General features: G+C 35.1%; 3 protein-coding genes and 1 long non-coding RNA gene across 5 annotated transcripts; 3 read left to right on the top strand and 1 right to left on the bottom strand.

Annotated features, from left to right (window-relative positions):
- Positions 1–7509: 7509 nt before the first annotated feature.
- LOC142170595 (uncharacterized) lies at positions 7510–10864 on the top strand. Its single transcript, XR_012699860.1, has 2 exons — positions 7510–8250; positions 10578–10864. It is a non-coding gene; the product is annotated as an uncharacterized LOC142170595 (long non-coding RNA).
- A 38272-nt stretch (positions 10865–49136) lies between these two features.
- LOC107766134 (serine/threonine-protein kinase SAPK2) lies at positions 49137–52667 on the top strand. Of its 2 annotated transcripts, none has more exons than XM_016584876.2 (9): positions 49137–49478; positions 49832–49906; positions 50473–50574; positions 50745–50798; positions 50905–50997; positions 51081–51173; positions 51445–51549; positions 51634–51732; positions 52008–52667. In XM_016584876.2, exons 1-9 carry the CDS (start codon positions 49359–49361, stop codon positions 52299–52301), a joined length of 1035 nt encoding a protein of 344 aa, XP_016440362.1. In that variant the 5' UTR covers positions 49137–49358; the 3' UTR covers positions 52302–52667. The 2 variants fall into 2 exon arrangements, with proteins under 2 accessions (XP_016440362.1, XP_016440361.1); XM_016584875.2 differs by having other exon boundaries at positions 49228–49478; positions 49820–49906.
- Positions 52668–59484: 6817 nt separating this feature from the next.
- Positions 59485–64385, bottom strand: LOC107766135 (ras-related protein Rab11D). The gene is given in 2 exon segments (NM_001324905.1): positions 59485–60170; positions 64056–64385. Coding segments are annotated over 2 exon segments (669 nt in total). The 5' UTR covers positions 64283–64385; the 3' UTR covers positions 59485–59728.
- Positions 64386–66573: 2188 nt separating this feature from the next.
- LOC142170494 (uncharacterized) lies at positions 66574–67230 on the top strand. Its single transcript, XM_075232420.1, has 2 exons — positions 66574–67044; positions 67174–67230. The coding sequence occupies exons 1-2, from the start codon at positions 66574–66576 to the stop codon at positions 67228–67230; spliced, it is 528 nt and encodes a 175-aa protein (XP_075088521.1).
- The last annotated feature ends 4859 nt before the right edge of the window (positions 67231–72089 follow it).

Here is a 72089-nt window from a genome sequence, read left to right as displayed (position 1 = left end):
TTTTTACAATTTTATAGAATTTTGTGGGAATTTGTGCTGATTGTTTGCATTTCTGTGCATGTTTACTTTAGTTAAAATCATGAAAATGCTAAAAATACCATGCATTGCATTTAGGTTCCATTTTTACATTTTAAGGTTAATTAGTTGTTTTATTAAAAATTGAAAATCACAAAAAATGGCTTACTTTTGCATTTTTAGCTTTTTTATTTTTAGATTAGTAATTTCCTCTTTTAATCTAGGAGTAATTAATTTTTGTAAATATTATAGTAGATAATTAGCTTAATTTCGCAATTTAATTTAATTTGGAAATTTAATCTAGGTCTTTTATTAATTAAAAAGGAAAAGAAAAACAATTGAAAAAAAAGGAAAAGAGAATTAATAAAGAAAGAGCTGTTTTAATTGAGGCCCAAACCCTTTGACCCAACTTACCCACCGGGTCCAACCCAAAACCATGACCCGTTCCACTGACCCGCCCCATTCCCCTTTAATATATAAACCTTGTTATAATTTTTCCCTAAAAGTAAACTCTAAATCCCAAAGAGACTCAAACGGCGCAAGGGCACTGTTCTTCTTCTCCATCAAGCTAATTCAACTCTAACTCGCCTGAAACATAGGTGAGTTCACTCACACGGGCCCCATCTTCACCACGTCACCAAGATCTAACCGTTTCTGGCAAAATTCCTCTCCCTCACATGACTTTTCTTTGATTTATTTCGGATTATTAACTCTTCGGATGGAAATGAGGAAAAATGGGGAGCGTTAGATTGGATTCGATTTGATCTACTCCCTCCGTTTGTCATTTTTTTCATCAAAAAAGGGTAAAAATTAGATTCGAGGAAGATTTTTGTTTGGATATTTCTTGGAGAGGAGGGAAGAAAGTTCGAGAACACCTGAGGTCCTATATAAGAGAGATGATATTTTCAGAGGAAAGGGGGGATTTTTTTAGAGAGCAATTTCTGGAGAAAAAGTTGAGAGAAAAACAGGGTCTAAAATATTCTTCTCTTTTAGTTGTTGTTCTTCCATTTATTCCCAAAACAGAAAAGTACAAAAATACAAAAAATATTTGTTTCTTTTAGTTCGGTGTTCACATTTCTGGTTTTTTTTCATCTCTTTAATTCATAAATTTCACCTTTATCATGAGTTTGGATTGAGTACGAGATGTGAGGTTTGTTCGAAGGTCACGAGTCGCGATTTCGAGAGTAATTTGTCGTGTTGTACGTATCGATTGTAGGTTTAATTCTCTCCTTCGCTACGGTTTCTGATGTGCAAAATATGGTGAAAGTTTAGAAATAAATGCTGAATTCAATGTTTAATATGAACATTTATTTGTGTGTCTTGAATGGTGTCGATTCTGGATTTTGATCGAGCCCTGCTTCACCTTTGTATTTAAAGCAGTTTCTAAGTTTGGATTTGCTCTTTGTGAATATGCTCAATTGAATCCCAACATGATTTTTGATTCCATATTTCTCTTAGAGTGTTCTTAGTGTCCTTTTTAGGTTTAAATTTGTTCGAATATGCTTACTTTAAGTTGAAGGTCATTGTATAAGGGTTCAGTGATTGCTCGTTCTATTTTCTCATTGGACATCTCTGTTTTTTTTGGTTAAATTAGAGTTTTAAAAAATAAAATCAAAAATCATCTTCTGAATTCCTTGCTTACTCCTATATAAACTAGCATCGAGCTTTGTCTTCAAGTACAAAATAGTGTCGAAGTTGTTCCTTACTTCATATGTTCAGGAACAAGCTTTGGTGAGTCTTTGCTGCTGAAGTTTGAATTTTAAATGAGTGCTAAAATCATCTTTGAAGTGCTGAGAATTTGAAATCATCTTGTGGTTCGAATTTGAAATGCTGGAAATCCTTTTCTTGCTTTTTTTTTTAGTTTTGATTTTCTGTTAAGATATCCTATTAATTTAGCTAAAGATCAGTTTGAATTCATGGCAGTTTTGCGCTAAGCATGATCGTTTCTTAGTGGTTCGAGTCTGAAACTATCCTAATCCATTTTGTTGATAAGGATTCATGTGTGCCTCCTTGATATGGTTTGAGTTTGCTTGCTAAAAATGCATGGTTTGAGCTATGCCATTGGCCTCTATTGTTGAAACACTTACACTAACCTGCTGATCTACCAATTCTTTCCGCGGGCTAGCTGCAACAAGTTATGCTCCTCTAGATTCTGTGTTGTTCTTGTGATTAGTTCTACCCAAATATTTTCTTTGTTAGGGACCGTTGGCACTACTGTTAAGTCATGTAGAACTGTCGATTAACCTTATTCTTCTCTACGTTGGGTTGCTTTCTCTCTAGTCCTAATTAGTTGTTTTATAGCATTCACTTGTTTGTTTGTTCTGAAGCATTTGGTAATCTACTCGTCGAATATCAGCCCTCATATCAGTCCTATAGAATTCAGAAATTAGGAATGAAATTAGATAGGTTTATTTGATTTCATTTGCAAATTTGATCCAAGTCCCTTCCGGCCTAATGCGTAGAGGGAGGTTCTGATCATCTGCTACCATGCTTGCTAGAAATAGATAACTGTTATTATTATTGGGACATTTTATAGCTATGGCCATAAAATAAATACAGGGCTATATATGGCAGAATTGATTGTGTTGTAAATAGTGGATGCCAAAACAACATTTTGGCCTAGATCTGGAGCTTATGCAAAAGGCCTTTGACGTTCTTTTCTTTCAAGAATGTCACTGCTCAGATCCATTTAGCTGAGCTTCAGTTTTTGGCCCATGATCAATGGCCTTATAGGCTCCCAGACCCACCTATCTAAACTTCAGTTTTGGGCCCGTGATCGGTAACTTTATAGGTGAGCCTATGGCTTACAAATTGCTGATTTAGTCGAGCCTTTCTAGCTTGGAAAGTTTGACTAAATTCGTCAATCTCAAATTCTAGAAATTAAGCAATTCAAGAATATCGTAGCAATGCTTTAGGCGCGCTTTTAATATACTATTGTGATTGTGTACATGTTCGCGTGACATAATTACGATTCTAAAAATCAATTCGGAGTATGCGTTCGCGCAACTTCGGTCAAACTTTCTTAATAATAAAATTATTTTTAATAGGCCGCTAAATTAAATTTAGTTCATATAGTCCAAGGTGTGCCATCCACAATTTAATAATTCATGGCCCTCGTATTAATCTTATGACTTAGGCCCGTTTAATATACTATCGTGGTTGTGGACACGTTCGCGTGATATGATTAAGATTTCTAAAAACAAAACCGGAGTATGCGCTCGTGCAACATCAGCCAAACTTTCCTAACAACAATAAAGCGTTATTAATTGTGGACACATTCGTGTGAGATGATTTTTGATGCGCCAAACAAATGGGTACACGTACGCGTGACCCATTTCAAGATAATTCCTTAAGTATGAATAAATCAAGATTAAAAGCGGCTAATGCACATAGGTTCTAAAATTGAGTAAGTAAACAATTTAATAAGCCAAGTATTATCAAAGATACCGTGCTAGAACCACGAAACTCGGGAATGCCTAATACCTTCTTCCGAATTAACAGAATTCCTTACCCGAATTTCTATGTTTTGCAAACATTAATATAGAGTCAAATCTCCTCGATTCGGGATTCTGAACCAGTAACTTGGGACACAATAAACTTTTCCAAGTGGCACTCTGATCTTAAATAATAATCTCATTTCGATTGTCACTTAAATTGAAAAAACTCCCTTATACCCCTTTTGGGGTAGTTAAAAGGAGGTGTGACAGCTCTGGCGACTCTGCTGGGGAAGAACCCAGAACTTCTGATTCAGGGTTCAGAATTCGAGCTTGTTAATATGATACTTGGCTTTATTTATTGTTAATATTACTGTATTTTGTGAACCTTTGTGCTTATTGCTGTCTATTTACCGTTTTGATATTATTTGAATTGTATATAATTGTCTTCTTATGCCACCCCTCTGAGTCTTTTGAAAATGGTGCACACGTTCGCGTGGCGCGCTTTTTCTGTAGAAGTCATACCAAATAGAACGAGGTTGGGCCAACAACAAGACCGGTAGACTTTAGTGCTCCCGGTACGTTGCCCCTTCTTCGGCTCGAGTTGTCTGCCCGGGTAAGCCAGGTCAAGAACACAACCCTAGGTTTAAACTTAGAATAACATAACCTCATGCCGGATCCCTAGTAGGAACGTTTGTTTGTATCACGTGCATTTGACTTTGGGGACTCAACACAGGAGTTGGGTCCGTCTAGAACAGGTGTACCCAAAATAACAGACCATTTTGATGTATCCTATGTGCTACATGTTGCATTTCTTTAAGGGTAAAAGGGTCATTTGGTGGACCAATGATAGTTGAGGGCAAATAAAAAAAAGAAAAAAAAAAGGTGAAGTGTGAAAATAAAGCAAGTAGGGCCTAATTATATTTCTGTCACATTTTTGTTAAGAAAAAAAACATGAAAAATCCATAAAGATTTTTTTGCACTTTCTCATCATTTTCCAAAAATAAAAAAGGGGGAAAAGAAAATCCAAAAAAGAGTTTACATATTTCATCATTTTTCAAAAAAGGATAAAAAAATATTTTTTCTCTAAATTTGTTGTTTTTCCAATTCTTGCCCGTATCCAATCTGCCTGAACTACGCGAACCTGATTCTCGTCTCTCGGGGCGGGATACGTAGGCAATCCACATAGGGTCCGGTCTTCCTAGTGAATCTTAGTTTCTTGGATTTGCGGAGTCTTAGCCAAATTTTACACTTCTAGCCACCTTTTGGCCACATAATGTCATTTGCAAAAATAGTCTCAATCCTGTCTTGCATGTGTCCAACAAGAAGGGTTATTGTCTCACATAGCGTTCAAGGTCTTTAACTTTATTTGGTCTTAATTTTCTCATACAGGTGTGGATTTACTTACCGAAATTTGAGCATGACAGGCACCCCGGGACCATCCAGTCAGGATTGCTCATTCAGAAGTTGCTTTAGAAGATTTTTTATTTTTATTTTTTATGTTTTGGGTCTGTTTTTCTTTTTATGTCATCTTTTACCTTCTAGTTTTGTACATTAATGTCAAGTCTTTTGTTATTGTACTCTCTATTTTGTATTGAAAAAGTGTGTTATAACTCAAAAATCCAAAAAAAAAAGAGATTTTGCATTTTATATTTCCGTTAGAAGTTTTCTTTAGAAAGCTAATTCAAAAAATGAAAAAAAAAAAGAATTTATTTGAGGTGATTTTCCTTAGGAAATTAATATCTAGAACTCAAAATAAAAAAAAACTGCTTTTATATTTCCTTTAGTATATTAAGACTAAATATTCAGAAAAAAAAAGAATTTTCTTTTAGTACCTCTTTTAAAGTTTTCTTTAAGATATTAATTCCAAAATCCAAAAAGATTTTCTTTTGATGTTCTTCTTTTGGAAATTAATAAAAAATAAACAAAAAGAACAAAAATAAATATTCTTTTTACTTTCATTAGAACTTTAGGACATTATACTTAGAAGAAAAAAAACATACCTTATCTTTTGTTTATCTTTAGAATCTCTCCTTTGGGTAATTAAAAATTGAAATCCAAAAATATTTTTTTATCTTTTTCATTTCTTCTTTCGAAATCTTTCTTCAAGATATCAAGTGAAAATTCAAAATACTCTTCTTTGGGTCATTCTTTAGATTTCCTTCCTAAAAAAAAGAATCAAAAAATATTTCTCTTTTAGGGGTTTTTCCTTAATAATTTCTAATAGAGCATCTGTTTCAAAAAGAAAGAAGAAAAGAGAAAAAATATATGCTCGAGTTTAGAATAGGTTATAGAACATTAAGTCTAGAAAATTCAAAAAAAAAAAGATTTGCTTCTTTTATTTCCCTTTCTCGTCAGAGTAGTCATTAAGGTTAAAAAGAAAAGAGAACGTCAGTTTGTTTAGTCTATTCTCGATATTCCCAAACTACGCAAAGATCTGATTTGCATCATGATACGTAGGCAACCTACATAGGGTTCGATCGAATTATTTTTTTATTATTAAAAGAAAAAGGAAAAAAGAAAAAAATCAGAAAAAAAGAGGTGAAATTAGGGGACGTGAGAAATGAGAGGAAAGAAAAGCGTGATAATTAGAAGAAAAAAAAGAGGAAAGAAAAAGAGCGGGCCAAGAAGTGCTAGAATGAAAGAAAAGAGAAGTTTGAAATGAACAAAATTGGGATGATGCCAAATGACCTTGTGACCCTCGAAGTCATTCTAGAACCATTAATTGTTGCTAGGTGCATTGCACGCAATGTGATATTTTTAGCTGTTAAATTCCCTAGTGCTAACAAGATGTCCCTATTTTGTTCCTTTTGTTATCTTCACTGAGCAGAAGGGTGGTTGGTTTGTGGTTTTTAAGTAGCTCATCCATACAACACAAGTTCAAAGAGCAAGGTAGCCATGGCTAGCAAAGACTTGGACACAAGGGTTATTATCCGTCTAAGGGAATTGTTGAATCAGAATCTGAGTTGAAAGAAGAGGTCTTAAGGTTGAAATGACATATGGCCGAAATATACCAAGCCTGGATTAGTGGGCATCCTCCACCATCAGTTTCCACTAACTACACTGAAAGTCTTGTCACCATTACGCCACCGCCACAAGTCGAGGATATCTCCCTACAACCTTTTCACACTCCACCCCCTAGAACCACCTCATATGCTGCTCCTTTGACCACTCATGTTTTTGTAGCTCATCCATCTGCTACCTTTCCTCGATCCTCTAGCGAGACTGTGTTCAAAATCCCCGATGCCCAACACTATGCTCCAAAACTAATTTTCAAGGTCTCCGGTCCATACTCTTATGCTCCTCATTTTGAGCCTCCCAGTGAGACTGCAAAGCCTGCTAAGATAATGGAGCAAGATGAGATATCCAGAAAGCATAAAGGGTTTAAGATGCCAAAGTTTAATTCGTATGATGGGCGTGGAGATCCAGTAGCCCATCTGAGGGGTTATTGCAGTGAAATGACAAGTGTTGGCGGGAAAGATGCGTTGCTGATGGCGTATTTCAGTGAGAGCCTGACTGGGGCAGCTTTGGAATGACATACTCGTCATGATGTCGGTAAGTGGCATACATGTGATAACAGGGCTCAAGATTTTGTGCGACACTTTCAGTACAATGTAGACATTGTCCCTGTAGACATGTGATTATTTATCCTCCCAAATTTTTTTATATTTTAGCATGTAAATATTTAATTTAGGCCTAATATCGCTATTTCAACTAATTTTGACTCTTTTACTTTATTTTATTACTAGAAAATAAAAATTACAAAAAAAATAGTTTTATTAATATTTTGTAGTCATTTTTAATCTTGAAAAATACCAAAAAAATAGGTTTGTTTTAAATGGTTAGTGTTATTTTAATAGTTATCTTCTTAAGTAAGATTTAGTGGTATTTTTAATAGTTTATCTTGTTTGCTATATTATTTTTAAATACAAAAGGAGGAGGTAATAGAATTAATTTTTTTGAACTAATTTAGTCTTGCTTGTAGCCCAATTAAACCAATCTCTTAGCCCATTAACTCAAAAGCCCAAAACCCCCATTACCCAAATCCTAGACTAACGCCTAAAATCTAATAAAAAGAGTCGAAAATACAACAAAAGAAGGGGCCAAAATCTGAAAAGAGCCTAAGACCCTAAGGAGCAAAAACTGACCTTAGACTCTAGACCCTAGATCCCTACCCTGTTGAGATCCACCGCAATAGATCTAGGACTCCCCCCCACGACATTTCATCTTCTTCTTCACAAAACAAACCTAGACAACTTAACACCAAAAGCTAGCAGCCTCAGAACAAAAGCAGGAGGAAGATATTTGTCACCTTCACCGTCTCTCACCCTTGTACCATGTAGCAATGCCCAACCCCACCGCTGCACAACCACAACGACCACCTCTAGCCTTCAGACGACCCCTCCATCTCCTCAGCCAAACTGCCACTGCTGCTCTTTTATCTCAACCTAAAAGAACACCCCTAAACTTCCGCGACATTAACAAGTTGACCTACCAGCTCCCCCTCTTCTTCACGCAACTGTCACGATTCCACCAGCCACTGGCAACAACCAGCCGACGACTCGTCATTCTCTAATACCGGCGACGATCTGCAGTTCGAAAACAGGAGAAACAGAGGCCGAAAACAGTAAAGAAAACAAAAACAAAGTTGAAAACAATAAAAAGTCCAAAAGTTTGTTTGGCATCCTTGTCCGGTGAGTCTCGAGTTTTTCGACTGAGTTTCGATGACTGTTTTCATTGGTTCTTTGTCGAGGTCCATTCGATGGTTCCGTTCTTAGTTCAAAGTTGATGTTCATTAGAGGTCACACTTTAAACTTCATCCTTCTTCCTATTTTCAGAATTTGAGTCATGAATATTTGAGTTATTTGTTGATTTCTCTTATATGTTTATTTTTAATAGTCATGCCATGTATTTTGATGCGCTATTAATATGCTTATGTTGAGGTCACATTAAATGCAGAATCTTAGGCCCTTTTTGGACTGATAATAAGTTGGTCGGAAACATCGTCGATATAGACAGATAAATTGTTCTTTACATGCAGAAACACACTAATTTGACTGATGTTTTTGATAAGAAAGCTTTTGTTTAGATGTTTGATAAAGCAAGATATAAATTGATTGGATGCTTTTGCTGTTAGTACGTGTTTTAGACATTGGACCGTGGGGGTTTGGGTTTAAAAGTTGAATAAATTATGAATATTCGTAGTTTGTTTTAGGTGCGATTGAATAAATTATCGTGACTACGGGTACAGTTTCCGTGATGTAGTTGTGATACACAATTTCCAAATCCGGGGGTACATTTCATGTGACCCGGTTCTAATTTCCAACAAGGATGAATAGAACGTGTCGTGAACCGTGGGTGCATTTCATGTAGTGTGGCTTACAATGTATTTTAAATAACCTTAAATTTTACCGAAATAATTAAAAGCGGCTAAAAGGTTAAAAAAATGCACAATAGGATTAAAACGTGTAAAAAAATAAGATAATTAGTCCAATAATAACAGTTGAGCGACCGTGCTAAAACCACAGAATCCAGGAATGCCTAACACCTTCTCCCGGGTTAATAGAATTCCTTACCCGGATTCCTATATTCGCGGACTGTAAAATAGAGTCAATCTTTCCTCAATTCGGGATTTAAGCCGGTGACTTAAGACACCATAAATTATCCCAAGTGGCGACTCTGATTTTAATATAAATAAATCCCGTTTCTATTGTTACTTAAACTGGAAAAAACTCCCTTATATCCCTCGGGGTAGAAAAAGGATATGTGACAGCTCTGGCGACTCTACTGGGGATAGAACCCAGAATCTCTGGTTCATTCGAGCTTAGAATAATTGTTATATTTGGATTTATTTATTATCTGGTTTTAATTACATGTTTGGGCCTAACGTGCTAAATGTTGCTTTTTACCGCTTTGATACTACTTGAACTGTATATAAAATGCTACGAAACCCTTCTCTTCTCATCTTGTGCACGCTGGCGTGACTCCTCTTCTGTTAGTGTCATACCTTAAATTAGGAAGAGGCTCGGACAAGTTACAAAGCCGGATGGCCTTTTGGTTCCCGGTTATGTATCCCCTCCCGGCTCGAGTCATCTGCTCGGGTACACAAGTCTAGAACAACATACACAGGTTTTGAACTTAGAATAACTTAGCCTCATGTCGGATCCCTAGTAGGAATGCTTGTTTGCGTCATATACATTTGATTTTATGGACTCAACACAGGGGTTGGGTCCGTCTAGGACAGATGTACCTAAAAAATAAAAGACCATCCTAACGCATCCTATGTGCTACATGTTGCGATTTTCCAGGGCAAAAGGGTCATTTGGCTGACCAATGATAGTTGAGGGAAAATGAAAAAAAAAAAGAGGATAAAGTGTGAAAAATAAAGCAAGTAGGGGTTTCTGTCACATTTTTATTAAGAACAAGAAAAAAATGAAAAATTCAAAAAAAAAAAAAGATTTTGCACCTTTTTTATCATTTTTTGAAAATCAAAAATAAAAAAAATGAAAAGAAAATCCAAAAAAAAGAGTTTACATGTTTCATCATTTTTCAAAAAAAAAAAGAGACAAAAAAACATATTTTTCTTTGAATTAGTTTGTTGTTTTTTTTAATTCTCGCCTGTATCCAATCTGCCCGAACTACGCATACTTGATTCTCGTTTTTCGGAGCGTGATACGCAGGCAACCCACATAGGGTTCAGTTTGTTAGTGAGTCTTAGGTCCTTGGCTTCACAGGGTCTTAGCCAAAATTTGCATGCCTGTCGCTTTTGGCCACATAGGCCGTTTTGCAAAATAGGGCTATTTTCGTAAAAGTGGTTCAATTAAACCATGTCTTAGAGTCCTAGGTCCACAACAAGGTGTCCTCTATGTTTAAGGCTCATTGTATTGAATTTGCATGCTTAGCCATTTTTTGGCCACATTGGCCATTTCTACAAAATCGGTCATTTCTACAAAAGTAATTTTTCCATGTCTTAGAGGTCACCTTTTTTGAGTTTGCACTTTTAGCCACTTTTTGGCCACGTAGGCTATTTTGCACAATCATGTCTTGCATGTGTCAAACAAGGAGTGTTATTGTCTCACATAGTGTTCTAAATCCTTAACTTTATTTGGCTTTCATTTTCTTATACAGGTGTGAATCTACTTACCGGAGTTTGAGCATGACAAACACCCCAGGACCGTTGCATTCAGGAGTTGCTTAAGGAGAAATTTTTTATATTTTGAGTCTGTTTCTTTTTTATGTTGTCTTGTACTTTATAATTATGTCCAGTAGCAATGATTCTTTTAGTTGGTATCGGAGTTTGTTGTAGTATAGTTGAGTTGAGTCTCTCATTATTTCTTGTTTTTGTTTAGAAAATCAAAAAAAATGTTGTAAATGAATAATCCAAAAAGACTTTTATTTTTTTAAGTTTAATTATCCATTACTTTTCAAGAACTACGCTTGGTCTGATTCATGAGGGACATGATACGTGGACAACCTACATAGGGTTCGATCCATTCATTTTTTTATTTTATTTAAGAGAAAAAGGAAAAAAAGAAAACGAAAAAAAAGAGGTGAAATCATGGGATGTGAGAAATGAGAGGAAAGAAAAAAGTGATAATTAGAAGAAAAAATGAGCAGGAAATGAGCAAGCCAAGAAGTGCTAGGAAACAAAAGAAAAGAGAAGATTGAAATGAATAAAATTAGGATGATTCCAAGTGACCTTGTGACCCTCGAAGTCATTCTAGAACCGTTAATTATTGCTAGGTGCATTGCACGCAATGTGATATTTTTAGCTGTTAAATGCCCTAATGCTAACAGGATGACCCCATTTTGTTCCTTTTGTTATCTTCATTGAGCATAAGGGTGGCTAGATTGTGGTTTTAAGTAACTCATCCATACAACACAAGGTCAAAGAGCAAGGTAGTCATGGCTAGCAAAGACTTGGACACAGGGGTTATTGATCCATCTAAGGGAATTTTTGAATCAGAATCTGAGTTGAAAGAAGAGGTCTTAAGATTGAAATGACAGATGGCCGAAATATACCAAGCATGGATTAGTGGGCGTCCTCCATTATCAGTTCCCACTAACTACACTGAAAGCCTTGTCGCCGTTCTACCACTATCACAAATCCAGATTCCTACTGCTGCTGATATCTCATCACAACCTTTTCACACTCCACCCGCCAAAACACCTCATATCCCTCTCCTTTGACCACTCACGTTTTTGTAGCTCCTCATCCAACTACTTTTCCTCGATCCTCTAACGAGATTGTGTTTAAATCCCCTGATGCCCAACACTATACTTCAGAACCAACTTTCAAAGTCTCCGGTCCATACTTTCACGCTCCTTATTTTAAGCCTCCCGGTGAAACTACAAAGCTTACTAAGATAGTGGAGCAAGATGAGATATCCAGAAAGCTGAAAGGGTTTAAGATGCCAAAGTTTAATTTGTATGATGGGCGGGGAGATCCAGTAGCCCACCTAAGGGTTTATTTCAGTGAAATGAGAAGTGTTGGCGGGAAAGATGAGCTGCTGATGGCATATTTCAGTGAGAGCCTCACTGGGGCCGATTTGGAATGGCATACTCGTCAAGATGTCGGTAAGTGGTATACCTGGGATGATATGGCTCAAGATTTTGTGTGACACTTTCAGTATAACATAAACATTGTCCCAGACAGCTCCTCCCTATCTCAGATGGAAACGAAACTCAAGGAAAGATTTAGGGAATTTTAGTTCACATGGAATGAACAGGTTGCTTGGGACAGTCCTCCCATTAATAGAAAAGATGTTGCTGAGCCCCGCCAATGACAGGATCCAGTGGGCATTCCTGCTAAATGCTTTCAGCCTCAATACCGACCCCATGAACCTCCCCGAGCTCCATATAATCCACCTTAGTATTATCCTCCGAACAAAGTCCGACCATCTGTCCAACCACTAGGTCATTCCTCATGGCGAGCGCTAGCACCGCATAATGCACGTTTGCCTTTACAACATTTTTGAGCATCCAACAACCCTAGAAAACTAGGGCATGGAGGGAAACAAAGGCAAAAGGATAATTTCACGCCCATTTGAGAATCCTACACAAACTTGTTTGAAAAGTTAAAACATTCTAGCCTGATTGAGACGCTCCTCGGCTATACGCTGGACCCATATGCAAAAGGATTTGATCCTACTGTACGGTGCATGTACCATTCTAATGTCCAAGGGCATATCATTAAAGATTGTCGTGCTTTGAAAAGGGAAATAAAAAGAATGATTCAAGAAGGAATAATTATGGTCCAAGGCAGTAATACCCCAAGTGTCACACATAATCCTCTACAGGTACATGACATTGCACAGATTGTTGGGATAGTTTGCAATGACGAAGAGTTGGTCAAAGGAGTCAATGAGCCACTTGGTGAAGTTAATGATATTGAAATTGGTAATGGTTTTGGTAATATTGATGTGGAACTCAGTGGCTAAGATGCCGATCTTGGTAATTGGAAAGACGTTCCTTTCTTGGCTAGCTTGGGAGGAGTCTTGGTGGTTCATTTTGTTGTCATTTCTATTGTCTGAGTAATTTCAGGGCTGTAATCCGGATATTGTCTTGTGACTCAAACCCTTCTATACTTTTATTTTGCCTAGTTACTTTAGTCGCAGTAACTCATTTAGTCTTATCTATGTTTGTTCCAGGGTTGTACCCCAGTTTATTTTGCTTGTTTTGTTGTTCAAACCCTTTCACCGTCTGTCTAATGCAATTTTCTGTTTTCTGTTATTTCTAGTTATTTTTGTTTAGTTCTCTTCTCCTTTTATAGTTCTTTTCATGCTGGTTCTAGTGACATGACATGCACGCATAATTCTAAGCCTGGTCTTAAAAGTTAGTCTAATTATGAAGCAATGAAATATTTGAAGATAATAGGGACATTTGAGGAAAGTAAGTAAAGGGATTTTGAAATCACTTAAAGTCCGAATTGTGTGAAACTGGGGCAGATCATATGGAAAGTTAATAGGGTAACAAGAATTCGTTAAGGGATAGTACATTCCAGACGATTTGAAGCAAGCAACTTTGAGTTCAAGTGCATCTCAAGTTACAAGATAAAGTCAAGGAAGTTTTTTTCCGAATTGACGGAGGATATCCATTGTGAAAAGGGAATCACCCAATGAGAGTTCTGCACTTGATAAGGCACTAAAAAAAATGGAAAGCATATCAGTGATATCAATGCCGAAGCTGTAAAAGAAATGTTGTGTGTGCTCTTTCTTTTCAATTTCAAGTTGCATGTATTGTACTCGGCATTTTAAGGATTGAGAGGCCCTCTTTCATCTACCTAAACACTTATACCATTCGATACCCTTTTGAGCATGTACTGATTTCTTTGACCTCTCCTCCTTTGGAATCAAGTTAAAGTCATATGAAAAAAAAAAGTTCATATCCCTATAGGTTTATTTTAGAAAGTTCATTCCAAAAGGAAAATTCAAAAAAAGACGAGAAAAATAGAGATAAAAAGGGAAAGGAAGAAAGAAGAAAAATAAGGAAAAAGGAAAAAGAGATAAAGAAAAAAAAGAAGGAAGAAAAAAAAGGAAAATAGTAACAAAAAGTAGTCTTGTGAACTACGTTTGACCTGATTCTTGTCACCACAAGATACGTAGGCAGCCTTACGGTTCGGTCATACCAAATAAAATATTTCATAATCCCACGAAGTCGAGAGTGAGACATTCCATAAACAAAAGAGGGAAAAATAGATTCAAATTCCCACGTTTTAGAAATTGGGGCAAAGTTTTTAGAATGGATTCCAAAAGTTGCAGATAAATTAACCCCGTTGTCTTAGTTATTTTGAGCCTTTATGATATCCTTTCTTTTTAATACTGTCCAAAAGCCACATTACAATCCAAAAAAAGACCTCCCAGATAATCTTTGAGAGTGCTGAGTTTAGACATGCCAAGAGTATATAATGGTTTTACCATGGTTAATGCCTTGTCATCTGCAGAACCAGAGGAAATAAGAAGAAAAGAGCAAAATGAGAGAGTCTTATTGGTGAAAACCTTCACAGGCACCATAAGGCGATGGTGAGTTGAGAGAAAGAACAAAATGAGAGAGGCTTGATGGTGAAAACCCTTCGGCCACTACAAGTCGAATAAGGATTGTGGATCAAATTGGATAATCGAAGCATTGAAGCCCAGTTTCACGGGTTATAGGTATAACAAGAGTTGAACATCAGACTTGCTTGAAAGATTAGGCCACTTAATCCAAAGATGCATGTCATGGTCATTAGAGTTGGTATCCACATCTGATAAATTTTTACTTTGTAATTTTCTTGTTAGGTATCATCTTTTTCCATTGTCCTTTACTCTGTTCTTTTTGTTTTGTTTACTCCCTCTTCTTGAGTCTGTTTGGTAAGAACAAGTGAGAAATGACTTCAAAATCTGCGACCAGCTTTCCAATTACACTAAACGGGATCTAGCTAGCACATCAAAGTGGCATAAGCCAGGAAAAAATAGCATGCGCACTGAGTTGGTAACAAATCAACGTGCTTTGGGATTCATGTGAAACACAAAGGTTCAGTATATGTCAGTGCATGAGCATAATGCAACAGATGAATGGTATTAGATTTGAAAGGATCAGAGGTATTTTCCGTGATAAGGGTGACAGAGAAAGTGGTCAATCAATAAATAGGCAAGGTCTTTCGAGTTGAAATTGCAGTTATCATGGGAAGTGAAGGAGCAATCGCCCTCAAAGTCAAGGTCGCAAACCAACCACCATGTTTAAACTCACAAGTTTTCTTTGATTGAAACAGGGGCAGGAAATTTTATTTGTTTCGGAAAAACCCTCCGTAAGGAAAGTAGGTGCCAGACAGGCTCGGTAGTAAGTTTTAGGACCCTCCTGGATAATGGGATTTAATTTAAAGTTCTCAGGACCCTCCTGGATATTGGGCTTTAGTTAAATTTTAAGACCTCCATAGTTAACAAGATTTAGCGTAAGTTCTACCTTTAGGAAACATAATTTAGCTTTAAAGTTTTCACTATTAAGATGAGATTTAATTTGAAATTTTCAGGACCCTCCTGGATAATGGGAGTTAGCTTTTAAATTCTTAGAGATTTTGGGTAACATGATTCAGTTAACACTCACAGATGTTCCCAATATCAAACCGGGACCGGAAAATTTCTTTTGTTTTGTCCGTTTTGTTGAAATCAAGTTCCACCTAGAGAACAAAGGGAGAGCAGCAGTTTCATAGGAGTCAGTTCGAGTTGGAAATCAGGCATCCACCTGGAGAACAAAGGGAGAGTAGCAGTTTCAGAGGAGTCAGTTCGAGTTGGAAATCAGGCACCCACCTGGAGAACAAAGGGAAAGCAGATCAAGTGTTGGAAATCAGGAGCCCACCTGGAGAACAAAGCGAAAGCAGTTCAAGTTTCGAGGAAAAACAGTGCAAGTATTGGCAATCAGGAGCCCACCTAGAGAACAAAGGGAAAGCAGCAATGTTCAAAGGAAGACGGTTCAAGTTCAGCAGTCATGCGCCCACCTGGAAAACAAAGGAAAAATAGGTCATGTTTCGAGGGAAAGTCATTCAAGTTTCAAAGGAGGACAGTTCAAGTTTCGGCAATCAGGCACCCACCTGAAGAACACAGGAATACAGTTTAAGTGTTGGCAATTAGGCACCCGCCTGAAGAATAAAGGAATTCACTTTAGAATGCAGTTCAAGTCAGCAACAAAAGAATCTCGCGGCAAGAATGCGAGTCAATAGTCCGAGATGATCAACAAAAGTTAGTCACAATCCAGAATAAAAAAAAAAGAATAAGAAAGAAAGAAAAAAAGAAAAAGAAATACAAGAAGTGAATCCAAATGCAAAAGTTGATGAAAGATGTGAGTTGCTCAAGACATGGTTGAAGTCACAAGCATGGTATGTCCGGTTTTGATCCGAAAGCTGAAGAAGAATGAACTAGCACCTGCAACTAGCAAGCGTCAAGGTTCAAATCCAAAATCTACATGAAGAACCATTCAAGACTCAAGATCAAGCTTCAGAAGACATATATATAGGAATCTTGTAACTCATAGTTGACAGGCTTAGTTAGTCTTTTTCATTTTTTTTGATTTTGATGTAATAACAGGATCGCGGACCGGAACCTCGACGGAACGGCACCTCGATCGGCTCTCCACCTCGATATACTCCATCATCCCACTCACTTCTGAACTACACGTGGTCTGATTCCATTATATCCAAAGATATGTAGGCAACTCGGATACCAGGGCTCGGTCACATTCTCCTTCCTCTTAGTTTTGGTCTCTTCAAATAGGGGCCGAGTCAAAAACCTGTCTAGTCGTTCTTTGTCTGAAAATACTTCGTATTTCCAGTCAAAGAGGGGGAGCTGTAGACATGTGATTTTTGACCCTCCCCAAGAATTTTTATATTTTAGCATGTAAATATTTAATTTAGGCTTAATATCGCTATTTCAACTAATTTTGACTCTTTTACTTTATTTTATTACAAGAAAATAAAAATTACAAAAAAATAGTTTTATTAATGTTTTGTAGTCATTTTTAATCTTGAAAAATACCAAAAAATAGGTTTGTTTTAAATGGTTAGTGGTATTTTAATAGTTATCTTCTTAAGTAAGATTTAGTGGTATTTTTAATAGTTTATTTTGTTTGCTATATTATTTTTAAATAAAAAAGGAGGAGGGAATAGAATTAATTTTTTGGACTAATTTAGTCTTGCTTATAGCCCAATTAAACCAATCTCTTAGCCCATTAACTCAAAATCCCAAAACCCTATTACTCCAAAACCTAGACTAACGCCTAAAATCTAATAAAAAGAGCCAAAAATACAACAAAAGAAGGGGGCCAAAATCTGAAAAGAGCCTAAGACCCTAAGGAGCAAAAAATGACCTTAGACTCTAGAACCTAGATCCCTGCCCTGTTGAGATCCGCCGCAATAGATCTAGGACTTCCCCTCCTCCCCCCCACGACATTTCATCTTTTTCTTCACAAAACAAACCTAGACAACTTAAAACCAAAACCTAGCAGCCTCAGAACAAAAGCAGGAGGAAGCTATTTGTCACCTTCACCGTCTCTCACCCTTGTACCATGTAGCACCACCCAACCCCGCCGCTGCACCACCATGACGACCACCTCTAGCCTTCTAATGACCCCTCCATCTCCTAAGCCAAACAGTCACTGCTGCTCTTTCATCTCAACCTAAAAGAACACCCCTAAACTTCCGCGACATTAACCAGTTGACCCACCAACTCCTTATCTTCTTCACACAGCTGTCGCGATTCCACTAGCTACCGGCAACAACCAGCCAATGAATCCTCATTATTTAATACCGACGACGATCTGTATTCAGAAAACGGGAGAAACAGAGGCCGAAAACAGTAAAGAAAACAAAAACAAAGTTGAAAACAATAAAAAGTCCAAAAGTTCGTTTGGCATCCTTGTCCGGTGAGTCTCGAGTTTTCCGACTGAGTTTCGATGACTGTTTTCATTGTTTCTTTGTCGAGGTCCGTTCGATGGTTCCGTTCTTAGTTCAAAGTTGATGTTCATTAGAGGTCACACTTTAAACTTCATCCTTCTTCCTATTTTCAGAATTTGAGTCATGAATATTTGAGTTATTTGTTGATTTCTCTTATATGTTTATTTTTAATAGTCATGCCATGTATTTTGATGTGCTATTAATATGCTTATGTTGAGGTCACATTAAATGCAGAATCTTAAGCCCTTTTTGGACTGATAATAATCTGGTTGGGCAACATATTAACAGCAACATCAAAATACATGGCATGACTATTAAAAATAAACTTATAGGAGAAATCAGCAAATAACTCAAATATTCATGACTCAAATTTTGAAAATAGGAAGAAGGATGAAGTTTAAAGTGTGACCTCTAATGAACAGCAACCATGAACTAAGAACGGAACCAACGAACGGACCTCGACAAAGAACCAATGGAAACAGTCATCGAAACTCAGTCGGAAAACTTGAGACTCGCCGGACAAGGATGCCAAACGAACTTTTGGACTCTTTATTGTTTTCAAATTTGTTTTTGTTTTCTTTACTATTTTTGGCCTTTGTTTCTCCCGTTTTCGGACTGTAGATCATCGCCGGTATTAGAGAATGAGGAGTTGTCGGCTGGTTGTTGTCGATGGCTAGTAGAATCGCGACAGTTGTGTGAAGAAGAGGGGGAGCTGGTATGTCAACTGGTTAATGTCGCGGAAGTTTAGGGGTGTTCTTTTAGGTTGATATGAAAGAGCAGCAGTGACTGTTTGGCTTAGGAGATGGAGGGGTCGTTGGAAGGCTGGAGGTGGTCGTCATCGTGGTGTAGCGGCGAGGTTGGGCGGTGCTACATGGTACAAGGGTGAGAGACGGTGAAGGTGCCAAATAGCTTCCTCCTGCTTTTGTTTCGAGGTTGCTAGGTTTTGGTTTTAAGTTGTCTAGGTTTGTTTTGTGAAGAAGAAGATGAAATGTCGTGGGGGGGAGTCCTAGATCTATTGCGGTAGATCTCAACAGGGTAGGGATCTAGGGTCTAGAGTCTAAGGTCATTTGTTGCTCCTTAGGGTTTTAGGTTCTTTTCAGATTTTGGCCCCCTTCTTTTGTTGTATTTTCGGCTCTTTTTATTAGATTTTAGGCGTTAGTCTAGGTTTTGGGGTAATGGGGGTTTTGGGCTTTTGAGTTAATAGGCTAAGAGATTGGTTTAATTGAGCTACAAGCAAGACTAAATTAGTCCAAAAAAATTAATCCTATTCCCTCCTCCTTTTATATTTAAAAATAATATAGCAAACAAGATAAACTATTAAAAATACCACTAAATCTTACTTAAGAAGATAAGTATTAAAATAACACTAACCATTTAAAACAAACATACTTTTTGGTATTTTTCAAGATTAAAAATGACTACAAAATATTAATAAAACTATTTTTTTGTAATTTTCATTTTCTTGTAACAAAATAAAGTAAAAGAGTCAAAATTAGTTGAAATAGCGATATTAGGCCTAAATTAAATATTTACATGCTAAAATATAAAAAATCTTGGGGAGAGTCAAAAATCACATGTCTACAGTCCCAGTCCGCTCCTCCCTATCTCAGATGGAAAAAAAACCCAAGGGAGGTTTTAGGGAATTTTGGTTCAGATGGAACGAACAAGTTGCTCGAGACAGTCCTCCCATTGATAGAAAAGATGTTGTTGAGTCTCGCCAACGACATGATCTAGTGGGCATTCCTGCTAAACGTTTTCAGCCTCAATACCGACCCCATGAATATCCCCGAGCTCCACATAATCTTCCCTAGTATTATCCTCCGAACAACATCCGGCCATCTGTCCAACCACTAGGTCACTCCAAAAGGTGAGCACGAGCACCGTAGAACCCCACCAGTCTCCACAAAATTTCCAAGTGCCCTATAACCCACATTCAAGCCAAGGGTGTAGAAGGGAACAAAGGCTGAAAGATAATTTTACACCAATACGAGAGTCCTATGCAAGCTTGTTTGAGAAATCAAAGCATTACGACATGATTGCATCTATTCCTCTAAATTATATAGACCCACGTGGGAGAAGCTTTGACCTTGCTAAAAGGTATGAATACCATTCCAATGCTCAGGGGCACAATGTTGAAGATTGTCATGCTTTGAAAAGGGAAATAGAAAGAATGATTCAAGAAGGAATAATTGTAGTCCAAGGCAGTAATACCCCAAGTGTCACACATAATCCTCTACAGGTACATGACAACGCACAGATTGTTTGGATAGTTTGCAATGACGAAGAGTTGGTCAAAGGAGTCAATGAGCCACTTGGTGAAGTTAATGATTTTGAAATTGGTAATGGTTTTGGTAATATTGATATGGAACTCAGTGGCTAAGATGCCGAGCTTGGTAATTGGAAAGACGTTCCTTTCTTGGCTAGCTAGGGAGGAGTCTTGGTGGTTCATTTTGTTGTCATTTCTATTGTCTGAGTAATTTCAGGGTTGTAATCCGGATATTGTCTTGTGACTCAAACCCTTCTATACTTTTATTTTGCCTAGTTACTTTAGTCGCAGTAACTCATTTAGTCTTATCTATGTTTGTTCCAGGGTTATACCCCAGTTTATTTTGTTTGTCTTGTTGTTCAAACCCGTTCACCGTCTGTCTAATGCAATTTTCTATTTTCTGTTATTTCTAGTCATTTTTGTTTAGTTCTCTTTTCCTTTTATAGTTTTTTTCATGCTGGCTCTAGTGATATGACATGCACACATAATTCTAGGCCTGATCTTAAAAATAGTTTAGTCATGAATCAATAAAGCAATTTTGAAGATGATAGGGACATTTGAGGGAAATAAGTACATATTTGGACATTTTGAGATCATTTGAAGCCCGAGATGTGCGAAACTGGGGCAGATAATTTTGGAAGTTAATAAGATGACAAGAAATTGTTAAAATAGAGTTCATCCCAAACAATTTAAAGCGAGCAGTTTTGAGTTCAAATGCACCTTAATTTACATGATAAAGTCAAGAGAGTTTGCTCCGAATTGACGGAGGATATCCATTGTGAAGAGGTAATCACCCAACGAGAGTTGTAATTGACAAGGCACTAAAAGGTGGAAGGCATATCAGTGATATTAATGCCGAAGCTGTAAAAGAAATGTTGTGTATGCTCTTCATTTTTCATTTCAAGTTGCATGTGTTGTACTCGGCATTTTCAGGGATTGGGAGGCCCTCTTTAAGCTACCCAAACACTTATACCATTCGATACCCTCTTGAGTCTGTGCTAATTTTCTTGACCTCCCCTCTTTTGCAAGTTAAAGTCATACGAAAAAAGGTTCATATCCCTATAGGTTTATTTTAGAAAGTTCATTCCAAAAGGAAAATTCAAAAAAAAGAAGAAGAGAAAAATAGAAAAATAGAAAAAAGGAAAAAAGAAAAAAGAAAAAGAAAAATAACAACAGAAAGAAAGTATCTTTGTGAACTACGTTCGACCTGATTCTTGTCACCACAAGATACGTAGGCAGCCTTACGGTTCGGTCGCACCAAATAAAATATTTCATAATCCCACGAAGTCGAGAGTGGGACAGTTTTTCTTAGATATTCCATTTCAAAAAGAAAAACAGAAAAAAAAAAGAATCAAATTCTTTTATTTTTGAAATTGGGGCAAAGTTTAAAATGGATTCCAAAAGTTGTAAATAAATTAACCCTATTATCTCAGTTGTTTTGAGCCTTTAGGATATCCTTACTTTCTAACTCTGTCTAAAAGCCACATTACAGTCCAAAAAAGATCTCCCAGATAATCTTTGAGAGTGCTGAGTCTAGACATGCTAAGAGTATATGATATTTTTACCATGGTTAATACCTTATCATCTGCAGAATCAGAGGAAATAAGAAGAAAAGAACAAAGTAAAAGAGTCTTATTGGTAAAAACCTTCACATGCACCATAAGGCGATGGTGAGTTGAGAGAAAGAACAAAATGAGAGAGGCTTGATAGTGAAAACCCTTCGGGCACTACAAGTCAAAAAAGGATCGTGAATCAGATTGGATAATCGGAGCATTGAAGCGCAGTTTCACAGTTTAGGGGTATAACAAGAGTTGAACATCAGACTTGCTTGACAGATTAGGCCACATAATCCAAATGTGCATGTAATGGTCATTAGAATTGGTATCTACATCTGATAAGTTTCTATTTTGTAGTTTTCTTGTTAGGAATCATCTCTTTCCATTGTCCTTTTCTCTGTTTCTTTTGTCTTGTTTACTTCCTTTTCCTAAGTCTATTTGGTTAGAACAAGTGAGAAATGACTTCAAAAATTTTCACCAGCTTTCCAATTGTACAAAACGGTATCTGGCTAGCACATCAAAGTGGCATACGTCAGGAAAGAATAGCAAGCGCACTGAGTTGGTAAAAATCAACGTGCTTTAAGATTCATGTGAAATGCAAAGGATTGGTATATGTCAATTCATGAACAATGCAACAGATAGAGGGTGTTGGGTTTGGACGGATCAAAGGTATTTTCTGTGATAAGGTTGACATAGAAAGTATAACAAGCAAGGTCTTTCAAGTGGAAATCAAAATTATCATGGCAAGTGAAGGAACAATAGACCTCAACGCCAAGGCTAGTGGCATACGTCAGGAAAGAACAGTACACGCACTGAGTTGGTAACAATCAACGTGATTTGGGATTTATGTGAAATACAAAGGTTCGGTAAATATTAATTCATGAGCAAAATGCAACAGATAGAGGGTATTGGATTTGAATGGATCAGAGGTATTTTCTGTGATAAGGGTGACAGAGAAAGTGGTTAGTCAATAAACAAGCAAGGTATTTCGAGTTGAAATCAAAGTTATCATGGGAAGTGAAGGAGCAATCGCCCTCAAAGTCAAGTCCACAAACCAACCACCATATTTATAAACTCACAAGTTTTCTTTGTTTGAAACAGGGACGAAAAATTATGTCCAAATCAAAGCTTGGAAGTTTAAATTTTTTTCAAGTGTCGTGCCCAAATTTTGTCAGCACAAAGGCGGTTTGAGAAGGGGAAAGAAAATTTGTTCGATCTGCAGGAACCCTCCATTAGGAAAAGCATCGTTCAGGCGCAAAGAATTTTGTTCGTTTTGCAGAGATCCTCCAGGAAGAAAGCATGGCTCAGGTAAGTTCATTCTCGACTTTTCAGGACCCTCCTGGATAATGGGATTTAATTTAAAATTTTCAGGGCCCTCCTGGATAATGGAATTTAATTTTAAAAGTTTTCAGGGCCTTCCTAGATAATGGGACCTAGTTAAATTTCAAGACCTTCATAGATAACAAGATTTAGCGTAAGTTCTACCTTTAGGAAATATAATTTAGCTTTAAAGTTGTCACTCTTAAGATGATATTTAATTTGAAGTTTTCAGGACCCTTCTGGATAATGGGATTTAGCTTTTAAATTCTTAGAGATTTTGGATAGCATGATTCGATTAACACTCATAGATGCATCCAGATACCAAACTGGTGCAGAAAAATTTCTTTTGTTTTGTCTGTTTTGTTGAAATCAGGCGCCCACCTGGAGAACTAGGGAAGACAACACGAGTTTCAAGAATAGAAAGCAGTCCATGCTCAAGCAATCAGGCACCCACCTGGAGAAACAAGGGAAGACAGTTCAAAGAAAAGTAGTTTCAAGAAGAGGACAATTCAAGTTCAGCAATCAGGCACCCACCTGGAAAACAAGGGAAGACAGTTCAAGGAAAAGCAGTTTAAAGAGAAAACAGTTCAGGTTCAGCAATTAGGCGTCCACCTAGAGAACAAGGGAAGACTGCACAAGTTCAAAGGAAAGCGGATCAAAGCTTAGCAATCAGGCACCCACCTAGAGAACAAGGGAGAACAGCTCAAGTTTCAAAGGAAAATAGTGCAAGTTCAGCAATCAGGTGCCCACCTGGAGAGCAAGGGAAAATGGTGCAAGTTTCTAGGGAAAACATTTCCAAGTAGCAAGAGAAGATGGTTCGAGTGTCTGTAATCAGGCGCCCGCATGAAAAATAAGTAAAAACAATGCAAGTTTCAGAGCAAAGGAATATAATTCACATGTTGGTAATCAGGCACCCACCTGGAGAACAAAGGGAAAGCAACAATGTTCAAAGGAAGACGGGTCAAGTTCAGCAATCAGGAGCCTACCTAGAGAACAAGGGAAAACAGGTCAAGTTTCGAGGAAAAAGCAGTGCAAGTGTTGGAAATCAGGCACCCACCTGGAAAACAAGGAGAAGCAGTTCAAGTCTCAAGAAAAACTGTACAAGTGTTGGAAATCAGGTGCCTACCTGGAGAACAAGGAAAAACATGTCAAGTTTCGAGAAAAAGCAGTGCAAGTTTCGAGGAAAAAATAGTCCAGGTGTTGGAAATCAGGCACCCACCTGGAATTAAGGGAAAGCAGTTCAAGCTTCAAGGAAAAACAGTGCAAGTGCTGGAAATCAGGCACCCACCTGGAGAACAAGGAGAAGCAGTTCAAGTCTCAAGGAAAAACATGCGCAAGTGTTAGGAATCAGGCACCCACCTGGAGAACAAGGGAAAACAACTCAAGTTTCAAGGAAAAACAATTGAAAGTATTAGCAATCGGGCGCCCACCTGGAGAACAAGGGAAACAGTTAAGAGTTTTTGGCAATCAGGCGCCACCTGGAGAACAAGGGAATACAGTTGAAAGTATCGGCAATCGGGCGCCCACCTGGAGAATAAGGGAAGTCATTTCAAAATTCAATTCAAGTCAGAAGTAGCAGAAGCTCGCGGCAAGAATGCGAGTCAACAGTCCGAGATGATCAACAGAAATTAGTCACAATCCAGAATTAAAAAAAGGAAAGAAAAGCAAGAAGTGAACCCAAATGCACAAGTAGATGAAAGATGTGAGTTGCTCAAGACATGGCTGAGGTCACAAGCACTACATGTCCGGTCTTGATCTGAAAAGTTGAAGATGAATGAGCTAACACCTGCATCTAACAAGCGTCAAGGTTCAAATCTAAACTCTGCATGAAGAACCATTCAAGACTTAAGATCAAGCTTCAGAAGACCTATAGATAGGAATCTTGTAACTCGTAGTTGACAGGTTTAGTTAGTCTTTTTCATTTTGATTTTTGATGTAATAACAGGAACCGCAGACCGGAACCTCGACGGCACCTCACTCGATTCTACAACTCATCCCACCAAAACTTCCCGAACTACACTGACCTGATTCCTTTATAGCCAAGGATATGTAAGCAACTTCGGAAGTAGGGTGCGGTCAAATCTTTCAAAAATGCTTCCCACGGAGTATTCAAATGGGCAAAAATCGCTCGTATCCTCTCACTTTATCTTTGCAAGAAAACTCTTCGTGTTTCTAAGCAAAGAGGGGCAGCTGTGAGTACATGATTTTTGCCCTATAGGAATTACTCCCATAAAATACAAGAAAAATAATTTTTTCTATTTTTTACAATTTTATAGGTTTTTGTGGGAATTTGTGCTGATTGTTTGCATTTCTATGCATGTTTATTTTTTTTAAAATCATAAAAATGCCAAAAATACCATGCATTATATTTAAGTTCCATGTTTACATTTTAAGGTTAATTAGTTGTTTTATTAAAAATTGAAAATCACAAAAATTGGCTTACTTTTGCATTTTTAGCTTTTTTATTTTTAGATTAGTAATTTCCTCTTTTTATTAAGGAGTAATTAATTTTTGTAAATATTGTAGTAGATAATTAGCTTAATTTTATAATTTAATTTAATTTGGGAATTTAATCTAGGTCTTTAATGAATTAAAAAGGAAAATAAAAGCAATTGAAAAAAAAGAGGAAAAGAGAATTAAAAAAGAAAGGGCTATTTTAATTGAGTCCCAAACCCTTTCTCCCAACTTACCCGCCCGGTCCAACCCAAAACCATGACCCGTTCCACTGACCCACCCCATTTCCCTTTAATATATAAACCCTGTTATAATTTTTCCCTAAAAGTAAACCCTAAATCCCAAAGAGACTCAAACGGTGCAAGGGCACTGTTCTTCTTTTCCATCAAGCCGATTCAATCCTAACTCGCCCGAAAACTCAGGTGAGTTCACTCACACGGCCCCCATCTTCACCATGTCACCAAGATTCTAACCATTTCTGACAAAATTCCTCTTCCTCACATGCCTTCTCTTTGATTTATTTCGGATTATTAACCCTTTGGATGGAAATGAGGAAAAATGGGGAGCGTTAGATTGGATTTAATTTGATCTACTCCCTCCATTTGTCCCTTTTTTCATCAAAAAAGGGGTAAAAAAATCAGATTCGGGGAAGATTTTTGTTTGGAGATTTTTTGGAGAGGAGGGAAGAAAGTTCGAGAACACCGGAGGTCCTATATAAGAGAGATGATATTTTCAGAGGAAAGGGGGATTTTTTTAGAGAGAAATTTCTGGAGAAAAAGTTGAGAGAAAAACAGGGTCTAAAATATTCTTCTCTTTTCGTTGTTGTTCTTCCATTTATTCCCAGAATAGAAAAGTACAAAAATACAAAAAATATTTGTTTTCTTTTAGTTCAGTGTTCACATTTCTGGTTTTTCTTCATCTCTTTAATTCATAAATTTCACCTTTATCATGAGTTTGGATTGAGTACGAGAGGTGAGGTTTGTTCGAAGGTCACGAGTCGCGGTTTCGTGAGTAATTTGTTGTGTTGTACGTATCAATTGCAGGTTTAATTTTCTCCTTCGTTATTGTTTCTGGTGTGCAAAATATGGTGAAAGTTTAGAAATAAATGCTGAATTCAAGGTTTAATATGAGCGCATATTTGTGTGTCTTGAATGGTGTCGATTCTGGATTTTGATCGAGCCATGCTTCACCTTTGTATTTAAAGCAGTTTCTAAGTTTAGTTTTGCTCTTTGTGAATATGCTCAATTAAATCCCAACATGATTTTTGATTCTATATTTCTCTCAGAGTGTTCTTGGTGACGTCTTCAGGTTTAAATTTGTTCGAATATGCTTATTTCAAGTTGAAGGTCAGTGTATGAGGGTTCAGTGATTGCTCGTTCTGTTTTCTCATTGGACATCTCTGTTTTTTTTGGTTAAATTAGAGTTTTAAAAAATAAAATCGAAAATCATCTTCTAAATTCCTTGCTTACTCCTATATAAACTAGCATCGAACTTTGTCTTCAAGTACAAAATAGTGTCGAATTTGTTTCGTACTTCATATGTTCAGGAACGAGCTTTGGTGAGTCTTTGCTGCTGAAGTTTGAATTTTAAATGAGTGCTAAAATCATCATTGAAATGCTGAGAATTTGAAATCATCATGTGGTTCGAATTTGAAATGCTGGAAATCCTTTTCTTGCTTTTTTTTTTAGTTTTGATTTTCTGTTAAGATATGCTATTAATTTAGCTAAAGATCAGTTTGAATTCATGGCAGTTTCGCGCTAAGCATGATCGTTTCTTAATGGTTCGAATCTGAAACTATCCTAATCCATTTTGTTGATAAGGATTCATGTGTGCCTCCTTAATATGGTTTGAGTTTGCTTGCTAAAAATGCGTGGTTTGAGCTATGCCTTTGGACTTTATTATTGAAACACTTACACTAACCTGCTGATCTACCAATTCTGTCTGCGGGCTAGCTGCAACAAGTTATGTTCCTCTAGATTCTGTGTTGTTCTTGTGATTAGTTCTACCCAAATGTTTTATTTGTTGGGAATCGTTGGCACTACTGGCTATTTGAGTTATCATTGTCATAACTTCATGGCACTACTGTTAAGTTATGCAGAACTGTCGATTAGCCTTATTCTTCTCTGCGTTGGGTTGCTTTCTCTCTATTCCTAATTAGTTGTTTTATAGCATTCGCTTGTTTGTTTGTTCTGAAGCATTTGGTAATCTACTCGTCGAATAGCATCCCTCATATCAGTCCTATAGAATTCAGAAATTAGGAATGAAAATAGATTGGTTTATTTGATTCCATTTGTGAATTTGATCCAAGTCCCATCTAGCCTAATGCCTAGAGGGAGGTTCTGACCATCTGCTACCATGCTTGCTAGAAATAGATAAATGTTATTATTATTAGGACATTATATAACTATGGCCATAGAATAAATAAAGGGTTATATATGGCAGAATTGATTGTGTTGTAAGTAGTGGATGCCAACAACATTTTGGCCTAGATCTGGAGCTTATGCAAAAGGTCTTTGACGTTCTTTTCTTTCAAGAATGTCACTGCTCAGATCCATTTAGCTGAGCTTCAGTTTTTGGCCCATGATCAATGGTCTTATAGGCTCCCAGGCCCACATATCTCAACTTCAGTTTTGGGCCCGTGATCGGTAACTTTATAGGTGAGCCTATAACTTACAAATTGTTAATTCAGTCGAGCCTTTATAGCTTGGGAAGTTTGACTAAATTCGTTAATCTCAAATTCTAGAAATTAAGCAATTCAAGAACATCGTAGCAATGCTTTAGGCGCGCTTTTAATATACTATTGTGATTGTGTACACGTTCGCGTGACATAATTACGATTCTAAAAATCAATTCGGAGTATGTCTTCACGCAACTTCGGTCAAACTTTCTTAATAATAAAATTATTTTTAATAGGTCGCTAAATCAAATGTAGTTCATATAGTCTGAGGTGTGCCATCCACAATTTAATCATTCATGGCCCTCGTATTAATCTTATGACTTAGATACAAAAATGACAAATATTCATAGTTTTGCTTTAGGCCCGTTTAATATACTATCGTGGTTGTGGACACGTTTGCGTGATATGATTATGATTTCTAAAAACAAAATCGGAGTATGCGTTCGCGCAACTTCGGCCAAACTTTCTTAGCTACAATAAAGCGTTATTAATTGTGGACACGTTTGCGTGATATAATTTTTGACACGCCAAACAAATGGGTACCCGTAAGCGTGACCCGTTTCAAGATAATTCCTTAAGTATGAATAAATCAAGATTAAAAGTAGCTAATGCACATAGGTTCTGAAATTGAGTAATTAAACAATTTAATAAGCCAAGTATGATCAAAGCGACCGTGCTAGAACCACGGAACTCGGGAATATCTAACACCTTCTCCTGGGTTAACAGAATTACTTACCCAGATTTCTGTGTTTTGCAGACATTAATACAAAGTCAAATCTCCTCGATTCGGGATTCTGAACCAGTGACTTGGGACACCATAAACTCTCCCAAGTGGCGACTCTGATCTTAAATAATAATCATGTTTCTATTGTCACTTAAATTAGAAAAACTCCCTTATACCCCTTTAGGAGTAGTAAAAAAGGAGGTGTGTCAATTCTCATTTATTAAATTTTAAAATTTGAATAACATGTCAAGAAAATAATATTTGTAGCACTCAAACCCTTTATGATGCAAGAAATGGTAAAATCCCAACTAGCTCGTCCCCACAAGATTGGACCCATATTTAGAAACTCAATTTAATCGTGCCTCGATATGAGTTTGGAGAAAAGCTCCGAAGGTAATAAGTTTCAACGTACCTTAAATTGCTTCCAACCTTATCCCAAATGATCCAATAATACCGACGAGTCACAATCTACATATACGAACTCACATAATTCAATAACGCATCACAATAATACCAACTAACCTAACTAAGTGCCCAACACTTTAAGTCTAATTTCATAAGTTTAGCAAAAATCCCCACTTCATCATTTGAAGGTAAATTGTCACGACCCCAACCCGGCCGTGATGGCGCTCAACATAATGCTAGGCAAGCCCGACCAATTGACATCTCACAATCTCTTTCTTTATAATTCAATACCAATTTTCGGAAATAGATATCAATTTAATATAAATAGAAGAATGAATTTAACAGTTGAAATGTGCGGAAACTATAATCACGAAAGATCTCTGTAAAATAGCCCACTGATCTGGTGTCACAAGTCTGAGCCTCTAATACAAGGTTTCAACAATCTAATATAGAAATATGTCTAAAATGCGGAATAATAAGTGGAGATAGAAGGAGAAATCGGGTTTGTGAACGCCATGCAGCTACCTCGATAACTCCGATGAAAACTGAACGGCAGGAAAGCTCGCTCTATGCACACATGGTGCAGGGAGTAACGTGAGTACTCCGACCCAGTGAGTAATAACAATAAATAATGGTTGATAGTATGAAATCACGTAAAGGCACTAAGCAGTTCTATATCAAAACAGTAAAATCATTTAAGCAGCAGTGAATGAGGAAATCATGTGAAATTCTTTAAACCAGGTAAAACAGATATAATCAGTATAATTCAGCTCCTCAAGCATTTCAGTTCATTTATTCGTTCTTATCCTCAGTTCTCAATTCATATACTTCTTACGATAACCGAATCAATAAATATATATATCGCTGCGGCGTGCAGCCCGATCCGTATATTGCTTTGGCGCACAGCCCGATCCATAATAATAATAATAGTCAACTGCATTCACTGGAGGTGTGCAGACTCCGAAGGGGCTCCTTCAGCCCAAGCGTTATATTGTTGCGGCGTGCAGCCCAATCCATATATATATATATATATATATATATATATATATATATATATATATATATATATATATATAATATTGTTACAGCGTGCAGCTCGATCCATATAAGTACTTGCTGCGGCGCGCAGCCCGATCCAATATATGTATTTGTTGTGGCGTGCAGCCCGATCCAATATATGTATTTGTTGCGGCGTGCAGCCCGATCCAATATATGTATTTGCTGCGGCGTGCAGCCCAATCTATATCATATAAAATATCCTCACTATTGGGTCCTCGGCCCCTCTGAGTCATTTAAAAATCACAGCCTCTCGGGCATAATGTACGGTCGGGATCTCAGCCCTCATATCTCTTTCTATATGATTAGCATTTCAAAAATCTGGTTCATATCATTTTTAAACAATTGAAAACATGACTGAGGATATAAATTCTTTAACAAAATAAGTGAGGAAAACCAGTCAAAAATCCCCTAAGGGTTCTACAGGTCGGCACAAGGCCCCAAGCATGGCAACAAGCCCAATTCACAATAATAAAGTATACGTCTCAATCAAAAATGTAGTAAAATATCATTCGGGATGGACCAAATCACAATCCCCATAGCATTGAACCTCACGCTCGTCACACAGCGTGTATCTCAACTTAGTATAGCACTATATTGTGCAAATCCGGGGTTTCAAACCTTCAGGACATCATTTAAAATCATTACTCACCTCGAACCGGCTAATTCTCTAGCTCGCGATGCCTTTGCCCCATATTGACCTCTGAATGCCTGGAATCTAGCCATAACGATTCGATTCAGTTAATAAAAATTATAGGAATTAATTCCATATGGAATTCTACATTTTCCATCAAAAATCCGAAATTACACTCAAAATTCGCCCGTGGGGCCCACGTCTCGGAATACGACAAAAGTCATGGAATATGAACCCTCATCCAACCACGAGTCCAACCATACAAATTTTACCAAAATCCGACATCGGATTGACTTTCAAATCTTAAAAATTCATCTTTAGAGAATTTTAGAAAATCATCCATTTCTCTTCAAATATCAATAATCTAAAGCCAAAAATGAAGATTTATTCATGGAATATAATCACAAGAGAGTCAAGAACACTTACCCCAAGAATTCCCATAACTTCTCGCTCAAAATTGCCAGAATCCGAGCTTGAAAGTCCAAAAAATGAAAGAAAATCGGACTGCTCTTTCTCTACACTGTCCAGAATTTTCGGCTATTGTTCACGCGTGTTACTGTACACAGTACTGTTCACGGGGGTACTGTACACGATACTGTTCATGGGGTACTATTTCTGCAATTTTCTCCAATTTTCCTAAGTCCGAAATCACTCCGAGACACCTCCGAAATACTCCCGAGCCCTCGAGGCTCCTAACCAAACACATACACAAACTCAAAAACATCCTACGAACTTAACCGTACGATCAAATCGCCAAAATAACATCATATACCACGAATTAAGCTTTAAAATCCAAGAATTCTTTCAAATTTCATAAAACATCAAATTTTCCATTTTGAGTCCGAAACACGTCAAACGGCGTTCGTTTTCAACCAAACTTTACAGAAAGTGCTTAAACCATATATAAGACCTGTACCGGGCGCCGAAACCAAAATACGGGCCCGATACCATCACTTTCTAATCAAATTTCATTTCCATTTTCCTTAAATATTTTCGAAAGCAATTTTACTCAAAAATTCATTTCTCGGGCCTGGGACCTCGGAATTCGATGATTCTTGTTCCTATGAGTCACAAATAATTATAAAAACATAGCCCTTCAGTCGAAACTCAATTTGGAGCTCATTTGCTCAGTTCAATACCCATTTTGCTCGTTAAATAATTAACTCATGTTTCGCGTCAAAACACAATCGTGACTTGATGAAATTAGACCAAACTTTCCAGATCACTCCTATAATTCATTATCAAAATTTCGGAAGTCTCAAAATCAAATTTCAATCTCTAGAACTAAAAATAGACCTTTGGATCATTACATGCTCATAATCGAAACGCCAAAATCTTCCAAAAACTCTTCCAAAACATATCCGAGCCTCATGGGACCCCGACCAAACATGCCAACATAATTCATAACATCATTCAAACCTGTTCAAACCATCAAAATACCTCAAACAACATCAAATTACCCAAAACTCATCGAATTCAAGCCTAAGTTCCCAAAAACTTCTGAAATACACTTTCGATCAAAAACCCGACCAAATGATGTCCGAATAACCTGAAATTTTGCACATACATCAGAAATGACATAATGAAGCTACAGAAACTCTCGGAATTCCATTCTGACCCTCGGATCAAAATCTCACCTATTAACCGGAATTCGCCAAAATACTGACTTCGCTAATTCAAGCCTAATTCTACACCGGACCTCTAAAACCATTTATGATCACACTCCTAAGTCACAAATCACCTCCCGGAGCTAATCGAACCGTCAGAATTCACATCCGATCCCTATAACTCATAAGTCAACGTCCGGTTGACTTTTCCAACTTAAGCCTTCTTAAAAGAGACTAAGTGTCTCATTTCTTATCAAAACCACTCCAAACCAACTCGATCACATAAGATACAGATTATAAAGCATAAAGAAGCTGAGAATGGGAAAAACGGAGCGGTAACCTATGAGACGACGGGTCGGGTCGTCACATAAATCCTTGAACTTTAACTCCAAATCCTTCATTAAACATATCATAGGATTTAGTCATTCCATTAAAAGCTCAAAATAACATCTTTTGAACAAGACCCAACACTATTCATCATCCTTACCAACCAATTCTTCTAGGGTTTCATGAATAGAGGCCTAAATACAAATCGATCTTCATAAACATACTCTTCTACATCCACGGAGTATAATGTATAAGTTTGGAGTGAAGAGATTACCTTTTTGTCAAACCCTAAAAAATTCAAAATTTAGGTTCTTGAAGTGTTTTTGAGATTTTCTTTTAGGATTTCCATGTAGTTGAAGAGTTAAGAGGTGTAATTAATGAACTAGATCTACAAAGAAAGAATTAAATTCTTACCTTAAGGTGTATTAATGGTAGAGAGTCTTCTTCTCTCTCTAAATCTTCAAAGACAAATCCCCGAAACATAAAAGACCAATATCATCCCGTAATTACCTTAAAAAGGCTTCAAAGATCGCATGCCGCTTGGGACGCGTCGCATGCACTATCGTGTGCGTCCCAGCTATATGAAATTTAAGGGGACGCCAAGGTTGGCGTGATGGGCATAGTTCACTGCGCACATTCTTGGCAGATAGAGAATTGAGGGACTATGGGGATGCGACGCGTCACCCATAGCGTCAACCTCTGAAGATCAAAAATTGATGCGTTTAACTTCCTATTTGATTAATCTCATTCCCTTAATTTAAAATTGTATCCAGATGTGTTCACCTTGCCTAACTATTTTATTCTTTCAATTTCCTTTTTGTTCCCTTGTTTCCTAGCTAGTAATCACGTCATCTAACTCATATTCCATCCATCGTCACCTTAAGCTCATATCATTGATTCCCTCATTTTCCATTTGTATTTCCTTGTTCCTTAATTCATTTCCTTTCAAGAGTTGTTAATAATCCTTTTAATTACCATCAATCCCATATTCATTCTTTGATATAAGTAATTAGTTCCAAATATCTCAATAACTTCGTTCTACTCAAATAATTCATATAGCTTGGGTTTGTTCAAATTACATCCTTAAGCTCAAATTAAATCCAAATTATTCATACAGGTTACGGGGCTTTACACCCATGGTAAGTTTCCTTCTCTGAGTTAATAATATTTGACCTTTTTCCTCGTGCCGTTGAGTTCTTTTTAGTTCCATTTTCTTTGGCAGGTCTTTCCAAGGATGCTACTATAAGGCCTCCATCCGGTGACGAGGATGTGCCTTTCGAGCCTCCTGTTCTGAGACAGGATGAATTTTTGAATTAATTTCTTAATAGGAAGTCTTGTTAATTGAATTATGTGATCTCTACTATGCCCGTATAATTTAGAATTAAAAGAAGAAAAAAAATTGGTGGAAATAAAAATCCAATAGGTTTTAGAAAAGGGTTTGAATCTCCTTAAAAACATGACCGACATAAAGGAAGATTTTTTTTTCTATTAGTGGTGGACGTTTTCCTCTCTAATTTTGGTGAAAAATCTGCCCACACAAATTTTACAAATTTCAATTATTATTCGGCAAAGTAGAAGATAGTGGAATATTTGGAGATCCTGATTGCGTCGATGATGGTGATTCCATTGAGTTATTGTGGAACTTGAGGGTCACGTGATTGAGGAGCTTTATTCACGCTTTAAAAGATAACTTGTAAAACCCATTATATATACTAGTTGTTTAGGATATACATGATCGATCTTGATAATTGAATTGCTTTCACTGCATATAATAATCCAACAGTTGTACCATAACAAACATAACAAAGTAATTGTATATAGAGCCATACGAATTACCAAGTTGTAGTCTTCATTTTTTTCCTTTTGTCTCTATTTCTCGTTTTGGGCATGCACTTGTTTTAGCTATGCCAAAAATGCAAAGTATTGGAATGGTGCCATGTGTTCCCCATTCTCCAAAGTTTTAAATAGGATCTATGTCCTTGGAATACATTAGTTAGACAATGATAGATGGCTGATGAATATAAGGATAGCGACAATGTCTACATCTTAGTTACGGCTCCAACTACAAGAAAATTATTGAGTCACCCATTCACGATGAGAAGGGGAGTCTTGGCGTAACTGGTAAAGTTGTTACCATGTGACCAGGAGGTTGCGGGTTCAAGCCATAGAAATAGTCTCTTGTAGAAACACAAGGTAAAACTGCGTACAATAGATCCTTGTGATCTGGTTTTTCTCCTAACTCCACACATAATGGGAGTTTAATGCACCGGACTGCTCCTTTTTATTCGCAATGAATGAAGTTCAAGGATTCAAACTTGATTAATCGACAGATGGACAATAGTGAAGACAAATGAACCTAACTTAGCATCTACAACAACTAATTTAAGTTGTTACTTCTTCATTTTGAGTTGGAACTGCATGCCAACACACAAGCAATCATGCATATATAGGTAAGACAGGTTTCTCTTGCTTATAATTATTTGTTTGATTGATGATTGATTTTGTGATATTTTCCTTTCTGAACCAGCAACAACAATGCAATTATTTCCTCCGCTGATTTCTTAAACTAAAAAATTATACTCCATCCGTTTCAATTCATGTGAACCTATTTGGCTGTGCACGGAGTTTACGAAAAAATGAAGATTTTTAGAATTTAAATCAAAAAAGGGTCCAGAGTATTTGCATGGTTATAAATGCTTCTCACTAAGGGTAGAGTTGGAAGTTTAAGCTAAATTGTTTCCAAATTTAAAAAGGAGTCATTTTTTTTGGAACAGATAAAAAAAGAAATAGGTCCACATAAACTGAAATAGAGGGAGTAATGAAGTTTAAGAGATTAGATTTTTTTTTTCGATTACAAGTTCGAGAGATTGGACAAAAAGTACTGCATATCAGTTCCGAAATATTTTAGTTCAAACTCCTAATTAACATGTTGTGGTCAAAATTTAACAGCTCGAGCAACATAATCTACTTAAGTTTTGCTCTTGTCCATATTAAAAAAAAAATCATTCAATTTAAGGGTGATGCATGAGTTATAATGTAGGATTTGTTTCTTATTCGAAGTTTGGTTTGTCGTATTAAAATTAGAATATAGTGTAAAATTTTAAATATGTGTTTGCTTTTTACTCAAAATGGAAGATTGTGTTGCTATATTAGTCTTATATAAATTTTGTCATTTTACTTGATTTATTCATATATTACAGTACTTGTAGTTTTCTATTCCACACAAAATAATATAGGATTATGCGAAAAAGAAATATAGGAACTAAACAATATTGGATTTGTTATGAAATAAAAGCAATTTAGTAAAATATGAACAAGAAATAAAGACAATTTAGTAAAACATGAACAAGAAATAGAGATAGAGAGAAAGGAAGAGATTTTCTTCTTAAATTGTGTGTATTTTCCTATCTATTACAAAGCCTTTATATAGGCATGAAAAGTGAAGAAAATATGTCATAGAATATGTCATTGAACATAGAAAATATGTCATTGAATATGTCATTAACCATTTGAGAGAAAGATCATGGAGGAAGAGTAGACATCCACCATATTTTGATTTTTATCATAACACTCCCCCTTGGATGTCCATAAATAATGTGCCTCGTTAAAACCTTATTAGGAAAAAACCCTATGGGAAAAAAATCCTAATTAAGGAAAAAAAGTACACATATTTAGAAATACGCCTTTTGGTTGTCTCGTTAAAAACCTTACAAGGAAAACCCAATGGGACAAAACCTTGTAAGGGAAAAAGAGTACAACGCATATTAACTCCCCCTGATGAGATCGTCAGTTCACATCGTTGAGCCTTCGTATCCCAATCTTGTACACTAGTTTCTTGAAGGGTGACGCCTAGATATTTGGTGAAAAAACCAGCCATATTATCACTTGAACGAATCCGTTGCAAATTAATATCACCATTCTTTTGAAGATCATGTGTGAATAATAATTTAGGTGAAATGTGCTTTGTCCTAACTCCTTTATGAATCCTCCCTTTAATTGGGCTATGCATGTTGTATTTTCTTCATACAAAACTGTGGGTAGTTTATCACACTTCAAACCACATTTGTCTCGAATAAGATGTATAGTAGACCTCAACCATACACATTCTCGACTTACTTCATGAATAACAATTATCTCAGCATGATTAGAAGAAATAGCCACGATTGATTGCTTAGTCGATCACCAAGATATGACAGTGCCTCCACATGTAAACACATAGCATGTTTGAGATCAAGCCTTGTGTGTGTCAGATAAATATTCTACATCGGCATAACCAACAAGATCGGGATTGCAATCATTGCCATAAAATAAGCCCACATTGGTAGTCCCTTTTAGATAACACAATATGTGTTTGATTTCACTCCAATGTCTCCTTGTAGGAGCAGAGCTATATCTTGCTAAGACATTAACTGAAAACGTTATGTCACGCCTTGTAGTGTTAGCAAGATACATTAGTGCATCAATTGCACTAAGATATGGTACTTCAGGACCAACAAGTTCTTCATTATTTTCATGAGGTCGGAATGGATCTTTATTTATATCGAGTGATCTCACAACCATCGGGGTACTAAATGGATGTGCTTTATCCATATAAAATTGCTTTAAAATCTTTTTAGTGTATGCTGATTGATTGATAAAAATTTCATCTTTCATATACTCAATTTGTACACCAAGACAAAAAGTCTTTCCAAAATTTTTCATTTCAAATTCTTTCTTTAAACAGTCTACTGCTTTAGGAAGCTGCCTGGGAGTTGTAATGATATTTGAATCATCAACATACACAGAGATTATAACAAATTCAAATCCAGATCTTTTTATAAAGATACAAGGACAAATTGAATCATTCTTGTACCCTTCTTTCAATAGGTACTCACACGGGCAATTATACCACATGCGCCCTGATTGTTTCAATCCGTATAAGGATTTTTGAAGCTTTATTTAATAAATTTCTTGGAAACATTAATATGATTCAGAACAATTTTAATCCTTCAATGATTTCCATGATACGCATATCAAGTTTTCATGTATTGCCAGATTAAAACCTGAAATGATTATATCCACCATAAGAGAACATGTCTCCATATAATCAATGTGAGGATATTTACTAATTTTCTTGTGTCACAAGTCGTCTTTATGTCTATCGACTTGAACTTTTTGCACAAGAATACATTTATACCTCCATTGGCTTTATACTTTCATGTGTTGGGACTATCCGCGCAACTTTACATTTTTTCAAGTGAAGTCAATTTTCATTGCTTATTTTTCATTTGGCCAATCATTTATGTGTCCAAATTTCATGACAGATTTGAGCTCAAGATCCTCGTCAATATTAATAATATTGAGTGCTACATTATGTTAACAATATCATCGACGATCACTTTACGTCGGTTCCATTATTACCTAATAAAGACATAACTTATTGAGATCTTTTTATCTCATTATTTTCAGGTACCTGAGCCTCTCCCATGAGGTCTTATGAAGTGTTATGTCGTGGTGCTCTTCTAGGGCACTTGCCTCCTTATTATGACTATTTTGAATATTTGCCCCTCTCCTTCTTCAAGGAGTTTTATCTTTGGAACCGATTGGTCTGTTACACTTCATACGTGCCATAGATTTTGTCCCTCATAGACTTTATTCTATTTGGAGCATTAGCAGCTGAAATATGACATTTAGCTTTGGGTCAGCAAATGCGTCTGGCAATAATTTGTAAATGAATTATCACTTGAACTTCAAGTTCATATTTTCTTGTACGAGGATCTATATGTATTCATAATAATTCATTTCACGTATCACTTTCTCAGCTGCCCATTTTCTCCCCCTAATGTTGGGATCACCAACACATTTCCCAACCTTCTTTGGGAACTCATCTTTGTGCATTTTGGTGGCATAATTAAATCATATAGCACATCCATATTTCTATATAGAAATTATTTGGTTCCTGACCCTGAACCGATTGTGATAGGGAGAAATTTTTATAACTTGGCTAGATGCGTACAAGTGCTGCTGTATATTAAATAATAAATCTCATACCAAATTTCGTTTTTGGGAGTTTTGTTCTCATAACCAATGATTTAGCTATAATTGGAGGCATACAATTTCTGCTAAACCAACTTGGATTTAAACCAGTATTATTAAGATAAATCATCATAATTTATATTCTGGAATTGTGCTCTAATAATTTGAGCAAGCAATCTTGCAAAAACCAAACTGCAAGTTGATAACAAATGCACATGTGACCATAAAATAGATGCATCTATTAAAATCATATAATAGTAAACGGTTCACATGGCAGGTGACTGGGCCCATATATCTATATCACCTTTTATTCCTTCCAGAAATCAAAGAATTCAATCCCAACCTTAACTGATATATCATGAGAATAAGCAGCACAAGAGAATTCTGGAAGAATATTCTATTCTTCAATATATGTCAATGTAATTCTTAATTAATTTTTAGCATCATAATTGAACCGAGATGGTCAACCGGTCATGCCAATTAATATTTGTTTTAGTAAACCTCTAGTTTACTTGTGGCATATGATTCCAGCATCATGCTTATATTTGTGTAGTACAAATAGAAAGAAGATCGGGTAACCTTTCATATTTACCCGGTATGATTATAGAAATATGAAGATATTCAATCTTCCTTTCATTTATAGTCTCAATATGCCAATTACTTTGACTTATATAGTTGAAACTCAAAAAGTTTCTTTTGAGACTTTACAATATCAATGTCATGAATAAGTTTATTCATCCGGATAGTAACAAATTAGTTTTTCCGGAGTTCTTAACAACTTTTGTACTACAAGATCTTTTATCATACCATTCATATGGTAAATGTCTCCTTCACGGAGAAAATTATATCATAATAAATTGTCATGGTCAAAATCATCATAAGCAAAATCATTTCTTGCTTTAACTTTGCCTTTAATAACTTTTATAAGGCATGACAAAATAATATTTGGCATATCACATGTACGCGACCAATGACATATTCATGTAACCACACAATAATATTTATTCTCTTTATTTTACTCAAACCTCCCTTAGAGGTGAGTTGTGTGATATTCATATAATCATGAATTGCATGTCTTTATTCATTGTTTTTATCACATATTGCCACATTCAACTTTAGGAATGGGTTTGCATTCTCAATGCTTATCACAAGTCACATTCTCTTCAAGGAATGGATCATAATCAGCGACATGCTTTATTATTTTCATATCAATTTGATGGTAAGCATTGCCTTTACATTCACTTCAAGAATAGAGCAAATCAAGTGGGACAATTTTTATGCCTTTTCATGAAAAATTTATTATTTTTCTTTAGTCATCATTATATCATCAATATGGTACATTGGGACTCAAACCTAATGTCTTACCAATATAAAGGCATGTTAAGCCATAATAAATTGGGACTCAAACCCAACTCTTATCATTATGGAGCATCAGGACTTGATCTCGATGTTTTATCCTCAATTAATGGCATAATAGGCTAAACAATATTGAGATTCATTCTCAAGCCTTAATTTCAATCACATGCCAAGAAAGTTATACACAACTAATTTGCAACTTAGCAAATCAAATTTGCTTTCTTAAATAAGTGTACAAATCTCAAATCAGCGTAAAGCTTTATTAATTATTTGTAGCATCTATATGAAATACAATTGTTTGTAGTCAGAATATTTCTTCTAAATTCTATTAGAGTTTAAAAGGATCATAAAATCATTGTCTTAATATTTATTGAGTCTCTCTCAAAATTATTGTTGTTTTCGGGGTATACCCTACCTATTGGATTTGATTTAACGCCATGACTTTCATTCACTCAATTCAACCAAATAATTAGTGAATAAATTTATCAAAATTACATCATATAGGTAACAACACATATATAGTACTAATACATAAATTCAGCATTTATATTACCTGAAAAGTGACATTATAGGTAACAACTTACCAGTTGTAGCATGTGCATCAGTCATATAAAATACTTAAAAATGGTAAATCAGTAGCAAACATCAAGTAGGTCATGGATACTCAAAAATACCTCTTCTAGTAGTCATACTAATCATTGTTTGCTTTCAAATGATACGACCATAAATTATGAAGTATACTTTCTCAATAGCTGGTTTGTTTTCCAAACTTCAAAGAAGTAATTAATCAACCTAGATAAAGATGTGAAGTATTTCTTGTTTTCTTCAAGATGATTTATGCTTTTAATCAGTATGACCAATTTTATTTTATTTTTTATTCCTTTTTTTTGGTACTATATGCAAGTGTAAAAATCCAAAAGGAAAAAAAATATTCATCCAAGTAAAAGAAAATGTTAAAAGCGGCAGGACAGATTGAAGATAGTTAACACATAAATATGTATAAGACAATTTATATAAAATATCCTTGGTTACCATGACATGCATCATATCAACAATTAACTGCTACTATGATTTTAACATATAGAACTTCGAAAATTTTATTCCATTCATGTGATATAAAAGATGTAATATTAATATGTTCTTATACAATATAGGTGTAGTACGAAGTTGTGTGCATATGGGATTTTAAAGGAATGACAAGTATAAGATAATCATACCTTCTTACATTTCATTACTTATCATATGCAGTTTCTCTTTACATTTAACCATGTGATGATATGTATGGCTTCAAATTGTAATCTTTCTGGATGTAGGAAAATTTTTGTAGATATATATATACAATTGGTTAGAGACTCGTGCTGATAACGTGTTATGAAATAAAAGCAATTTAGTAACACATGAACAAGAAATAAAGACAATTTAGTAAAACATGAACAAGAAATAGAGATAGAGAGAAAGGAAGAGATTTTCTTCTTAAATTGTGTGTATTTTCCTATCTATTACAAAGCCTTTATATAGGCATGAAAAGTAAAGAAAATATGTCATGTAATATGTCATTGAACATAGAAAATATGTCATTGAATATGTCATTAACCATTTGAGAGAATGATAATGGAGGAAGAGTAAACATCCACCATATTTTGATTTTTATCATAACAGGATTAACAATATTAAGTTTGATGTGGACATTTCTCCCAATGGTACCAACCAGACGTTACTTAAGTGTTTAACACGTGTCACTATCTTTTATCTTAATTTCTAACATATTTAGAAAATGCTAAAAGGAATGATCAATCCAAAATACTGCTTCTAGCTGGCTTGCTAACCTAAATACACTTTCTTTCTTTTCAGCTTGGATAATATAGTTGATTTCTCAAAATATGTGGTGGAGACTGTTGGGATATATACTATTAATTATGAATTTGGTTTAAATATAGTATTTATTATGGAATAATTATTTATCAATTTTAATAAAGTTTTAAATAGATCATATATTAGTCTGTGTCATTTGCTTATATAGTAGATGATTTAGTGTATAGAGTTTAACTTATACACGGAAGATTAAATCATCGGTTCTTATAAGTATAAAGTTTGAGTTCACAATCTAATGATGAAATTGGACAAACCATCATGGATGATTGTAGCACAAGATTAAATATAATTTATCTTGATTATGGGAATGGTTTAATTTCAACTTCTTGTGCTAGTACATTTTGTATGTATTGAACGGACCAAGTAGAGATAAGTATTTCATACTGACTTAATAAAATAAACTCTCTAGCCATTAAATGTACTTATACTCTTAATCTTGATATAATTATTATTAGTTGTGTACATTATTATTGTTTTGATTTATTAAAAGGCGAGATTCTTCTGTGGGTCAATATGCCTGGTAAATTGGATAATAATAATGTACATTGGCGAAGTAATAGTTAGTTGATAGAATCCATATCTCGGTTTAGAGATTGATGATACACCTTTATGAAAGCTTATAAATTTTCATGTGTTAACCCGACCGGTGGATTTTGTGTCCGACACATGAAATAAGTTAAGCGAAAGTCTAAAGGAAATAATCAATAAATTAAATTGTCAGTAATTTAATTTAATTGACTAGTATCTGAATCTTAACATGGGGAGTTAAATAAGATTTAATGCATGAATTTCGAAATTGAATAAGGAGTGCAATTACGAAATTTTAGTGGAATAATTTATAATTAATTATGGTTGATATTAGTTTCGAAAATTAGAAATTAATTTCATAATTGGAAGCCTTGTTAATTAAATTTGGTGGTCCCCGATGTGCCTAAATAATAGGAAATAAAGGAATCCTTTTTCTGGTGGAAATGAAAACCCAACAGGTTTTGGGAAAAGAGTTTTAACCCTTAAAACTTGTGCTATAAATACATAAGATTTTCCACCTAGAGGAATGGGTGATGGTGGCCGAAATTTTCAGCCATATTTTCCTAGAAATTTTGCCCACACGAAATTGTTGTTTTCCGGGTATTATTTGGATAACACAGTAGAAGACCTGGAACGTTCGAGGATCACGATTGTGCGGGTAATGGAGATTCCGTTGAGAAGTTATGGAACTGAAGGCTCACGTGATAGAAGAGATATGTTCACGATTCAAAAGGTAACCCCTGAAACTCCGTATATACTAGTCTAGATTACATGTGATTTTGATACTGGGATTGCTTTCGCTGCATATAATAATCCATCAGAGACATCTTCAATCAAGTAGTTCACTGATCAAACACCAGTTTTTGAAAAAATAAACTATATAAACTATATAATATTTTTCTAAAATTAATGTGTAAGTATGTAATAATAAGCCAACCCTATTAATTTGCTATAGGAAGTAAAAATTTAGAACTATTCATGACATGTCTACGTACAAACCAAAGTATAATATATCGATACTATTTATACAAAATTTTGTGTAAGTTAAAAACCTTAGAACTTTCCAATGATTGAGTGATCAGAGGTGGGTCCATGATTTAAAGTTTATAAATTCGTACGGCGACCTCCAACTAATATATAATAAAAACTGAATGCACAATCAAATATTTTTAGATATTAATGAATTTATAAATACATGAATACGGATTGGGCAAAAGTTACTGTGCTCACGTGAACTGTGGCGAAGTCAAGAATTTTTTCAAGGGTGTTCAAACTTAAGAGAAGTGAAAAAAATTCGGCAAAAAGGATGTTCAATACGTATTATATACCTCTAAAACATAATATTTTACTTATATACATCTTGTAATTTTTTGAACGAAGATATATATGTAGCTTCACCCCTGTATGGGAACCCGTAGAGGCAACTCTAAATCCACAATAATATATTGAGGATAAAGTCATAATTAGTATCTGAATCTTAACATGGGAAGTTAAATAAGATTTAATGGATGAATTTTGAAATTGAAAATAAAAATATCCTAATAGTGTTCCCTTTTAGTAAATCCTACAGACTTACACGGAGAGTTTGGATTTATGGGGCCGCAATAAGAGTACATCGCGTGGGAGATAAAAATAAAAGTCGGTCAATGATTTGTCCAAAGTTTTAGAGGGAAGTAAAAGGACAAAACTAGCAGTTTCCTATAAATTTCTTGAACCCCATGTTGATTTGTTGCCTCTCCCATCGTTCACTTCACTTTGGACGAAAAATAAAAAAGAGAACTTTGAGGTTTTTTCGTGACGGCAACGTCGTTTTCCTCTTTGATGTATTTGTCGCAGAGGTTGTAGGGGGAGGGGGCCAATGTGTTGGTCCAATAGTTTGTGAATTTCCTTAAGGAATAGGAGAAAGGTGTTGTAATAGCTCAGCCCGTTAGTGATATTGTTCGCTCTGGGCCTAGGCCCTCACGAATTTAAAACGCATTACTAGGGTCTAAGACTTGTTAACTTATATATCCAGCATCACTCGTGTATTTTGCCGATGTGGGACTCTGTCACTCAGCGTCCTCGCTGAAGTTTGCCCCACCGCATGGGATTCGCCTAGACTCAGCAGTGAGGTTTGCCCCGCCTAACCTTCGCCTAGACTCAGCAGTGAGGTTTGCCCCGCCTAACCGGTATTTGCCTAAACTCAGTTGAACTCTTATCTGACCCACCATCGGCAAGGCTGACACAAGAGTGGCTCTGATACCATCTATAACAGCCCAACCCGCTAGTGATATTGTCCGCTCTGAGCCTAGGACGTCATTAGAGTCTAAGGCTTATTAACTTATATACTCAGCATCCCTCTTGTGTTTTGCCGATGTGGGACTCTGTCTATAGTCTAGGGTGTTACAGGTGTGCTGATTCAAAGAACAATGATCAAAATTATTCATATGAATTTGAATATGATGTGTCCTTTTTATTCATTTCTTGGACACGTCACAAGCATTTAATTTTTACGTGATTCATTTCTTTGATTGCCTCTCTACTCCATCGGATAAGGGTAATGCTTGTGCATACACTACTCTTCCTAGACCCCACTAGTAAGATTTCTCTGAGTCGCTGTTGTTGTTGCATTTCATTTCTTTGATTGGCTGTCAATGAAGGATTTAATAGGCACAATTTTCAACGATGTAAAGTGTTCAATATATTACGCTTCAAAATTAGTTGCAGCTTGGTGCACAAAGCATCTCGCATTTATGTAGGGTACGGAGAAGAATCGAATCCCAAAAGAGTATAATGTAGGCAACCTACCTTATTGCTAGTATCAATGGTTGATCCCGCGACTCAAAATTTAAGTGTTTAAATAAAAAAACAATATGGAATTTAAGTGAAGAATTAATATTAAATGATAAAAAGCTCAATTTCTTTCATTTAAATCAGTATTGTCAGAAACTCTGCTCTTGCTTCTTCTTTTTTTTTTGTGTTTTAAGGTGACTACTCTAGTAAGGTAACTGATAAAGTTGTTGTCATGTGATCAGAAGGTCACGGGTTTGAGCCATGAAAATAACTTATTGCAGGAATGCAAGCCAAGGCTGTGTACAAGAGATCTTTGTGGTCCAGTACTTTTCCGAATCTCACATATAGCAAAAGCTTAGTGCACCGGACTCTAGAGTATTTGTGCACCGGACTGCCCTTGTAATTTATTAGAGTGTAGGAAAAGTAAAACATGAGGAAGGAAAGTACTCTCTCCGTTCCAATTTATACTAACTTGTTTGACTAGATACGTAGTTTAAGAAAAAAGAAGACTTTTTGAATTTATGGTCCTAAACAAGTCAAAAAGGAATCCAGAGTATTTGTGTGGTTATAAAAATTTCTTATTAAGGGTAGAATTGAAAGTTCAAGCTAAATTATTTCAAAATTTAGAAAGGAATCATTCTTTTTGGAACAGACCAAAAGAGAAATAGGTTTACATAAACTGAAACGAAGGGAGTAGTATGGTTTGAAAAATGTTAAAAATTTTCTACTCTAAAATGTAAGCTATTTCTTGACAATTGAAAGTAGAAACTTTTGAATGATTATGGATAAGATAATACTACCTCCAATCTCTTTTATCTCTTGTCACGTAAATCAGGTCAACTGATTTTTTGGCTTTTTAGAAATTTGTTTTTAGTTTAATGACCCTAACTTTTTTTTTATACATGAAAAAATTATTTTTACACAAAAAAAATTTATCTTTTATACATAAGAAATCTAAAAATATTATTTTCTTAATTTTAAATGGTAAAGGCCGGCATGATGTAAAAATATCACACGTGAATCAATGGTCGGAAGTAGAAAATAATACTATATTAATTGGCCATCCGTCCTGTCCCTTTTGGTAAATAAACATAGTACTTAACAAATTTTGGTTTTATTTATCTAAGCTCAATATTTGAAGTATTATATAAGAGAAATATGACAGATGGCATGGAGCCGACTTAGGCCTCATTTATTTGTATTTAATGGAGGTGTGAATCTTAATTATTCAGATCTCACATATTAAGTGCGTTTATTTTTAAAGTCTGAATCTTAATTATTCAGATTTTAATCATTAAATGTGTTTTTTTTTTACTTCACAACCACTTAATGAGTCTGAATAGGTCTGTATGATTAAGATCTATAACAGAGACTTAATCAAAACTACCCCGAACCATCACCATCAACCAAAACTATCACCAACCACCGTCTCTAATCGGCATTCACCTTTAAGCCATCACCATCAACATCTATCGTATTATAAAAAACTATATATTTTACTGATTGAATTTTAGATTAATTAGTATTTCATTTGAATTTTATGTTTTTAAATTTTCAAATAAAGATAAATTTTATACATTCAGATGTTAAAAATCAAATAGTCTTAATCATTTAGTATTCAATCTTAATACACATCTTAATATTCAGATGTGTATTCAGATTCAGATATCTTAATTTTAATATACATTTTGATATTCATATGTGTATTCAGATTCAGACGTGTTAATCTTATTAAAAAAAAAAAAGTGAGGCCTTACTGCCTTTACCACGAACTTGAGAGGCACACGCAACAAAAGAAGCTTATTCGTGAGATTCAGTATCCATAAATACATGACAATATGGATGACAATGTGAAATTCCGAAAAAATGTATTAAAAAATATTAATGTGAAAATGGCATTTGAAAAATAAAGTTGTGCATGGACATGAATATAATTTGAAATTGTTTTTGAATTTTTGTGAGTGATTTGAAGTGAAAATTGTAAAAAATAACATTTTGAAGTTTTTTAAATTTTTGAAAAATTCTGAAATTCAATTTCAAGTGAAATTTGAAAATTTTATGGACAAACATTGATTCCAAAAAAATTAAAAATTGAAAAAAAAAATTATGGCCCAACAAGTCCTAAATCTCTTAGATTAGCCCAAAAATCTTTGTAATGACTTTGCGGAACTTAGTTCTGGAGGTTTGGTGATAGGTCACATAGAACTTAGTTTGAGAGAAAAATTATTAGGTGCGCAAATAAAAGTATCACATTGATAATTCGAGAAAGAAAACAAACATAAAGTATAAGTATTAATGGAGTGAGACCTTTTAAAAAATGATAAAATCCATGCTACTTCCAGACTTGTTCAATGCTAATTTCTAAGTCACCTTCACCTCCAACAAAATAAAGGATATATTGTGAAAAGTCTATGGTCCTTAGCTTTTTAAAAAAAAATTAATGCAGCTTCCTAAACATATTTTTTTTTTCTTTCTTTTAAATAAGTTTGGATGATTTTCCTCAGACTGTAAAACTTAAAGATTCTTTCTAAATTTGAAGATTTTACATCGCTCAACATTCCACAAAAATCTCCAAAATTAGTGGGCATTTGGAAATAAGAACGGTGAAAATGATATTTAAAAATTAGAGACGTATTTGGACATGAATATAATTTGGAGCTGTTCTTGAAATTTTGTAAGTGATTTATAGTGAAAATTTTAAAAAATAGTTTTTTGAAGTTTTTCGAATTCCGAAAAATTTGAAGTTCAACTTCAAGTGAAATTTAAAATTTTCATAGTCAAACATTAATTTTTTTTTTTTTTAAAAAAAGGTGGAAATTTTTCAGGAAAAAGTGAATTTTTTTTAACATCTCTTTCTGTCGAGTAGCTTTCAGTAAGGACAAATAAACGAGTTGATCACATAACCAAAAATAATGCATGTAGAGCCTACAGAGGTACCAAGTTGTAGTATTTACATTTTCTTCTTTCGTTTTTTTCTTTTTTTTTCTCGTTTTGGACACCTAAATTATAGAGTGATTTTATTTTGTGTCTCACACAACTAACACTAATTGTGTAAGGTTTCTTTTTATCTCACATATTTGTGGACCCATATCTTAGACATCTGGGTCCACAAAATTCTGGGACCTAATATTGATTGTGTGAGTCACAAAATAAAAATTTTCTAAATTATACGTACCACGTTTAGGTGTGCAACTTGTTTTAGCCATGCTCAAATTTCAAACCGTTAGATTAGTGGTGTCCCACTTAGGGACAAAGCTACATGTCTCCAAAGGGATTCGATCAATTCTATTAGTCGAAAAATTATATTATACAAATAAAATTACCTGGCTTTATATGCACATATATATATATATATATATATATATATATATATATATATATATATATATATATATAAATCCAAAAAGTTTTAGTTTATTGGCAAAACAACATTTTCTTGCATTTTTTTTCTCGGTTAGAATTTTTGACTCCGCTATTGGTCCCACTAGGAGCGGAGCCAGTGTTCTGGCTATGGTTTAGCGAACCTAGAAGCTTTGGTTCAAATAATTCATTGATTATTTATAATTTAATAATTTATAATTCAGTAACTTAAAATACTTAGAATTTCGAACCTATAAATTTGAAATCCTAGTTGCGCCTCTGGTCCCACCATTTTATGCCCCTTTCAAATATAGAAAGAATGTCTTTTGAAATACCAAAATCACAAAGAGAGTTTCATTCTTTCCAGTTAGCAAGATTTAGACAGCTTCTTCAATTACAGCTCTTCCCTTGACATAGCTCTTTTCTTGACATCTTTAAGTTTTAGCCTATATATATATATATATATATATATATATACATAACATTAAACAGACACCCTTTTGTTTTTTTCTTCTTTCTCATGCATGGTTATTTGAGGTATTGAAGCTGAAATATAGAATGGAAAGGTATGATATTGTTAAAGACATTGGTTCTGGAAATTTTGGTGTGGCTAAACTTGTGAAAGATAAATGGAGTGGTGAGCTTTTTGCTGTCAAGTATATTGAAAGAGGCAAAAAGGTTGGTTTTCTTCTCTCTATCATCCAATTCTTATGATCAAGTTTAAAAAAAAAAGCAGTCTGGTGTAATAAGCTCCGGTTATGTGCGGGATCCGGGGAAGGGCCGGACCACAAGGGCCAATTGTACACAGTACAAGAGGTTGTTTCCACGACTTGACCTCCTGGTCATATGGCGGCAATAACTTTATCATTACGCCAAGGCTTCCATTCTTCTTATCAAGTTTCTTTTGAACAAGTACATATGTGCATATAATGAGGCTGTAACAGAGTTTTTGATCTTGTTCATTTAAAAGATTCCTTACTATTAATGTGTTGATTTTTTTTTTTTTTGGTTTCTTTGAGTTATTTCTGCAGATTGATGAGCATGTTCAAAGGGAAATCATGAATCACAGGTCTTTGAGGCACCCAAATATCATTAGATTTAAAGAGGTAAATGGGGGGTGTCAAATGAGCAGGGTGGGCCGATTTTGGGCCGGTCAAAATAGGTTGAGTCAATAATTGACCAGCCCAAAAGTTACTTGGTGTTTAAGGTTTCATTTCAAGAAACATGTCTGTTAATTGTTCTTAATACACCTTTGTTAAAGATGGCCTCTTTGAATCAGATTCCATATGTATTTTGTGCACATCTATTCCACTTGAATCTGTTTCTTCCTCACAAAGTGAAAGGTGGAATTGAATTTTTTCATTTTCTTTGTCTTCCACTAACTGGGAATTTGGAATCATGTTATGAATAGACATTTCTAACCAAATTGCCTTTTCATCTTATCTTTTAATACTTGATGATTGGTAAAAATTCTTCTTTTTTTCTTGTTACTGATCTTACAAAAAAAACATGGTCAATGACGATTCATATTGCCGACTCTGACTTGTTTGAGACTGAGACGTAGTAGTAGTAATTGTTGTTGTTGTTATTGTTGATCTTACGCCATCCTTAGTACCAACACTTTAGAAGCCATAGTTATTTGAACGCTAAAATAATTTTCATTATTGTGCAGGTATTGCTAACCCCAGCTCATCTAGCCATAGTTATGGAATATGCTTCGGGAGGAGAGCTTTTCGAACGAATATGCAATGCTGGAAGATTCAGTGAAGATGAGGTAACACAAGATTTTAGAGATCTCTTTCTATTTTTGTAATTGTCAATGCTGCAAAGATTTCAGTTTCAACAAATCGCGTAGCAGTTAGAAATTTTATAAGATAAATCTTGAAATTATTGTTAACTGATGTGATTTCTAATCTTGTCCGAATTATGGTTATTTTGTTTCAGGGAAGGTTTTTCTTTCAACAACTTATATCAGGAGTCAGTTACTGTCACTCAATGGTATAAACAGGCCTATCTTAGTTCATCTCGAATTGGTTTATTCCTCGAACATTAACTTACTCTTGGATTATGAGATTATGATGTGATTATTTTTCTTGAGTTGCAGCAAATCTGCCACAGAGATCTTAAGCTTGAAAATACATTATTAGATGGTAGCTCTACACAACGTCTGAAAATATGCGATTTTGGCTATTCTAAGGCAATGAAACCACAACTATATTCCATCGTCGAATTGGTTTATTTCTTAATTCAGTTTCTGACTGGTGTTATTTCGTTGTTTAGTCAGCAGCATTGCATTCACAACCAAAATCTACAGTAGGAACTCCGGCTTATATCGCGCCAGAAGTCTTATCAAGAAAAGAATATGATGGAAAGGTATGATATAATAACCTTTAAAATACAAACAACAACAACAACAACAACGAACGCAGTGTTCCCATAAATGGGGTCTGGGAGGGTAGTGCGCATTCAGTCCTTACCCCTACCTTATAAAGATAGGGAGGTTGTTTCCAATAGACCCTCGGCTCAAGGCAAAGTAGAGATATAAGGGAACAAGTAGCAAACAATGACCTTTAAAATACAGTTTCAATTAATGTATTAATCTGTTGACCTAATCTTCAAGATTTATATGTATTTTGATGTGAAGATAGCAGATGTTTGGTCATGTGGGGTCACATTATATGTGATGTTAGTTGGAGCTTATCCTTTTGAAGATCCTGATGATCCAAGAAATTTCAAGAAAACAATAACAGTAAACTTCTGATTCATTTTTTAATTCATAATGTGACTTCTTGTTTTGCTTTCTTTGTCTCAAAGATTTTGCATTTTGTGGCAGAGGATATTAAGTGTGCAGTATTCAATCCCTTATTATGTTCGAGTTTCCAAGGAGTGTAATCATCTTTTATCTCGAATATTCGTAGCTGATCCGGAGAAGGTTGGAGTTCTAGTTCTTAATCGTTTCGATTTTGCTCATTGATCCTTTCTTTATTTTGAAGGGAGCCTTGGCGTAACTAGTAAAGTTGCATCACGGGTTCAAGCCGTGAAAACAGCTTCTTGCAGAAATGCAGGGTAAGGCTGCGTACAATAGACCCTTGTGGTCCGGCCCTTCTCTAGTCCCCGCGCATAGCGAGAGCTTAGTGCACCGGGCTGCCTTTTATCCTTTCTTTATCTTGTAAAACACCAGCTAATCGTCGAGTATTATACGTGTAGAGAATAACGATCGAAGAAATAAAGAAGCATCCTTGGTTTTTGAAGAACTTGCGTAAAGAATTTATGGAAGGAGAGGAAGCTAGTTTAGTACAAATGAATGGTGGAGAGAAACCATTGCAAAGTATTGAAGAAGCATTGGCTATAATTCAAGAAGCAAGAACACCAGCAGTGGGATCTAAAAGTGATGATCCTTTTGTTAATAGCAGTATTAGCATGGAACTTGATGATTTTGATACTGATGCTGATTTAGATGATGAAATAGATACAAGTGGAGATTTTGTATGTGCATTGTAAGTGCTACACTATTGGGGTGCACCGATGCGGCCTTTTCCCCGACCATGTGTGCGTGCAGAATGCTTTGTGCACTGGACTGTCTTTTTTTATTATGAGTGTTACTTTTGGCATGGAAGCCGATATTGCTGAAATATGAATTTGAGATAAGGTATCTTATTTTAGATGATGAAATTGATACAAGTGGAGATTTTGTATGTGCATTATGATTGCTACAACCCGCTGAGGTGCCGCTATTTCCCCGACCTTGTGCAACTACAGGATGCTTTGTACACCGGGCTACCTTTTTTTTAATTATGAGTGCTAATTTTTGGCATGGAATTGAATATTGCTGAAATATGAATTTGGGATAAGGTATCTTTTCTTGGCCATGGAGATGAAAATAATTTACTTAGTCCTAGTTGGCCCTTGGGGTCATTCTATAGCAGAGTGGTTTAATTTTCTGATTTGTACTTTATGTTACTTAAATCCATGTTTAGTTTCATTAATCTTGATTTTGATAGGAAGTTGAAGGTCTTTTTAAGATACTTTATTTAAAAAAAACATCATGTATGACACCAAGGATACCACATAGTTTTGTTTGCAATTGTAAATAAATTGTGCAACTACTTTGTATGTAATTAAATATAAGATCTTTGTCAAGTTGATGATATGATATTACTAATCCTTGCATTAACTAATCTATAAAGAAGTCCTAGCATTGGGTCTTGATTAGTACAAGGAACATAAACAAGTAGTTTAATTGCTAAACCATGGGTCATTTACATATGATTTGATTTAAATTTGTTAATATTGATCTTAATCAATTAGTAGAAGTCACCATCATTTACCATTGAAGGATTTGCAAGCTGGTGAGACATGGACTTTTTGCTATTTCCTGCCTTGTCATTGAGGATAATAATTAATATATCGTTTACATTTTAGGCTTTTAGCTCTAATTTTGGTGAAAAAGTTATGGACGTGAAGTTGTGCAAGAATATGATAGTGTTTTTTGCCAGTAGCAAAGACACCTTATTAGCAGTAGTGTCATTCGATACTACTTCGTCGAAAAAATTCATTAAATATATGTGTAGTGATATTTTATTTTAAAATAATATTAAAATATAATAATCTCACATCGACAAAATACGAGAGAGATGTTCGGTATATAAGTAAACAAGCATTAACCTTAGTGATACGTTTTAAAACCGTGCGGACCTAGGCTTAAAGCGGACAATATCACTAGTGGGCTGGGAGTCACTCTTCGTTCAACCTTGAACGATAGTGGGACAAACTCAGTGGTCAAAATGAGTTTAGGCGAATCCCACATATTTGAGAAGGTGATGGGGCAAACATAGATACCGCATATATAAATAAACAAGTCTTAGACGCTAATAACGCGTTTTAAAGCAATACAGACTTAGACTCAAAACAAACATTATCCCTGGTGAGTTGTGATGTTATATTATAACAGAAAGTAAAGTTTTAAATTCCCCACAATCCTAGATCCTAATTTATATAAATTGAATGGAAATAATATTCAAACACCATTTTCACAAAATTCTGCGTACATCATTGAAAAAAATTTTGGTTTTTGCTGGCTGTTGGGGCCTCGATAATTCATGGCCACTATATTGATGTAGCAAAACGTTAACAATTCCTGTTATAATAATTGTTTACACTATTTCTTCTCTGTTCCTCTTCATGAATTGAGATTGATAAGGATCTGTATAACTATTTCCATAATTAATAATCTTATGAAAGGCAATAGAAAAAAAAATCAGATAGGAGAAGATAAAGAAAATTAATAAATTATGATTGTTTGTTGACCGTTACCGCCTCACACGATGTGGACTAATGAATATCTAATGGAAGTTGATAAAAGAATTGTATTATTTACTAATTTTGAAGAAAAAACAAGCATTATGTTAATGTGAAATAAATACAAGTTTTTAAAGTTTTCAATAATTTGTAGATGTTTATGCACGCCATTGGTCATTGATCTTGTCCTTTGAAAAATAAGCAAATGGCATAAGAGAGATTATGTAAAGACTTGCACGCCATTGGTTCTTGATCTATTTTTTTGGAGTTTTTTTAATTGAGTTTAGAAATCTTCAAAATGAGTTCTTTTTTTCTTTTTTATAAAACAGCTCAAACAAACAGTTGTTTTTTTCCTTTTCAAAAACTTAAGAATCGAGCTTGTAAACTCAGTTTTGAAAACGTCAAAACAAACACCACCTATTTTTATTTAGGAAAAGAAAATGATATATACTACCAAACATTTATTTGCAACTCTCCTCGTTCCACTTTGTTTCACAAAGTTACCCCGTAAGAAATTCAAGAAAAAATATTTTTAAAATTTGTGTTCTTAAACATGTCATTATATTTATGTATTTATAAAAACTTCTTATTAAAGAAATATAAAAATGTGATATTCTTTTTTAGGCGAATTAATAAAAAAATAGTATCAAATAAAATGAATTTTTTTATTTAATTCTAAAATTTAATTAAATATTAGTGGTTTCTCTCTCTTCGCTCTTCTCTCTCGGTGTAAGATAATGTGTTACTAACGTGCGGAGCTGCCAGAAATGTTGAGAGGACGACCGACTGTCACGATCCGAAATTTCCACTTTCGGAACCATGATGGTGCCTACCACTTCACTTTCTAGGCAAGCCAATGTTAGAGAGTCGCTAAGTCAATTATTATTCAAATTCAATAGATAAAGTCAATTAAGACAAAATGAAATAAAATCGAGTGCGGAATAACATAATTACTCATAATATCTACTACGAACCAGATTTGGAATCACAACTCACGAGTTTCTAAGATTTTCTACAAACAGAGCTGAAAGAAATACAACTGTTCTGAATGAAAAGAAACAGTAAAATAGAAAAATTGAAGGGGACTCCAAGGTTTGCGGACGCCAGCAAATCTACCTCGAGTCTCCAATAAGCAAGTCCAAGCTGCTACCCCTCACGAACAACTTGGGCTGGTACCAAAATCTGCATAAGAAGTACATAATATAGTATGAGTACAACCGACCTCATGTACTCGTAAGTGTCGAGCCTAACTTCGACGAAGTAGTGACGAAGCTATGAGAAGCCACTCACTTAATAAACTTGTGTAGATAACAATATAATAAAGACATTACATTTCTTTAGTAAAAGACAAGAGGGGTTGCTCTGATGGTAAGCAACCCCCACTTCCAATCGAGAGGTTGTGAGTTCGAGTCTCCCCAAGAGCAAGGTGGGAAGTTCTTGGAGGGAAGGATGTCGGGGGTCTATTTGGAAACAGTCTCTCTACCCTAGGGTAGGGGTAAGGTCTGTGTACACACTACCCTCCCCAGACCCCACTAAGTGGGATTATACTTAGTTGTTGTTGTTGTATTACATTTCTTTAGTACACTCCATAACCTCGACGAATTAGGAAAAACATGTTATGTTCTCCCTTTTATTCTAAGAAAAGATCAAGATTATAATTGGTAAAAAGCCATGCAGATCTAGACCCAAAACGACAATATCACTAGTGAATTATGCTATTACATTATAATAAGTATGTCACAGATTTTTTTTTTTTGCCTGTTGGGGCCTCAATAATTCATGGCCACTATATTGATGTGGCAAAACGTTAACAACTCATGTCATAATAATTGTTTACACCATTTGATAAGGATTTATATAGGCTGATTATTCAAGGCAATAGAAAAACAAATCAAATTGGAGAAGATAAAGAAAATTACTAAATTATGATTGTTTGTTGACCTTTACCGCCTCACACGGTGTGGATTTGAATGAATATCTAACTGAAGTTGATAACAGAATTTATTAATTTTGAAGAAAAAAACAATCATTAATTTTATGTAAAATGAATAAAAAATTTTAAAATTTTCAATAATTTGTAGATATGTATGCACGCCATTGGTCATTGATCTTGTCCTTTGAAAAAAGAGCAAATGGCACAAGAGATATGTAAAGACTTGCACGCCATTGGTTATTGATCTAGTTTTTTGGAGTTTTTTAATTGAGTTCAGAAATCTTCAAAATGAGTTCTTTTTTCTTTTTTATAAAACAGCTCAATTAAAAAAAAAAAAAAAAAACCCTTATGAATCGACCTTGAAAATGCAGTTTTGAAAAAAGTCAAAACAAACACCACCTATTATTTTTCGGAAAAGAAAATTATATATACGAGTACCTAACATTTATTTGCAACTCTCCTCGTTCCACTTTGTTTCACAAAGTTATTCGGTACGAAATTCAAGAAACGAAAAACTTCGAGAACTTGTGCTCTAAAATATATTGTAATATTTATGTATATATAAAAAAAATTCTTTTAAAAAATATAAAATTATAACATTCTTGTTTAGACGATTAATTAAAGTGTCAAATAAAGTAAAACGAATAGATAATTTAGGGTTAAATTCAAAAATAGCCAGATTTACAACTGGTCGTTCAAAAATAGCCCAGTTTCAAAAGTAATCGAAATTTAGCCACTTTTCATATAAAGATAAATCTGAGCAAAAACACTGTTTAAAACCCGGAAAATACGCCAGTATATTATGCTGAAGTTCCAGTATAAGTATACTTGAACTCCAGCATATTATACTGGAGTTCCAGGATAAGTATGCTGTAACTCCAGCATAATATGATGGAACTCCAGCATAACATGATGGAGTTCCAGCATAAGTACACTAGAACTCTAGCTAAGGGTGTACAAAGGAAACCGACAAACCGCACCAACCCGATAATTCGAGTCAAACCGAGAAAAAAACCCGACTATGGTTTGGTTTGATTTGGTTTGGTCTTGGAAAAAAAAAATCCGACCATAATTGGTTTGGTTTGGTTTTAACTAAAGAAAGTCAAACCGAAACCAAACCAACCCGAAATTACATATATAGAAATTTTAGATATATTTAATACATAAATATATTTATTGTGATGTAGTTTATAAATATTTCTTAAAATTTTTCATAATTTTATCTTTTAAGGTATTATTTTAAGGTTGGACTTAGAACTTTTGAATGTTCCAATAAGTTTTATAGTCATTAACATTAGTAAATTAAATAATGCTAACAAAAGCCCAAACCAAAATCAAATCAATACTAATGCTAACAAAAGGCATTCAATTCAATACTCCGAACGGGAATGTATTGAATATCTACTTTTTGTTTTGCAATAATTTAAATAAAAATGCATAACCTATTTTTATTTTTCTTTAGCGTTTAGTCATGTAATTAGTACTTCCTTATTAGTTTACTTATTTTAGCATGACTTAGTACTTTTAGATTATGTTTATTTTTATTATGACTTTTTAATTAGCAATACTTATATTACATAATTTTATTGTCTTTATTGTTGAATATTTTAGGATAATGCCATGACACATCTCATATTTTGTATTATTTTCTTGGAAAATACTTTATATAATTGTATTTTACTAGGATTAAAGAAATATTTTGAGCACAATTTATATGTTTTGTTCTACGAAGATTTTACCAGAAAAAAATCCAAAAAAATCCGAATAACCCGAAAAACCGAGAAAAACCGAGAGTGAAAATTTCGAGTTTTATTGGTTTGGTTTGGTCTTTAGATTTAATAACCCGACACAATTGGTTTGGTTTGGTAATTGTAAAATCCGAACCAACCCGACCTATGTACACCCCTAACTCCAGCATAATATACTGGAGTTCCAGCAAGTATACCGGTCCAGCATAATATACTGGAGTTTGGAGCACCGGTGCTCCAGTCTCCAGTATATTATACTGGAGCCAGCAAAGTATACTGGTCCAGCATAATATGCTGGAGTTCATACACAGGTGCACCGTACTCCAGTATATTATGCTGGACTGGTCTCTGCTGCAGCAAAATAGTGGCTATTTTTCATTGACTTGATAAACGCTGACTATTTTTGAATGACTAGTCCAAAAAATGTGTTATACCGTATTATTTTTACGATAATTTAGCATAAGCATTTGTATTTGAGGTAGCTTAGTGATCTTTTCTTTCACCATACATTAAACCTAGTCATCAAAATCGGGAAAAAATAAAAAATAGTCAAATTTACAACTGATAATGGAAAAATAGCCATTTTTTCAAAAGTAACGAAATTTAGCTATTTTTTCATGTAAAGATAAAATCTGAATAAAAATACCCTTAAAAATCTAGAAATATTCTAGCATAATATGCAGGAGTTCGAATTTTTTACTATGAGCTTCAGCATATTATGCTGGAACTTTCCGTATGCTTGAGTTCCAACATAACATGCTAGAAGTTTATACGTGGGATCTCCATAATCCCGCATATTATGCTGGAACCTTCGTGTTTCAGCAAAATAGTGACTACTTTTCAATAATTGGTTCGAAAACTGGCTAGCCCATGCTATTTTCACATTGTGCTCCTCGTTATACTTTTTGGGCTCGAGAATCCAAACAACACACTAAACATCAAATGCAATCCAAGAAAATCGAACTCAAGACTTGATAAAAATGAAACACATTCGACCACTGTCCTATTTAAAAAATAATTTAAAAAAACGAAGAAAGAAAAAAAAAAGTTTAAATCGAAATTTAGTATAACCAATCCTCCGCAACAAACTATTTTGAAAGCTTACAGTTTTTTTTTCTGAATAGCTTGCCTTCCAAATGAAAGAGAAATGTAGTTTGAGTAAAAATAGCACGGTATAGCCAGTTTTCGGACTGGTCATTCAAAAATAGTCAGCGTTTACGAAGTCAATAAAAAATGGCTACTTTTTTGCTGCAACAGAGGCCAGCATAATATACTGGAGTTCAGTGCACTTGTGTATTTACTCCAGCATATTATGCTGGACCGGTATACTTTGCTGATCCCAGTATAATATACTGGAGAATGGAGCACTGATGCTCCAAACTCCAGTATATTATACTGGACAATTATACTTGCTAAAACTCCACTATATTATGCTGGAGTTTTAATGTACTTATGCTAGAACTCCATCATATTATGCCGAAGTTCCAACATACTTATGCTGGAACTCCACTAAAATATACTGGAGTTCAAGCATACTTATGCTGGAACTCCAGTATAATATACTGACATATTTTCCGAGTTTTGAACAGTGTTTTCGCTTAGATTTATCTTTACATGAAAAATGGCTAAATTTCGATTACTTTTGAAACTAGGCTATTTTTAAACGACCAGTTGTAAATCTGACTACTTTTGAATTTCTCCCGTATTTTGAAGTTAAACAACAAAACATAATATTAACTAGTAAAAGCACATGTAGTCTGCTGATGTTGCCCTCATTCCTCACAGACAACAATATAATCATTTCCTTTTACAAAAACCATCACAAAATAATAAAATTTACAACCGAATACATGAGATTTTCAAGAATGACTATCAGTAAAACTTTGAAACCTTAATACCTCGAAAAATTGTCACCTAAAAAGCGAAAGAAACGCCCGAATCCCGATATCTCAAGAACTACAACATGCTTTCTTTTCTGGGATAACTTGTCCAGGACCAGGTACAAGAATCTTCTTTCCAGTTAAAGATGCAGGATTGCCATTGGATTGATTATCATCTGCAGCAAGATTCTTCTTGTTTACAATGTTGAAGATCTCTGTCAACACAGTCAAGAATGCGTCCTCCACGTTTGTCGCTTCCATTGCAGAAGTCTCCAAGAAGAATAATCCTTCTTTCTGGGCAAATTCTTTAGCATCTTCAGTAGGGACAGCTCGTTGGTCTTCAAGATCTGTTTTGTTTCCGATCAGCATGATCACGATATTCCTATCGGCATGTGCACGCAACTCTTCCAGCCAACGGGGTATGTGGTCAAAGGTTTGGCGTTTCGTTATGTCATAAACCAACATAGCTCCAACAGCTCCCCTGTAGTATGCACTTGTGACAGCTCTATATCTGATAATCAGTTACAAAATTGTTAAGTTTCTATTCCACTTATCAAGAAACAGTCTTAGACAAGGAAAAGCTTTACATGTGGAAATCAAGCTACTCAGATCCCTAATGTGGTATCACTCTGATGGGGATATCAACATTTGGTAACAAGAATGTATAAGAGCGTGTGAGAATCTAGAAGGGTATACACTAAATACTAACTCTAACGATCATTTGGCATTGCACTTGCACACAATAGCAATTTGATAGTAGCGTAGATGTTTCGTCCAAACAACTACAATGTCTGATCCATACCAGGCATACTTTGCATATTAGTAAGCACTAAGCAGGAAGCAACTAGCAACCAAAGACGCCGTGTTTTATCCAAACCTCAAGTGGCATTGATGTTTTAGAATGTTACCATCCATCCCCTCTAATATTACCAACTCCATATTAAAGAAGCATCTCAATGAGACATTTTCGCCCCAAAACTTGGGGTCTTAAATACAATAAAGGAACCTGTAATGTAAGAGTAATTTTAAGAAGCTGAACAAAAACAACAAACAGAGGAAAGCTGGCAAAGAAAACTGGATATGTCCTTGCCAATGTGACTGCTGATGTGAATTCATAATGCGAATACTGAACTTAGTGCAAGGGACAGATGCACCACCAAAGCCAAGAATTCAAGCCGCATCAGTGAGTGCATACTGAGAACTCTCAAAATGAGCCTTTCATCTCCGTGTTCATATTATGAAACAAAGCTGTTTCTTAATAAGACTTGTGAAATGAAGTTGTTGGTGTGGTCAACTGACTAATTAGGACAGACAAGCATGCAATAAGTGAATGGAAACAACTTTTTCAGTGAAAAGAATGACTTAACACTAAGATCTTTAGGTGAACTACACGAGAGTGTTGTAGAAGTAGAACTGAGTTAAAAGGAGAAGATCAAAGATGGGCACGTAAGGCCTATATTCTTAACCTGAGATAGACCAGGATGAAATACTACTAGCAAGGAGATTAAAGATGGTTGGATCAATAATGGAGATTCTGGTGACAATAAAAGTTGGTACTACTTTATTTCTGTCAAAACTGGGTGGCCTCCGAACATCTTTAAGCAGTTTGTCAGTGAGCCAAAAGACCTTGACTATCCTCTGGGGTTACAATGGTCATGATAATATATGAAGAATAAAATACGGAGAACCAAATGAAATAATTTCTTTTTGGTAATTGAGAGAGAACCAAAATTTTGAGATTGCGCACAATTGCATCAGAGCAGTGTCTCAACCTTGCACATCTATATCCCTGTTTTATTTACAATGACTTCCACTCCTGTTAACTATGGGATACAATCACTAATAATGGGGCCTAATTTATGGATAATATCCCATTTATGTTGCACCAGTTAAGTAGTTGTCCAATTTGTTACCTCATAAGCCCAGACATACTCCACCAATCTTGTCCTAGTTTCATACTTGGTCCTAGCTTAGATGCAAATGACTTGGTAGCTCCATCAAGACTCATGATAATGTATTATATATATAAGGAGGGCAAGTGATGCATTCCGTTTCAGCTTTGGGGTTGGGGTTTTTTTTTTTTTTTGGGGGTGGGGGGTGGGGGGGTGGGGGTGGGGGTTGTATGATAGGATTCCTTCAGGATACTATAAACATTTAAAATCTATGGTGTGACAACTTGAAATAGACTAAATTTTTATCACCTATCCAGTTTAGGACAAAATAGAGCACATGTAGCCTTTTTGTCCAATGATATGATACATGGAAAATTATATTTCACAATCATCTACAAATTCATCAATATACACTTTTCAATAGGTAATCTTAGAAAGGTTGAATGTCAAAAAGACTGTAATTTTTCACATCATAGTGAACAGAAAAACGACCTGATGGTTCAAGGAATATTATTGGAGAAAGAGCTCTCCGGTTACCACCAAACTAGTGAAAACCAAAAACAAGACAGACAATCTATCAACCTAAACTACAACATTCAGGACAGATACCTTTCATATTAATTACTATATCAAACTATTGCTAGACAAGAGAATACATTCGATAAACAAAGAGCAGTAGAAAGCAGGACCCAACCCGCATAAGGAAAGAGTTCAACAAGAAAACACGAGGTTGACATGCACACAGCAATCCCTGAGCTGCTAGAGGAACCAAATAAAAAGAACTTGGCTCCTTAGGTTTTAAAATTCAACTATCAATACCAAGATACTTGAGATTTGGTCCTGTACTAAATTCTGTTTATGGTGCATAAGCTTAAAGATGAATTTTTCCTACTACTTGGTAGAGTCTTTTCTGGTCAATGCTGAAAACATGATTAAACTAGGCAAACTAGGACTGAGCACACTGCACTAATCAATTAGAAAAGCAAAATAAGCAAACTGCGACAAAGTCAACCCGACTCAGACAGTTCAACTGAGTTGTCAAAAACTTAGGCCTGAGCCTACTCAACATGGTCAACTCAATTGATTTGTCAAGTTAAAATGATATTTCACGATATGATTCCACTCAAGCACATGACTGTTTTCAGTTTGAGTAACTATTTTAAATCAATTTGAAAGGAGCAAAATTGCATTACAATTATATCTATGTAATGGCAATTGACAACCAAATGTAATACTCATAAGTCATAACAATCCCCCACCCCACCCCACCCCCCAACCCCTGGTTTCAGTTAATATGTCTTACTTTCTATGTTAGTTTGTTTCAAAAAGAATGTCACCCTTTTTTTTTTTATAATATATCTCACCCTACTATATTTAGTAAGTTTTGAATTCCAACATTTCCATTTTACCCTTTATGACATCCCTTATGAATGACATGACAAGTTTACCACAAGATTTAAAGGGTATTTTGGTATGTCATTCACACCATTAGTTTAAGACCACAAGATTCAAAATTGTTCTCTACATTTTAAACTTTGTGTCCAATAAAACTAAGACACATAAAATGAAATAGAAGAATAAAATTAGTCATGTACAATATATGGTTGTAAAAAGTGTAGTGATGATTTATGCGTATCTTCATTAATACATGACTAAGTCTTTGTTTTAGTTCGTAAATTTTCGAGTCAACTGAGTCTTTGCCTTAGATAGCCTTATCTTATCATTTTGAGTGTGAGTTTGAAGTAGACATAAAACTTGCTACGTTATCCAAAACTTTCAAATACCCCATCTAATTCTTAATTGATAATCACTCTCCAACAACCAAACTAAATCATTGAATATGATGTAGCTCATATCCAGTGTGCCCGTGCTATCGTCGGAGATACCAGGAGAATAGTCGCCGCAAGCTGCCTCTGGCACTACCATTATTAAAAATATGTATAAAAAATATTTATAGTACTTTTATAGCACTCCTATATTGAATCACCCCCAAAATTAGCACGAAAAGTGTGACCCTTCCACTCTCAACCCCTTCATTCCTTTTGGACTGAGGAATTACTAATAGGATTTAAGTTATACACATTGATGACAGTGTAGTAAATTTTTTACAACATCAGTGTAATTTAACCAATTAAAGCAGGTTACTTATCATTTATTAAAGGTTATCAATCAAACTTATTAATAGATTGTCTAAATATTACACCATCACTGCCACTGGCGGATGTAACCTTTCGGCTACGGGTTGAACCCATAAATTTCGACACGGACTATAAATTTGTACGTAAAAACCTACTAAAATCTCAACAAATATTATATTTAAACACACAATTTTAACAGTACAATAAGTTATCTTAAAAGCTGAACCCACTAAATTTAAATCATGGATCCGTCTCTAATTATTCTGTGCATGCACCTTAAACTCATATACAACCAAAAAAAAAAAAAGGAGAAATGGAGCTTGCTGTAATTCAAAAGAAGAATTGAAGAGTCAAAAATATTGATACCGTTCTTGACCAGCAGTATCCCAGATCTGAGCTTTAACAGACTTGTGTTGAATGACTAGGGTTCGTGTCTGGAACTCAACCCCAATTGTGGCCTTAGAATCCAGGCTAAATTCATTACGAGCAAATCGAGCCAGTATCTGAGACTTGCCTACAGCTGAGTCACCGATTAACACCACTTTGAATACATAGTCTATCTTCTGGCTCGCATCCCCATACCCACTCGCCATTTTTTTTAAGCCAGAAAATTAAGCTTCTGTATAGTCAATCAGCAGCTGAAAGTTAGAGAGAGAGATAGAGAGATTGGGAGAGAGTGAGAGAGATTAGAAAGAGAGGAGACGCAGATCTTGGCTAGTCTTTGCTGGGATCTTGCTGTCTGAAAATTGGTTTACATACTTTTCCTTTGGACTGCTGTCAAAGAATTAAAAGAAATATTAATAGAAGGGATCAAAGAAAAAGGTTATTTTTCTTTATTTAATTTTTGGGGTCAAATTTTTTCAGATTTTTGATAAAGGGAAGAGGAAAGTGAGGTTTAAAGTAAGCAATTTATGTATAATAATTTTATGGAAAAATTTCATATTAAAATAACTGGGCTGCCTCCTTTTTAATTTTATAGTTCATATTTCAAAAATAACAGGCTCATATCCGAAAAAAGGGGCGTTATTTTCATTTTTTGGGACTCAGAAGCGGGATTTTGTACCTTTCAGCGGGATTTTCTCTCATTCTTTCCATTCTTCTTCCCCAAATCTACAAAAATGCGATCTTGCGGTCAATGCAACTCCAAAAACCTTAGAAATTCTTCTTCATCTCGAATTAACAGTAAATCAAACAAAATTGAATGAAATTTTTCTGCTGCAAATCAGTGCAATTTTCATTTTTGCCGCAATTTTGATTTCAACTTTTTGTTCGATGGAGCTTTTTCCAGTTTACGTTCTTCATAGTGGTGAATGGGAAGAAAACAAGTTTATCGATTTCGTCAGCAATTTTGTAATAATCGAGTCGACATTCAGCTACAACAATTTAGTTGCAGCTATTTCGGAACAGATTAGGATCGATAGTGAATTAAACATAATAGAGATTAACTTTCTCCTAAATGATGGTTTGCCATCTATCCTGATTTACAACGATAGGGGTGTTAAGGTGTATATCGAATTAAAGAAGAAAAACTTGAATTTCACTGAATACCTCGTGTTTGTGATAGTGAAAGAGATTTATGATAATCGTTTGGTTGCTACAAGTTCCAGTTGTTTGGTTGCTACAAGTTCCAATTCTATAGATGTATCCACGATTGATAGCACTCAGATTAGGCGTGATATCGAATTCATTGAAAACACGAAATTTAGTGAAAATACGGGTATAATAGATAATATGTTGAACGAATTTATTGAGGAGGATCAAGTTTATAAAGATAAAGAGACATTTATGAATGTGATGAAGAACTTGGCTATACGCGAGAGGTTCCAATTCAAGGTGAAGAGATCAAGCGCAACAAGGTATGACAATAGTTGTATATTCTATTATATATATGTATAAATATGTATAAAGTAGTATATATTTGTATATAGGTATTAAAATTAGTATATATCTAGTTATGTTTTTGTATATAAGTGTATTTAGAAGTTGAATGATCTTTAATCCTAGGTATCACCTTATGTATGTAGATGACAATTGTGCTTGGAATTTCAAATCTTCTGTCGTTTTCAAGGTAAACATATTTAAGGTGAGAAGTTACAATAATAATCACATATGCGGCTATGGTGAAAGATACTTAACACAATGTTAAGCTACTTCGGGTGTAATTGCTAATATAGTCAAGGACAAGTATATTAATTCCAAAAAGGTTTATACCGCAAATGATATAATATAGGACATACAAAAGCAACATGGGATTGAAGTGAGTTACATGAAAACATGGAGAGCTAAAGAGATAGCAATGGTAATGATAAGAGGGAATCCGAGTGATTTATATAAGGAGTTGCCGAAGTATTTTTATATGTTGGGGCATACAAATGCAGGAACGGTTACAAAGTTGCACAAATTAGAAGATGGATGCTTTCTTTATGCATATGTTTCGCTATATGCATCTATTAGGGGTTGGGAGCATTGCAGACCGATAATGGTTGTTGACGGAAGTTTCTTTAAAGGAGCATATAAGGGTACCATATTGACTACTTGCACACATGATGGAGCTGGTGAGTTGACTGCATCTACCTTTTTCTGCAGTTTGTATAATGTTGTAGTTTCATGTATAAAAGTGTATAGGATTTCACAGCTGATGTTTTTATAAAATTTGCAGTTTGTATAAAGTTGTATAATTGTGTATAACTGTGTATAAGATTTGTATAATTGTCTGAATCCTAATATCTATTTTGTATAAACAGGAAAAATCCTTCCACTTGCATATGCAATTGTAGATTCAGAGAATAACAAATCTTGGGAGTGGTTCTTTGCCAGATAAAGGGTACTTTTGGTGTTAGGGAAGGGATGTGTATAGTTTCAGCTAGAAACGATAGCATCTTCAATGCCACAAAAGTTGTATACCAGAAGTACCACATTGTATTTGCATGTTCACTTGTGGCAGAATGTAAAGCGCACATTCAAGAAATATCACAAACAATTGAAGGATAATACCTTTTTTGCTTTGGCTAGAGCTTACATAATAGAGAAGTTTGATTGCCATATGATAGAGATGTGCAAAATTGATCCAAGGGTGCATCCTTACTTGTTCGAAATTGGCTACGAAAGGTGGTGTAGGACATACTCCAAAGTGAAAAGGTCGATGCTAATGACTTCTAATATTGCAGAGTCAATTAATGCAGCAAATAAGGATGCTAGAGAGTTACCAGTAATGCGATTGCTGGAGTACATGACAAATTTGCTACAACAGTGGAACAACAAAAACAGAAAATTTGCAATGGAGACATCTACAGAGCTTGGCAAAAAGTACGACAAACTCCTTCGGGAAAATCTGATTGCACCGGAGCGAATGACGGTAAAATGAATCAAATATAATGATGTTTGGCATTGCTGACTTGCATTTTACTACTTGTATAAGGATGTATAACTCTGTATAATAATGTATAATGTTCTTTAACTTCTTTTTTTTTTTAAACTTTTGCAGGTGAGGCCTGTCACACCTCTTTCTTTACACAACATTCCGGAGGGGGGAGTAGTGTAAAGAGAGTTTTTCCGATTAAAGGACAATCGAAACGGGATTCTTTATTAATTTCAGAGTCGCCACCTGGGATTTTTATGGCGTCCCAAGTCACCGGTTTTAATCCCGAATCGAGGAAAATATGACTCTGTTTGTCATTCTGCGAACCAGAAATCCAAGTAAGGAATTCTGTTAATCCGGGAGAAGGTGTTAGGCATTCCCAAATTCCGTGGTTCTAGCACGGTCACTTAACCATTTTTATACTTGGCCTAATTAACTTGATTTACTAAATACATTATTTCTTGTTGCATGATTTTGTTGCCGCTTTTGGTTAGATTGTTTACAATTATAGACCTTCCTTGAAGCGAATCACGCGTACGTATAATCGCATTATATTTTTTTTATAAATGTAAAGAATCGTGCCACGCATATGTGTACACAATGAGATTGATAGCATTATTTATATTTTTATTATAAAAAGAATTTATGGCCGAAATTGCGCGTGCTTAAAATAAAATTACGAACATTCATCACTCTTGTATGATTAAATAGTGAACTGCACATCTCGGGTTATATGAAATAAATTAATTTAATATCCTCCGGAAAAAAACCCTTTTATTAAGAAAGTTTGCTCGAAATTGCGCGAATGCATAATCCGAATTGCCTTTAGAAATGTAATCAGGTCACGCGAACGTGTCCCTAATTACACAAAATATTCTTGATGGTAATATAAATTTTCTACAAATGTTTATTATGTCCATCTATTTTTAAATATGAAAGCCATGGGAAATCACCGTATGGGATGCCTCCAGATTTCTTAAAAAAAAATCAAAATTTATTAGGTGTTGGCCACAAGTTATATTTTAAGCGTGTGAATTATATACTTCAAAACTATTCAAATTAAAAGAATTAATGAGATGAAAAATAAATAAATAACGTGCAACTAAAACTACCATTTTTATCGTGAATACGGTATATGTATTTTGTTTATGTATTTTTAGTACTTGATAATTATATGCACAAGTTATTTATTATTTTTCTAGGCTTAAGACTAAGTGTATATGTTTAAAAACTTACCAAAGTGAATTACGTGTAAAATTAGGAAAAAAATTTAATTGATAAGCAAACTAGTAGTTTTCGAAGAATTTCCATTATTCTACTCGGAGCGAACTCTACTTTGTATATCTTTGACTTAAAATGTTGCAATTAGTATTCATAAAATCCGACCTTCTACACAACTTTTTTTTAGTCCAAAGTTCTAATTATTTGGTTAGTTTGCTTACGATGATTGAGTTTGGGATAGATAAAATCAAACCAATTTTTATCTCGGCTTATGCAAGCTATTTACAAATACTGAATCTATACTTTGTAAAAATCATTGACATTATTTTTTATATACTATTTTTTAAGAAATGAGTTAATCGCATTCCTAAAATAAATGGGCCATTTGTTGTTAAGAAAGAGAACTAATCTACAAATTGATTTAATAAAATGACATTACATGTAAAGTAAATACACATCTGAACCACCCGTAATATTCCAATATCTTAATCGTAACGAATTATATCGATTCACCTCTCATTTAGAGTTATCCGCATTATTAGGCCCTATTTTTGTATAAACGAGAATACTTATGTCAACTAGAATTAAACAATGTCGGACTTGACGAAGTTTACTAGCGTGGTTCCCCGATATTTTCATGTTACCAAGCGCTTAGTTAACATGGTCTAAATACAAAGTTTTAAGAATAGTCGACTTTCTACCAAATCCCCTGTCTCGACAATTCGAATATAACTATACTTGATGAGATTCTGAAATAAATAGAATTATTGCAAAGCTTATACTAACTTCAAAAGAGGATGATTAACTAATAGTTCTCATGTCAAGTGCAAGCTAATAGTTAATTAAAAAAATTGAAACTCAACTAATGCCTTCAAATGAATAGCAGACATATTTGAAATTCCAGATTTCATTTCTCTATAATCTTGAAACTTTGCAGTATCATGATTCTAAATATATACCTGGAAATGAGGGTAAAAGAGGTAGTATTCAGCAGTAGCAGCAAAAGAAGCCCAACAGCAGAAATAAAATGCCAAACAATTCAGCAGATTTGAGCAAAACCGACAAAAACCGTGAAAACCAGACGAACAGTAGCAAAAATTTTAAGAAAATTTCAGATTCAATCAAACAGTATCACCAAACAAGCCCGGACAGATATGAGAAACAATATTTCTGATTTTTCTTTCTTTCTTCTCTATTTTTCCGTTCTGTTTCTCTTTTCTGTGTGTATGTGTGTGTGTGCTCTTTTTTTCTGTTTTTCTTTGTCTGTTTTTCCCTTCTGTCCTCTCTTTCTGTCTTTTTTTTTCTCAGTATATCTCCTTCTCTGTCTGTCCTTAAATCAGTCCCAACACCCCTTCTTATACAACTTATTTCCCCTCTTTTCCTACTGCCCGGACCCCTTTTCCCCTTTTAAAATCAGAAATTTCCCACTTCCCTGATTTTCACTTTTAGTTCCACTAAGAAAACTTTTTCCCTTATTTTCAGCACTCCCAATTCCCTTTGTCCCCTATTATTGCATTAATTAATACCCTATTTTAACAAAGCACTAACACTAAATTATTATCTTAACTGTTTCATTCCCAAATTGCCCCCCTGAAAGTTATGAAATTACTGCCCTACCCACTCCATTTCAACCTGCATTGAACCTCTCCAAACTATTCAAATCCAACCACTAACTGAATTCAATTAACTGCAACAGCTATAACCAATTCAATGTGAACTCAAATGACCATTCAAACCAGGATGGATTTAAATCAGATCAAATGGCATCAACATAAGAACAATGATCCAGGGTAGCCAATAACTTCAGTTCAAGAAACTGAACATACCAACAGGCTCAATTCTAAGTTCAAATATAACAATGAACTCATTTTAGTACAACTTCAGAACATGACGAGGCAAGAGGGGAAACAGACATGAATGAACCATAACTTAGACTATTATCAGGCTAATCTTAACATTCAAATGTCCCAGACCAATTGACAACACTTATTTGATCGATTACACAAATTATAGCATATAACAATTATAGCAAACAATAAACAAGTGAAAGAATTGGACAAAATAAAAAGTCCGCTGAAGATGAGCAGAATTGACTGATAGAAGATGGAAAACTAATAAAACTATACTAAACAGATACATAGATAAACAAAAATCATAAATATGGAATAAAAGAAAAAGGAAAATACCTCAGAACCTCAAAAATATTCCGACCCAGGCTCGAACTTGAATTTGGACACTTTGAGGTCGAATAGACTTTAATCGAAGTATTCTCGATTGAGAATACCTCGATTAAGGTCTATTAGACCCCCAATCTTTTATCTAATTTGGACAGACTCCATGGTTTGAATTTTTAGGGTTTTGTCTTTCTTCAGATTTGGGGTTCGAACATTTTTTGGCAGATTCGAAGGGAACCAAAGACGACTTAGGGGTGAAGGAGGCCTAGGGGTTATTTGGTATGAATTTGGGACGGATCTGGACGAGTTCACGTTTGGCTCGAATCTTCAAATGAAGATTCGAGAAGCTCTGAGATGATTCGAACCAAACGGTTTGAAAATCTGTATTGGGGGTGGCTAGGAGGTCACTAGGTGTTAGTTTGGTGGTCATCGGAGATGGTCGTGTCCACAGGCCCACCTTCGATTTAAGATTCGAAGAGTTGGGGCCTGATTCGAAGAGAGTTATGGTGATGGTTGGAAAGAGGAGGTCGAGGGGGTTCAGGGGTGTTAAGGTGGTGACCGGCGGCGTCGTTGCCGCCGGGTTTCAGGTGAGAGGGAACTAGGGCGGCTAGGGTTTAGGGGGGTGTCGTCTCAGAGACGATGATGAACAGGAAGGCAAAGGGGGGTGCTTGGTTAGGGGGCTGGGGTAAGAATTTAGTTTATATAGGGGAGGGGTGGTCTGATCTTGACCGTTGGATCAGGTAAGATCTACGACCCGGATCAATTCGTTTATCCAAACGGTGTCGTTTGTTTAGGTTGGGGGAATGGGTCGGTTTCAGACGGGAGTGGGTCGGGTCATGGGGAGGGCCTGGGAACCATTAGATTTAAAACAATGAACGGTCCTGATTAAATACGATCATACGTCGCCATTTGGTTTAATAAAAGAACTGAACTGGACCGTTGGATCTATTTGATCAACGGTTCAGATAAGAATACCAATACGGCGTCGTTTGATTGTCTGGCAATTACCTGGATGGGCACCATCAAAACGACGTAGCTCTTGCCCTATACTACGTCGTTTGATGGTTTTTTGGGTTGGCAAATCTGGGCCGGGTAGGAGGTATAACCTTTGGGCCTGATTTTCTTTTAAAAACTGGCCCAGTCCGAATCCTTCTTTATTTTTTTGAATTCTTTTCCTTTTTTAATTTTCACAATTCCTAAAAAAAAATCTAAATACAACTACAAATATTAATTAACACTTACAATAATTAACATTAAAACAAACAAAAATTAAATCACCCAATGGCACATTAAAATGACAAAATTACAACAATTATATATTTTTGTGATTTTCTTTTTGTAAAACAAACCTGTTAATTCCTAAATTAAAAAACTAAATCCTAAATGCACATACAACACATATTACATTATATTATTTTTTTTTGTATTTTTAAAAGCATTAATAAAATTACACACGCACATATACCTATGCAAACAAACAGGAAATCCGTACAATATTTCCTAAAAATAACACATAATTAAAGAAAAGACCTAATTTCAGGAGTTATTTTGGAGTAATTCGTATGAGGCAAAAATCACGTGCTCACAGCTGCCCCTCTTTGTCCGGAAACACGAAGAGTTTTCGTGCAAAGATAAAGTGAGCGGATA

The sequence above is a fragment of the Nicotiana tabacum genome, chromosome 16 (genome assembly GCF_000715075.1).
Source record: "Nicotiana tabacum cultivar K326 chromosome 16, ASM71507v2, whole genome shotgun sequence".
NCBI classification, from domain to species: domain Eukaryota; kingdom Viridiplantae; phylum Streptophyta; class Magnoliopsida; order Solanales; family Solanaceae; genus Nicotiana; species Nicotiana tabacum.
This window is presented reverse-complemented; position numbering and strand designations above follow the sequence as displayed.

Bases quoted from the DNA above. Each gene is read 5' to 3' on its own strand.
- LOC107766134 (XM_016584875.2), top strand. From the start codon at position 49,359: ATGGAAAGGTATGATATTGTTAAAGACATTGGTTCTGGAAATTTTGGT. The intron at 50,799-50,904 runs GTATAAACAGGC...CTTGAGTTGCAG, and splicing joins TCAGTTACTGTCACTCAATG to CAAATCTGCCACAGAGATCT. The intron at 51,174-51,444 runs GTATGATATAAT...TTTGATGTGAAG, and splicing joins GAAAAGAATATGATGGAAAG to ATAGCAGATGTTTGGTCATG.
- LOC142170494 (XM_075232420.1), top strand. From the start codon at position 66,574: ATGCCACAAAAGTTGTATACCAGAAGTACCACATTGTATTTGCATGTT. The intron at 67,045-67,173 runs GTAAAATGAATC...AAACTTTTGCAG, and splicing joins TTGCACCGGAGCGAATGACG to GTGAGGCCTGTCACACCTCT.